A 71315-nucleotide genomic window follows, 5' to 3' on the forward strand; every position below is an offset into this window, starting at 1 on the left:
CTCCCTTGACTCTTGTCTGTAGGCCAGCAGGCACGAGCAGCAGGAGAGAGTAAAAGGATTTGGGGCTTAACTTTCCCAAATAATTGGCAAGGACAGAGCTGGATTTGAGGTCATTACTGTGAAAAACATCAGCACCAGACCTGCTGTCTGCCGTGTGCTCTGTCAGAGGAGAGCCGAGGAGGAAGGTGGCAACAGATATAATTCATCCATAGCAGCAGGCCCCAAGATTTTTAGGTCAGACTCCCAGAGATGGTGCCCTTCTCTTGGATACCTGAGGTCAGAGCCCTCCCCAGAAACACGAGCCCTGGCGTGGGACCCGCTGTGTTGGAGCCAGTGCTGCCATGAGAGAGAGGAACTCACAGCTCAATCGGGTATTATTCTTCCAGTGGAAACCATTCACTTGGGGTCTAAATGGGCATGTTTCCCTTTTCTTTCCCCCAACATTTTATTCTACAGATGCCTCAGTGCTTTATTATCTATAAAATAAAATCCAGGACATAAATCAGAAGGAAGATGTTTCATGATGTGCATATGATTTGTTACTTGTTCCCACTCCCCCAGCTCAGCTTACCCCCCCTCTCCTTCTCCACTGCTTATTTAAAGTCAAAAGGTTCAGTGGAAATTGCAGCTATGAACATGCAATTATTCTTTTTACAAGCTAACGAATATCCCATGCATATGTGATCACTATATTCAATTACACAACCACTTAAACAATACCCACACACTAGTTTGCATCTGTATAAAGCTTTGATTGGACACTTTGAACAGATTGTTTGCTGTGTACCCTGGTCTCCATGAAGGAAAGCAGCAGGACTTCTCCATAAAGCACGTGTCAAGTCAGCCATATGCATAAAATGACATTATTTTTCAAGAGGACTTGATTTGGCATCAAGAAAAATCCCCCATACTGTGCTTTTTCCTAAAAAGAAGGAGTCCTGGGGGACGAAAGCCTTCTCCTGAGTGTAATCTTCAAAACCTGAGTTTCCTTTCATTGGGCTGGGAGTGGGAAATCTGAATTTTTTTTTTTTCCCCCCACAATAAAATGCTTGTTTCCACTAGTCTTCCCTCAGAATGGTGCAGTCCATCCAGAGCAGTTGAAGATGAGACTAATCTACCTCCAACACTTCAATAAATAAAATGTAAATGTTTGTCATAATAATGCCTCCATTGTCAGCACCAACCCAGGATTTTTCAACCTCTGACTCCCGGCAATGACCGGCTGAGTAGCAACAGCCGAGTGCTGAAAGAATTTTTCAACAGCAATTTGCTTGTTCCAATTTGCTTTTCAAGGCTGCTGATCAGGATTGCTGGCCAGGCTGTAAAAGGATCTCGTCCTATTAATTTGGCCCAGCTTCTCCTCTTGTTCTCGTCATATTTAGTTTCTCCGGTAGTTCCAGTGAGTAAGTTAATTGAATTAGAAGTGCCACCAGGAGCTTGCCTGCAGATCTACGGTTTCATGTAGGTAAGCGGCTCCCTTCGGCTGCAGAAACAGATACGTGCACCTGTTGAGAAGGTGAAGAAATGTCTAGAGATGACTTATTCCCTCAGTGATAGCCCCCAATTCTCTTCTCAAATTGGTTGGACAATAAACCTCCCTTCATCTGGCACTGGTTATTCTCCAGCCTGCTCCTTGGACAAACACAAATGAGATTGAGAAGCATAATCGATGCATTAAAGCAAGGACTGGGAGTGCAGCAATTTGAAAAGCGATTTTGTAGGAATGGATTGATGTGGTTTCACGCTGCTTGTTCTCTCTGTGACTTGAGGCCAAATGTGTCTGTTTTAGCAATGCAAAGCATTATTTTTCTAATTGCTTCATCTGCAATCTCAGCTCACCCACGGGTATCAATAAATACAGTGGTACCAACTGGAGTCTGACCTTGTTTCTACTGGCTTTCAGTTAAGCTCAGGGTTAATATGGACATGCTTTTTCTGCCAATAAGTAGATAAATGGAAACAAAATCATAGTTCATGCTTACTATTGCATTTTTAATGGGTATTAGACATGAAGGACCCATAATATTCTGCTCCCGAGTCTTGCAGAGGTGGCAGCTGGAAGAAACCTTGTAGAAGTCTTGCAAGTGGCAAAGTGATTTCATAGCAAATTGAGAATACAATACAGAGTACATTTCAAAGCTTTGCAAAGCTTCTTGTAGTCATCAGAGTTTTTCCCAGCACAATATGCCTCTGCTCACCTGGACCACCCGGAGAGCTGTGGTGGCCCAGGCTGAAGACTAGTCTGCTCTGGACTCGGAGGGGTCGGGACCTGCTGTGGCATTAACCTGAGAATGAGCCTAAATAATATTTGCAAAGGCCAATCTTCGGTATCAAAGTCATTCCTGACTCTCTTCCATCCCCAAAATTAAGCTACCTCTAGCCAGACTCTGAGGAAACACCAACCTAGAGGAGCAATAAATGAAAGAATAAAATAAAAAGGGTGAAGATCAGGATGGCTGCATCCAAGGCAGCAGAGCAGAAGAGTTTGCAGTGCTCACATGATATAAGGGTGCAGCAAACCAGTTGCACCAGTGAACCACTGACCCGCCGGATAACCCAAACCACGTATATAAGCAACATAAATAAATGACAAATACGCAGCCAACCCTCCCGGCAAGGCTGGCTTTTACAGCTGAAGTGCTGGTTTAGTGTCACCACCGGGGGGCAGAAAAGGCCTTTGAAGAACATCAACCTTGCCCATGAAAACTGCAGCATTGCTGAAGTAAAGAAAGTTCTTCCTTTCTTAATATATCCCTGCCCTTTATTGAAATTAGGAGGTTGACCTATTGTACGTTACATTTAAAACAGAGCTCTGTGCAGTGTTTTAAGGTATTTGTCCTCTGGAAATGCTGCTGAGGGCTAAAAAGGGAAATTATCTGTACACTGGGGATGTTGGAGGATGTTGGAGATGCCGTCTGGTTTTGAACAAACCCCTATTTCTTAAGAAAGCAAGCAGCAGATTACTATGATTAATTAGGAAACAGCTTTTAATGTAATCAGAATAGAATATCATCCTATATTATGTATCTGATGAAAATTTGTTATTGCTCGATGTGTAAAAAACATCCAGTGAAACTAATAAATGCCATTCAGATATTTTGCCTTAAGATATTGCCCATCTTATTTACACCATGTACTTACACATGAGTATATCATATAGACATGAACGCAGACGCATACAACCACTGCAGAGAAAGAATAACCCTTTCACTTTTTTTTTTTTTGTTTAAAACACATGTGATGCAGTTGAGGCATTTTCTATATCTCATATAAATACAACCCAATCTTCCTAAATAATTTAATGTAGTCATTAGCTAAATCGAGTCATCAATTTTCTATCACCAATGAGGCAGTACAGAGGCCAGCATGGGGCTTTGCTTTGATTGCTTGTGGTCACTGTGTCGTATTCATTATGCTATAATATTAGGCAGAAAACAGTTTGGGCTTATTTTCGAAGCTTAATTTCTTTCCTTCACTGTCTTGTTGTGGAGCTCATATAGTCAATAGAGTAAATACAGAAAATATTTTTAAAGCTTCCCTTTTTATTTTAACCAAATCATAAGTACATGTAATATTATATTTACCAGAAAGACCCTAAAGCCTTACAGACTATCACGTTACTCCAGATTTTGGCATTTCTTAAAAGGGATTTCTTTCTTAAACCCACTACACTGTAATGGCTCTTAAGAAGCTGTTACTGTCTCGAGTGCAAATCCTTCTTAGTTTGTGTATTATTGACCTGATCAAGTGTGATGGGAGCCTGCGATGAGCTTTGGGGGGGATTTTACAGCTGTTGCGGGCAAGGAGTCCTGCAAAGAAACTTTGGAAATTCTCATTGGAAATGGGAGTAAATGAGGAGGGGATGCAGCCAGGGTGAAGGAACACCAGCACAGGTTACATCCCCTTCACATGCAACTACTTACCCAGTGGAGCAGCTTTTGAAAAAACTAAAAAGTATTTAACATAAGGGAATAAAAAAATCAGCAACATACCTGTACGATGGTTTAAAGGTTGCCTGTGGAATGGAGAAATGACCAAATACAGCCCCAGTTCTGCAAGGATGTATGTACACAGTGTCTCTTTAGGAGGTTGATTTTAATAGATTCTACAGACAAGAAATTTGTTTGAGTAACTGCCTAATATCTCAGGATGGGTAAAGTCCTAAAAGTGGGATAAAATAATTTTTGTCCCCTCTCTCAGGCATATTTACATACAAAAAACCCCTCTAAAAGGAGAATTTAGAGTGAAAATGCTGGTGGCCACTGTAACAAAAAAAAAAATTAAAAAATCTGCAAATGATATTGTTCCACCTTTCCATTTGCAATAAGAAAATACAGCTTTATGCCCAATCCCATAATCAGTTTCTCACGGGCTGACCCAGCTAAGCCTGGATCAGGACCGTGCTCCCGTGGTGTGGTCTGGGTCGCTGCAGCATTTTTGTGCTTTATGCTTCTACAAAATGATGTCATAATTCAGTAAAAAGACAACATATTGGCAAATTAATAAGCAAAGAAAAAACATGTTACTTCAAATGTCAGACAGCCAGTGAACAGTTGCCTGAAATTTTTGTTTTAGTGAATGATTTCTGTAATCTGTCGTGATGTATTTTCCTTCATGAACAGGTTTTGGCACAAAAATATTGCACCATGCCTGTATTGGCTGAAGGAGTAGAAAAGGGTTTTTTTTAACAAAAAGCAAGGTGAATCGAAAGGAATAATATTGAACAGATTAAAACGGGAAAATGTCATGCCTTATCTGCTTTTTCAAAAGCAGAGATCTTTTACACGCGCCACATGCTAATCTGAAATAAAGAGGCAGCTTTGTAAGAGCGAGGAAAAACCTGGCTGCAAAACAAGGTCTGGGGTAGGTCATAGCAAAAATCACAGTTAGTGGGAATATCTTGGTTTTGAAGACGATGTCTCAGCCATTTGTCCCGTTCCGTCAGGACCAAACACCATTTGGTATTCAATTGACTTTCTAACTTAGGAGACAGGACTTTCCATCTTCAAATACTGAAAATAGATTGCATTCTTGGCCCTTTGCTTTGAATGGTTGGGGAGAATAAACGCACACCCTGGTCGTGTTCTAGTGATCTCCCTAATCTCGGTTGCACTTTGTCAGGACGAGGTAACTGGTAGTTAAGTGAAATACCTTAGATCAAAGGGGGATTAATCGCCAACTGAATCCTTGCTGAATAAACCTGTCATTCAAGAAAATTATTTCCACTGAACTTAGCAGAGGATTGAAGGTATTTGCATAACAGGGACCAACGTACTTCAGCCAGGTTAAAAGGTTCAGAATTCAGGCAGTGTTTAGCTTTTTGGCTCCTTTTCCTTTCAGCGGCCCTGTACAATGGTTTTTAATCTGATAATACAGCTAACTATCTAAATGATGTCAGAACAGGAAAGTATTGCAAAGTTTGGCTGAGGGATGGATCAATTTCACTTTCAGTAACTCCTAAATCTGATTTGTTGGAATTTAAGATGTAATCCTTAAAAAAAGTCCCTTTAAACCGGAGGGCTGTTTATTAACATCCTTTTTTTATTTGACCTTTGTCTTAGAAACACCGGGTCTTGCCTGCTGCCTTACCCGGGGTTCTTCAGGAGCGTTCTGTAGAGGTTTATAGCAGTGGCTGCAAGCGATGCCCGTGGATCGGGTGCCCACCGCGCGCGTGGATCTGTGCAAACACACGCACACAAGCAGATTTCTCAGGCTTTTTTTTTTTTTTTTTTTTTTCTCTTTGTAAGCCTGTCTTTTGGAGGTCACGCTGAATTCGAATGTAAGTGAGACGGAGATAATTAAATAACGGGAACCAACAGGCTGCCATCATTTTCTAGGATCAGCCCTCCGAAGAGATTTAAGCACCGCAGCCTTGTTCAGGGTTTGTTGTGCAGTTGTGGCAACAATTTTAAACCATACAAATTATCTCTGGTTTATGGCAGTCGCTTTTTGCTGTGACTTTTTATGGAGAATTCATTTCTTAAAGAGAGAAGAAGGGCTTTTCCAGGGCTGGAAGGTAACGGCTTTTTAATCTACACTATAAAAATTGGGAAAAACAGTTTTTAAAATGTAGGTTTCTGGAGAATGCTTTATGCCATCTCCCTCCCCAGCCTTCCCAGGGTTCATTTGCAAGTGCTTCCACCTCTCCTACCTTTCGGGCACATGGAAGGATATCAAACTACATGGCGGACGTCAGGTTTCATAATCAGATTTTGACAATAAATGGAATTTAGCCACTTCTGCATCTAGCCTGCGCCTGACACCATTCATTCTTTCGGTGGGCGCAGTTCATATTCATCGCAAACTCAAAGCATCTTTCAAGTTAAAAAAATCGCAAAGAATGGTTATCAAAGAAAATGAATAAAATCCATATTGAGATAATTTTTTAGAAAATGATTGAAGTTTTAACCCAAGAAAGGACTCTTAGAGTTTCTTATAGCTTAGAATAAGAACATGTCAATCACGATTAAGCTTCTGGAATTGGAATCCCTTTGAAATGCAGCTGTTTCTTCTTTAATTGTGGCAGCGGACTCAAAAGAAAAGAAAGGTCCAGCCTTAAAGATGAGTAAGGAATACAAAATAGCTCAGGATTAGTTGTGGAGTTCAAAGGTCGCTAATTACACTAAGGAGTTCCCAGACACAGGGAAAACATTAAACAGGTCACCTACCAAACGGGAAACAGACTTTGACTTCAAAAAAAAAAAAAAGAAAAAGAAAAAAAAGATCCTGAAGAGATAGGTTTCTAGAGAAAATCAAAAGCGACCAGCTGATCTCATTGGGAAGAAAATGGGTTGGGTTTAGTTCTTTGCTGTTACATGTTGCTACAGATGGCATTAGGCTTTCAAAAAATGATCTAGAGCTCAACCGGGTTTCTAGGAGACTCCATGAAAGAAACAAGGGGGAAAGGAGGCAGGCCTTTGCCTTAAAATAACTGATTTTTAGTTGCATTGTGGGTGTGGAGTCCTTGAAAAATACTCCGTGAGGGTTGAGACTTCCCCATTAGTATTTGGCTTGGTTTGTTGAGGAAGAGCCATGTAGGTGAACAGACGCATGTTGGATGGGAAGCCTTTTGGGAGAGCCCTACAGCCCCTTTGTGGGCAGTGAGGTTCGGTTTGGGGTGCAGTGGGCCATCCCTTCCCCTTGGAGAAGCACAGCTCCTTGGCTTTCCAGCTCCTCTCTGGCCCCATTGACTCGGGATGGACTGGTGGGGCTGCTGTCCTTCCAGCACATGCAGCAGCTCCTTATGGATCAGCACTCGAGTTCCAAGGATGATGGTTTCTTCCCAAAGCCTCTTGGGACCACGCTGCTAGTTGTCCTGTCTCCTGGAGGGCTGCAGTAAGCCGTGAACCTGTGGTGTTTTAGATCTGGATGTGGGTGGAGAGAGCCAGTGGCTTTATTGCCAGTCTGCTCACAAGAGAGAGAATTCATATTTTTAGGACAACAGAGCCTTTTTTTCTATCAGATCCATCTTCCCTGCATGAATCATCGTCTTATTCCTGCAAAAATTGGCAGATTGGTGCATCTTAGGTCAACATGAAATTTGTGGAAATAAGGAAGAAAACTTTTAGATAATCAAGGACATGCACCTATCCAAGTGGCCTATGCTGGGCCCACATAGGGTCCTGCTTGTGCCTAAGGACTTTTTAGCATTGATGTCAAGGGGAGTCAGACTGAGAGTTAAAACTGTTCTCTGTTCCCTGCACCTGAATAACTTGGAGGGATGTATTGGGTTTACCAGGCAAGGTTTTGGTAGCAGGGGGTTACAGGGGTGGCTTCTGTGAGAAGCTGCTAGAAGGTTCCCCTGTGTCTGACGGAGCCAAAGCCAGGTGGCTCCAAGATGGACCCACCGCTGGCCAAGGCTGAGCCCATCAGTGACGGTGGTGGCGCCTCAGGGATAACGTATTTAAGAAGAGAAAAAGTCGCTGCACAACAGCAACGGCAGCCGGAGAGAGGAGTGAGAATATGTGAGAGCAGCAGCTCTGCGGACACCCAGGGCATGCAGGAGGAGGGCAGGAGGGGCTCCAGGCCCGGAGCAGAGGTTCCCTGCAGCCCTGGGGCAGCCCATGGGGAGGCAGCTGTGCCTGCACCCAGGGAGGCCACGGGGGAGCAGAACCCACCTGCAGCCCGGGGGGACCCCACGCCGGAGCGGGGGGATGTGACCCCCTGGGAAGCCCACGCTGGAGCAGGCTCCTGGCAGGAGCTGTGGCCCCGTGGAGAGAGGAGCCCACGCTGGGGCAGGTTTGCCGGCAGGACTTGTGACCCCACAGGGGACCCACGCTGGGGCAGGGGAGGGGTGCGAGGAGTCCTTCCCCTGAGGAGGAAGGAGCAGCAGAGACAACGGGGATGAACTGACCACAGCCCCCATCGCCCGTCCCCCTGCACCACTCAGGGGGAGGAGACAGAGAAATCGGGAGTGAAGTTGGGCCTGGGAAGAAGGGAGGGGTGGGGGGAAGGTGTTTTAAGATCTGTGTTTATTTCTCATTATCCTTCTCTGATTTGATTGGTAATAAATTAAATTAATTTCCACAAGTCCAGTCTTTTGCCCATGGCGGTAATTGCTGAGTGATCTCTCCCTGTCCTTACCTTGACCCCCCAGCCTTTCGTTATCTTTCCTCTCCCCTGTCCAGCTGAGGAGCGGAGTGATGGAGCAGCTTTGGTGAGCACCTGGCATCCAGCCAGGGTCAACCCACCACAGGTGGCCTGAAGGGATGGAGTGTAGGAACAACCCCATGGTTCCCCTGTGGCATTCCCACTAACGGCCATAGGGTGCTATACCAGCTCTTCCAAGGAAGCTTGCACTTCCCAAATTGGGATCCACAAAACTCTCATCTAATGGCTCCTTCGGGACTGAGGGCTGCAGGGATTTCCTGCCATGGTGCTCTCAGGATGGACACAGCTTCAGGTGGGCTTGGTTTTCTCCACTCTATAAGGTGGTGTTGGTAATACCAATCCATGCTGGCTGTTTGATAAATTCTTGCTGCAGATACAGTGTGGTCCAGGTTCAGGCCCCAGTCTGGGGACTGAGGGGCCAAAAGATGCTGGTACAGCAGGAGGCAATGTAGGAGATGATGACAGTAAAATAAAGCTTAGAGAGCTCCAGCCATGGGAAAATAGGGGAATATGACCAAATTTCAGTATGTTCAGAAAGTTGGTAAGTGGGAGCCAATGGGCAATAAGTCAAAGAGACAAGGCTGCCCAGGGGATTGGGTATTTTCTAAACTTGCCATCCTCTAAAGGCTGGGAGAAAAAGGTGGTGAAGGAGACAGCAAAAGTAGTGAAGGACAAACATGGACTTACGAGCTCTGTTGTGACTTAAAATTCAGCAGGGCTTGTACAAATAGGACAAAGTGTGGCAAATTTCTAGGATAGCGTGAATAAATAGAGGACAACTGCCCTTGAATGTTTAATGCCTTGTTGTTTCAATGTTTACTTGTTAACAAATGGCCGAAGTAGTTAACACTGGAAAAACAGGATAAAAATGCAGAGGAGGGAAGGGCTAAATTATGTAGAAAAAGTAGCTGTTTGCAAATTATCTGAAGTAACAGGATTTACCCCGAAGTACTTGAAGAACAGCATGTCTTGGAGCTGTCCCTAAATACCCTGGGACCCTGGTGGGAGGAATGGGCTTCCAGAAAACTATAAAACATGCCAAATTACTGAGTAGTGATGAGTAACAACCGGCACAGATTTGACAACATCAGACTGTGGTAGGTGGAGTAATTCCCTTCTGCAGTGAGAGGAACAGGCCCTGTGACCTTGGGGGTGACAGTTGTCTCACCCATGGACACTGGTGATGCTTTTGACTCTGCCTCCCAATGTGACAAGGAGGTAAGAGGTGACTGTGGTGGGAGGGTGTTCCCGGGGGCCTGGGAGGCTGTTCTCCAGCAGTAGTTACAGTCAGTGAAAAGTGAGCTTCCTGCTTGCTTCTGGTACAACTCAGGATTTGGAGGGGGAGGAATGCACGAGACACCTGAAGAGAAGTCTCTCCTCGCTGTGGCACCTCGGTACAACCCTTTAGACACAACACTCTGAGGGAGAGGCAGGCTACACGGTGGGTAGCAAGGGGTGAACAACAAGGGAGATTTTGGTGAGAAGCTCAGCAGTTCTCAGAAGCTTCAGGGTCTGGACATTTTTCTATAATGGGGGCTGTGTGCGTTGGTGAGAATCACACCAGTGCCAGGTATTCCTGGGTTTTTGGCCCTTGTGCATTCGGTGAGTCTGGTCCTTTTTGGTCACAGCAATGCACACCTAAGCCACATACCAGGCCTCTGTGACACTCCTTGCGCTCCTTTTCCTCTCACCCTGTATGAATGGCATCTGCTCTCAGATCCACACCTGCTTGTACTGGAACATCTCCTTTTATTTTTTTTACTTTTTTTCTCCCCTGACACATTCAAACCGTCAGGGTTTGAGTGACAGCTTCAGCACCTTCAGTAACTGCTGCTCCTCAGCCACTGCACCCACTGCGAACTTCATCCGCGCAAATTCCCCATTTCCTTCCACAAAGGGTTAAAATAACACAGTCGGGTTCCAAAACATGTTTGATGATGGTTCCCCATTGCCACTGCACATGGAAATGCCACCTGGCTTTTACTGTGTTTAGTGGTTATATACATGAATTTCACATTATTTTAATTTCTTAAAGGTCTGTTACACCAGTTCTCTTTGCCAACTAAATGTGTAGTCTCATCTAAAAAGTCTGGCAGTGTTTATTTACTTTAAAATCATGTTAACTGGTATGATGTACATTAACGCAAAATTTTAATAGAATGAAACAAATTCATTTTATTAATGAAGTGATTTCTGTATTAACTTCATTCTTATTTATACCCATTATTTTGTTTGGGAAAAATGTCAGGTTAACAACCCGGTATTTAAGTCCTTATGTTTATTCTTTTCAATCATTTGCATGCTAGTCTTCTTCTAGCCCTCTGAAATGCAATACTAAGTCTGGAGAACTCTTTGACCACCTCTTCTGAAAGTTTTTGTGCAAATCTATCAGCTTAGATCTCATACAGTCTATACCTGTGATGAAGTAAATACAAGCCCTTCAAGCAGCAAGCACTCTTGTAGGAGAAATTGTTGAAGAAATTCTTCTTGTAGAAGAATTGTTATTTCTTCTCTTCAACACAAATTATTTTTAAATAAAGTGTTGTATTAAAAACTTGTTGATTTTTTTAAAGAGCCAAAGGAACACCACTGATATGGGGCTTAATCACCTTTGGAGCCCACCAGAACTACTGTTAGATACCACCTCTGCCATGGAGTCCTCAGGCTCACGGCAGCTCTCAATCATATCTTTCTGATTTAGTTTTTGAAATATTTTTTCCCTCTTAAAACAGGAAAAATGGTCAGAGCACATCAACAGTGAAATTGGGCAACTACCAGGGAATATACAGAGATGCCCAGAAGGGTTTAGTCATTTATAACTCCCTGAACTCTGGCTTCCAGTGTCTCCATTTGCTGCCCAGGCCTGGAGGGACCTGAAACCTCTACGCACATCGCTCGTTTCTCTCCGTGCCTTGTGTTCTGCAGGACATGCCTAAAGGTACGTCAGTCGTGAGAGACCCGGGTTGCTAGCCGTCTAGTTTACTAAGTTAACTTTACTAGTTTAGTAGCTTGCTAAGATTTATGAAGCATCCATGAGAATGGGCCCTTCCCCTTCCCAAAGACAAGCGTAGCTGTCAGGCCAGGAGAAAGGCTCCATCTGACTTTCTCCACCAGCGTGGGTGGCTCTCAGCTGTTGCACAACTGTTGGATTAAGGTGTGTGCCAGTTTAACCTGATCTGTTTTGCTGTCTGACTCATTCACGGGTGCTTTCCAAAGAACACGACTCGCTGCCTACTCAAGCCTGCCAGAGTGACCTCAGCCACACTTTTTAAAAAAGCCTCCTTTCCCCACTTCTCTTACTATAGAGCTGTCCCCAAGCAGGGGCAGAGCACTGCAGCAAAAACTTGCTGGAGTTATAATCCAGAGATTTGTGGTACAAAATCTCATAGTAAAAACAGGTGCATGAAGATGTAGACAACTGCTCATGGAAAACTGCTCAGGTTTGGGAGCAACATGCATTGGTAGGTGTGTGCAAAGTAACCTAAAGCAGCAGCCCTCCCTTCCTAAGGACTGCAGCTCTCCCAGCCTGGAGAGGCTTAGAGACAAGAGGGAAACAAAAAGGAACACGATTCCAGAGGGACACTCTGCTATTAAGTGCAAAGTGATTCTCTTCTCGTGTGCTGTGGCTTTTTACAGTCCCACCTTTTCACAGCGTTTCTTGGGGAAATGCTGCAAAGAAGAGAAGCTGTTCCTCCACCGTGCTGCTCCCATTTTCCTCATGGGTAGGGGAAAAGCAAACACTGAAATCCTGTGGTGTGGGCCCGGCATACAGAAGTCGATCTAAACTCTTCCAACGGAGAGACCCCTGCTCTCCACTCATGCTGTGGTGTCCAGGCATGTGGACGACTGAAACAGGTAGGGTCTGGCTTCTGGACAAAATCATTAATTCACCTTTTGCCTGCTAACCAAAACAAACATGTCACCTGTGCGAAACAGGCCATAGCATAGCTGTGTTTTGTAAGTTTGCATAGTTGTTTCAGCTGAACGGCACGTTTCACATGAATTAATCCACCCTTTAGAACATTTAACCAACCAATTAGATTACTATCTCAATCTAAGCATTTTTTAAATTATAGCTTAAAACTTTTCTCCTTATATAATCACTAATCTTATTTCTCACACAGCGTACAGTTAAACAAGAGGTACGGCAGGAGCAGGCAGCGTGCTCGGTTATTAGATGGCATTCTTCTCTTCTTTTGTACTGCTCTCCAGGTTCTCTCAGTTTTTCACCAGCCTTTCAGAATTTGCTCGTTTCCTGATAACTCTCTTAAAGTCCATTTCCTGTGTTCCTGCAGACACCAATTTTCTTCTCAGAATTAGAGGTCTGCCTCTGTAAACCGAGTCCTTTTCCTTTCCACCTAGTTTTCCAGGGAAAACGGCTCAGTGATGTTTTTTGGAGCTTCGAGCAAACTTAGTTGGTTTTGCCTGCTCAGAGTCCTGTGATTTGAAAAACCAGGTTCACACCTGAGGATCCTCACTAACACTTGCTCACCACTTCTGCTTACATAAACTCACCACTCCTGCTGACAGGCAATAAAGACTCCTTTTTGAAGCACTGCTCATGCCATACTCCTCTTTTAAAATTCTTGTCAATTATTGACTCATATGTATTCTGTACATATCTCATGAAAATAACAGAACTCTTGCTTTTAACTGTCCTGTTAATCTGGGGCCTGATCAGATTCTTGTGACTGCAGGACAGGAATAAGACACTGACAGCTTTCACGTCCCCTTAGCTCTCTGGTTTACAAAACCAGTGAAGTAACTGGGAATCCTCCTGGAAGACACACCCGATCATACCAGTCTGTATCTGTATCACCAGGTACTTATTTTGTACCAGTAAATGCTAGAAGGGAATGTAAAAATGGCCACGCAAGTACATTTCCAATCATCTTCTCTAAGCTGTTATCCAGGACTAAACAATTTTAAATCAACTTACGTTTTAAGAGAAGCAATCTCTTTTGTTTTTCCTCAACAGAAATTTTTAAGCTATCATACAAAGTACAAGTGCTGGAGAATATTTATTTTCATTGTATCATGACATAACTCTCATTAGCTGTTTTCTTTAAATATAAGTACCATTCACAAGCAAATTAGTCAAATAAGGTTTTGTACACCATAGGTGCTGGTGCTTTGGAGTTCCAGATGTAGTAATCGGAAGAAATCAGTTCCTGGGCTAAAAAAAAAAAAAAAACAGACAAGAAAAATACGGATTACAGAGAGCCTTACAATCAGACATTCCTTCATCCAAGTTAAGAGACTACTAATCCATCCTTACTAGTTTACAGAAAAGGTATAATGGCCTCTTTAAACCGTAAGACTCTTATTATTATTTGAAAATCATTTCTGATAATGAGACATTTAAAGTCTCAGCTTCAATTACCTTACTAATGCTTAAAATTCAAACAGAGGTGAAGTCAAAAGCAGGTGAATGGCTTGGGTTTTGTTCAATGAATATAAATTGCATACTCGATATAAAATATACAGTATGAAAATGTTGCGCTTTTTGTGTTACAATTTAGGACTGAATGTGACCTGTCACAAAATTAACAGCGTAGATCACAGTTTTCAAAAGGCATTTCCAGACTTCTGCTAACATGACTGACAGAAGTTGCAGCAGATAGACAGCGACAAATAAAAATGCTCCCATTAGACAGTACTGCTCAGATTTAATGAGTGCCTACTGTGCCCCCAATTAGTGTATTTTTGGTGCAGACTTGGAAGTAGTCATGTGTTAACTCAAGAATAAGCAGATTTGGTTTCTGCTCCACAGATTTAATGTAGAGCCACATGTTGGTGTGATGACACCGACAGCGACAGCCTCACCTTGCACACAAGGAGCTGACTTCTGTACTTGGGTACTGCCAATCCACATATCATGTCTCTGACAAAAGTGTCCTAAACAAAGGACCAGACTCCAGAGAGGCATCCTCTGCCCCTCCAGTTAAAGTTCTGCCATTATGCAGGGCAAAGGGGAGAGAGCCCAAGAGAGAACCCAACTTTGTAACTGAGTAATGAGCTTTCATCTGAAAGGGAGATGCCAGTCCCTACTCCAGGGATGCTTTAAGCATCACAAACAAAAACCCAAACAAAGCAGAGAACAAAATTGCTGGAATGTCCCAAGCAAACCAGGAAAAACCTTTGTTCAACTTTAGCTACATGATTTTAGTCACTGACATCCAATTGATAACTTCAGTACACAGTTTCAGTTAAATAAATGACATTTTTAGCAACTCACATGCAGTAATTTTGGGTTTTCCTGGTACAAAGATCTGAATAGAATGCTGGTCTACATAACATCCAGTAAGTGCAAACTCTGGGATCCTAAAATGCAGCTATAGAAAGAGAGGAGAAACATGATCAGATGCATACTGTCATGCTTGCTGCACAAATACTGGCAATCTATGTTGCATGCTCTTGGTGTGCAAGTGTACTCCAAAATGACAGGATGTCAAATTCTGTAAGCAAGAAAACAGAAAACTCCATGCTGAGAACAAAGAAGCTGATAATTATGTCTGATTTAAAATCAACACATCTTCATAAGCAATTTAAGATAATAAAAAAGTGACTACTAAAGTCTCTTTTCACACAGCCCGTGACTTACTTTCACATATGCAGTGTTCCCAGTGCAAACATAATCAGTTGGGTGCTCTTTGCCTTCAGGGCCAAAAGACACACTTCCAGTCAGAGAAACTTCCAAAGATTTAGGGAACTTCTGTCCTAAAGCCAGAAACAGCATCTGTAAGAAATTATACAGCTCTGCCTACACTATACAAAACAGCTGGGGAGGGGAAGTAAGAGTGCAGAGGGGTATTCTGCTTACCGATGACCCAAACCAGTAGGCTCCTCTCTCGCAACAAATCCACTTGGCCATAACTAGCTTTGTACTCTAATCGAGTGATTGGGCCCCTACAGTATGACAGAGGAGGAATAAAACCATCGGAATCAGTATGATTACTTGTTAACACCCGTTTTGTTAAAGAAAGCAACAAAATGCTTAAAGACATTATTTATGTGCATACAGACAAATCACACCTATCTGCGCACATCGCTAATTTATGAAAAGAAATCACAGAGCTGGAGGAGATCACCGTGGTCTCAACCCAGTAATCATGAAAGACCTGTTGATATTTTACTGTCTTTAGTTCACTGATAGTGTTTTACTAACACTATCATCAGCATCAGCAACGTTTTATCATTTCGTCCTTAAATTTTCATGATAATTATGTGACAGCATAGTCATAGCAGTTGTCAGGGGGGCTTAAATGAAAACTATCGCTTTAATTTTAAATAACTATATTTTTGATAAGCTGATCTGTAGCTAGGATTAGTAGTCTTAAGAGTAACCCTGAATTGGAAGTGATCTTGAGACTTAATCCACCTGGAGGATTGTGGCAGTGTTGCATGTGAAAAAGTACCACAAGGAAACAGGATGTGCAACAGAAGTATTCAGAACATTATCAAATATTCTGGTACAATTCTGTATTCTGGAAATTATGAGAATTCCAAGGGGGCTTCCTGACATCTCCAAGATTAGTGTCCACTGGTAGTACTTTGATGGAGCATAATCTATTAATATTGATGCCCTGACGGGTTCATTTCAGGAAGATCACAGAGTAACGGAAGAAATTTCTTTATGATTTCTTTATTCTTACCTGTTGAAAAAAGGTATACGAGCTTCACAGTACTCAAAAGAATTCTTTATGCTCTCATGAAGCTTTAAATTAACTGTTATTTTTAACTGTGATCCCTCTTCAGTGAGTTGATAACATCCCAAAATTGGTGGGACAGGAACCTGGAAAAAACTATATTCATTCTCAAGATAAGTTAACACCATCATCATAAGATCAGTTATATACTGCTTTCATTGCTAAAGTGCTTTAAAAAATAACAAGCACATATTAATTGATGACTGTGCCAAACTCTTCAGGCCACTTGCAATACACAGATTTGTGGTATATGCACTTGACCTCTCAGCCTGGATTAATTTTGCCTAATTCAGGCATTTCATTTAAAGGAAGAGCAGCCATGCCAAGCGGTCAAAGTACTGGCACCTCCTAAACGTGACTCAAATGACTCAAGTCCTGAAGTGCCCTCCAAGCAGTTTATTATATAAGAAGCATTTTAACCACCTGTATCAGACTGAAACTCATTCAGACACATTCAACAACACAGGTATTTTATTTCCCATTTGAAGACTGTAAAATAACAAGGGTCAGGAATGTTATTACCTGGGAGGTGTAGTAACACAAGTTGAATGAATCTGAAGGAGGAACAAAAGGAAATTTGTAAGGTCCATTATACACAGAATCATCCAGTGGCTCGGCACTACTGGACATCAGCATGGCAGGGTCAACAGAAGTCACACAATGATGGACCACGATATCTTGGAGCGGAGGGCCGTTAGTCGGGAGATTCAAACTGAGGGTTACGTTTGGTGCAGATCCCTCTATGTCACACTTGAAAAAAATGAAGAAGCGATTCTAAAGTATCACCCTCAAATCAGAAGCAGATGTTCAAAAATCCAATACAAGCATTAAAAAGAATCATACTAAAAATCTTCAGCTGGCTTCAAACATTAGCACTGACAAATACTTGCAAAACAAAGTCCCTTTCCTATTTCTATACCTTTCCCACAGTAGGGCTACTGATGCAGTCTTAGCTAAGTGTCTCTTAATTGACAAGTACTCTTTAGCAAGAAAACAGAAGATAAGCAAACCAAGGACTTACTGTACAGCTACATCATTATGAATGTCGCATAAACACACTTGGTGATAGTCTAATTAATTCAGATACTTTTACAACATCTGCTTAATGGATTCAAGCATGCTATTAATAGCCACTGTGGTCCCACGTCAGCTTTCTCACACAACCACGTGCAGCACATCCATTGTCTCATCCCTCCGTGTGGCAGCTCAGCAGTGCACAATTATACCAGGGTTTTCTACTTATGTAAGGCCATCCACTCTGCAAGATGACCTAAAAACTTGGCCCTCAGAGAACAGGAAGCTGTTCACCCACATAATCCCTACCAGCATGGCTAGTGGGAAATAACCCAGTCTTTGGAAGTGTTGTACTTGGGTTGGCTTCCTTTGGAGATGAGTATCCCACCTCTTGCAAATAATTAAATTACCATGATCCACTTTATTAGAAGGTCTTTCTCCTCTTAAAACATTGGCAGTTACAAATACACTGTAGAGTCATAATACAGTGTGCTTCCTAAGCAAAGAGTGTTAAATACATCAATTATACATCAATTACAGAAAACATAAATTTTAATGTGTTTCATAATTATTATGGATCTCTTTAGTCAATATTCCCCAATTTTTAATATTAAACTATGAAAACCACTGGCACATATGAAAACATTCAAAATAATTATACAACTCGTTTCTTTCACCTGATTCTGTACCAACTGGTCTTACAACAGCCAAACCAATTTTGTGGATTCAAAATGTTTTTGTAATAGAATAAAGCAGGATAGAAGACTAAACTTTAATTTGGTAGGAAAATTAATTAAAAATGCTCATGTAAAGACACCTGTAGAAGACTCATTCAGAAATTCTGTTGCTAATCATTATTTAACACATTGCTTATTAGATAGAGGAAAAGAAAATTGGTCTTGGCACCACTATTTCTTAGTCTCTATGTGCAAAGACTGTATGAAATTATTCCTCTCTATTTCATTTAAAATACGAAGAATTTGGGAAAATACATGCAGTCTAGCTACTGCTGGAAATTTAAGTCCCCATAAATAGTTACCGAAAAAATACATGAAGCATGTAGGAGAAAAACAGTAAAGATCAAAATAAAAAAGCTATTACAAAAGTAACGGTTTGACTAATATATGATGGTTTGTTACACTTTGAAATATTACAGTGTTAGAAATTCACTGATCACATACCAAAGTAGAATGGTATGAGTATTTACTTTCCCAGCATATATGAAAAATAATGCGGTCCGACTCACACATAAAATGCTCTCACCTTGCAATTCACAGCTCCGTAAACCTGCCATGTGTCCACAACATCTCTTTTGTCATACTGCATACACTTGACTTTTTCAGTGATGCAGACATTAACCTGAGGTTTGCCTTTATACGTGTTGGATCTCCAGGCTGGTTGATTCTCATCCGTAGGCATTTCCTGGATGTCATCAAAGGAGCTGTTTAAGCTGCGTATGTTCGTGTTTAAGGGGGTGCCAAGCGGACAAGCCTGTATAAGCAAATGTCGAAGCTGGCCTAGTTTCGTGCTCATATCAGCTTCATTTTTCTGACTTGGAGAGATGTAGTCTGCAATGCCTAACAGCAGAGCCAGTCCTTGCGAGAGCCCGCTAACGGTAAGGAGGGGTGGCCGTGGCTCCAAGGTCTCCTCAACTAGCGGAAGACACGCATATATCAGACCACTCTTCTGAAAAGCAAGCACAGGCCAGAGATCCCCGCCTTCGGTGCGAACTGAATACACCGACGAATGATTGATTTGAGTACAAGTATCTCGATGCTCCACAAAAATATGGTCATCGATGAGTCTCATTTCAAACAGAAGGGCTTTAAGAAAAGCACTGTCGGATGGTACAGGCACATGCGTTGACCCGTTGAAGCTCTCAGCGCGTATTTCAACGGTGGGGTAACGTCTGTGACACGGAAATAAAAGCGTGTGTTAGTGCTACTCATCTCTTCCCACCCAAAATACCACAGCAACAGAGTTCCTAGCAGCAGAACCACACAACCCCTTCTCTGGCTGCCAGAGAATGCAAAAGCATTATCAAAATCTTTGGAATGTTGAAATAATCAAGGATGGGTTTCTCTTAGGTGTTCAAATAACTCCCAAAGGCCACCCTGGTTCTAAAAGTAACCTTGTGTAAGTGGAAGCCAGCAGCATCCTCACAGAAACAGTGACGGGATCAGAATCTGAAAAATAAAACTATTTCATTAGTAGTTAGGACTCATTCTAACAGGTGGATTTTTACTGGAAACTTTGAGCGAATACATCCACTCATTTTTTTAATAAAACATGAATCTGTCTACCCTTCCTGTTGCACAAAGGTAGAGGATGTTGAAATGACGCTAATGAACCCAAGCATGACTCACACCAGTGCACAGCAAAATATTTCTAAGTGATGAGAGATCACACTGAAGACAAGTTTTCAGACATTTGAAAAAATGGATGTCCCACGTAATCAAATTCAGCCACAACAGCTTTATGCCTAGATATCATATTGGTACTGCTACAGCTTTGCTACTCTAAATGCTGTATTTACGAGACGGTATAATGGAAGTTACTTATATACAGGTTATTCTTTGCTGTTCTGAGCTTACCCAACTGATCTGCAGCAGTTGCTTTAACTGATTAACAAGATTAACTAAAAATCTTCACATTATAAATACAAAAAGATTTCACTGTGCCTAACTCCATTTTTTTCCAGCAAGAGCCGCAAAAATTTCGCAAGCAGCAAAATGGATTCCACACTGCAAGTGCAATATATGTGACTTCATAATTTCCTTTTTTTTTTTTCCCAGTCTTTAAGATGTAATCATAATGTCACAGAGATGCAAAGGTTTGTATATTTTAAAATTGCAATGATGCATCAATTTCTATATTTAATTTCAAATCTCCTAGAGAAAATATTTGAGAAAAATCACACTAGCTGTTTAATGCTATGTTTGGGATTCTTTCTTGTGAAGCAGTATTATTTTTTAAAGGAGAGAGGGGTGAATTTCTTTTCAAGCTAACCTAAATTTATCAAGAGGAACTGAAGAGTTGTCTTTTAATAAATAGCCAAGAAAAGAAAAAATATTACTTCCACTAATGCATTGTTTTTAATCCTTTTTTTTGGAACTACAGACTCCCCTGCGTCTCTCTTACATTAAGTTTGGTAACAGGCTAGCTTTTCTACATTCTCTTTCATGGACTCTTAGTAGTTATCCACAGACCCTCAAAGTACGTATCACAGGTTACTCACCAGGTAACTAGTTAAATCACTAAATCAATCACCTTGTAGCAGATCTGTTCTCAGGCTGCATGTTTGTTTGCGCTCAGAGATACACTTAAGCACAAACATGGGAGAAAAAAGGCAGATAGATAAATGCCCTAATTTATTCCCTTTTATACCATCTTTTTAAATACACATTGAGAGTCTGTTTCTTAAATTGTCATGGAACTTGTAATCCCAGCAATGCAGTACTTTTGTTTCATCTCTGACCTCCGTATGTAGCACTCCCCTTCTGCTCCTTAACACTTGCATGGTTCTTACCCTGCTGCCTCTAAGTCCCACCTACACCATCTTTTCTTAACTGAGCAGCAGAGTCCCTTGCTGCAGGCAGCTATGCTTCCTCGGGCTTATCTTCAGTGACCGTGCTTTTTTTGTTTCATTCTTAATCTGTCATCTACAGCTTCTTTTTTTTTTTTTTTTTTTTTCAGTAAGGAAAAAGGAAGCACAGGCAGAGAGAAACCAGAGCTACAAGATCCGTAAACAGGATACAGACCACAGTAAACCACTTTCCTAGCTTTTGAAGAGCAAGGAACAGAGTGGTTTTGCTGCTTGAAAATTGATGAAGACTTCCACAGCAAGGCTGTTGATAAAAGGCTACATGTAACCTTGATATGCATCTCCTATTTTTGGTCGACGTTTTACAAAGGAAGAGGAGTTATTTCAGTCAAGTTTTGTCTTACTTATATCCCAATCTGCCAGCTCCATTTGCTGAAGCTGTCCCCACGCCACAACAATCTTCTCCTCCTCCCACTAAAACTTCCGAGCTTTAGCTGAGTCATTAGATGATTACTTAGCCTTTCAGATCTCAGTTTTTCAGTATTCCCTTCTAGAAAGTCATGAAAACTTAAAAAGATGAAAGTTTCCAGGGATGAATGAGCTTTGGTAATTCAAGAGAGAGACCATACTTGTTGCCTGAATTAAGTTATGATCAGCTCAAAAAAACTGGAATGCTTTGATGTCCCAGATGTCTTCTCTGAGGTTAAAGATCAGGGCTCACGTATCTCCAGCTGAGTGCGTAAGTCCCGAAACCAACAGTTTCCATGTGATCCCGCATTCTTTATATTGTCTGTGTGCTTTGTTGAATTTAAGGTCAGTTAGGAGGATAAACTTGGGGTTTCCACAGCCCTATTATTTCCTCTGGGAACTTGAAAGATCTAAGTGTGGAAATCACTTGAAGTATCAAGTATAGTTTGCCCTTTTCAAAGGAGCGCTATTCCTTGTCTCTGCCACTTACTGTGTGACAAGTTACTTCACATATCCCTGTCACTAGCCCCCCCCCCCCCCCCCCCCCCTTTCCTCCATGGTGATTACACTCTCAGATTTTTTGGGACAAGGCTTTTTCTTTCTCTGTGTTTGTAGAGGAGAGGCCTCATCTCCAGTCTTGTAGGTAATACAAGGACTATAATACTAATCCTAAAACAATCAGAGGAATGTCCAATGTAGAGATCTGTCTGCACCTGAAGATGGAAGATAGTCTACTTGCTCTTTTTTTTTTTTTTTTGCCTCCTTCTAGGTTCTCTCTTCAGTTTTACTGAATTCAGATTAGAACTGTAGGGCCCATCTATTATCCAGGTCTCAGTATTTTTCCTTTCTCTATCACCCAGTTGTTTTTCCTCTCATTCTTCAGAATTGAGTCATCTGAGATCACAGAGAATATGAAGAAATGGCCAACAGTTTGCCAGATCAACAAAAGCAGCTCACCTACCCGAAGTCTTACTAAAAACTCTGTAAAAGTTCTGAATAAAGAGTCCTCCTTTGGCTCACTAACTTAGAAGAAACCTGTCTTTGTATGCAAATATTAAAATCACATGGGAAGTTAAATTTCTGCCAGAAAAAATGTTCTTTTTGTATAGTTACAGAAAAGAATATAAGCAAAACATAAGCAAAATATATGTTTTCTACTTTGCCCATTTTGTTCATCTGACACTTTCATAATCGCCACCTTGTTCTCTTCCATGTTAGGACAGAGAAGAGATGGGTAAAATCTTCACAGTAACAAACAGAAAGAGGAACAGAGAAGGGAAAGTCATGTGCAAAGTGCAGAAGTTGCAAAAAAATACATTTAGCTGAAAGCACGTTATCTGAACCCAAAAATTTCTAAAATCGGGTTCACAACTGTAAAGCGGCCAGCGGCGCTCTGACGAGCGAAGGGATTTATTTACCCGGCATCGGCCCATTCCGGTATGTTTGCATCTGCTCCGGGGCCCGAGGCAGCCGCGGCTGCTCTGCAAACACCGGCGCCTCCGAGGCGCCGCGGCCGCCTTTCCCTCCCGCTCCGTCCGCCCTCACCGGGGCCGCCGCCCGGACGCGCAGCCCGGGGAGCAGCGGCCCCCCGGCCCCCTGAGGGCCCTCGGGCCCGGCCTGGCGCAGGCGGCCGGGCCGGGCCCATCCCCGCCGTCCCCGGCCTGCACACGCCGCCGCCGTTACCTGGAGAAGAGGACGACGGCGCCACCGGCCCCGGGGTCGTGCCTGAGGAGCCACAGAGCCCGCAGGGCCATGGCGGCGGCGCTGAGGGGCGGCCGCCGCGCCCAGCTCCCGGCCCCTCCCCGGCGGCGGCGGCCGCCCGGCGCAGCCCCATTTCCGGCGGGCGGAGGCGGCGCCGCGGCGGCTGCTGCTGCTGCTGCTGCCGGGGCGGCGGGACACAATGGGCGGCAGCGGCGGGGCGGCGGGCCGCTGAGCACTCCCGCCGCCCTCCCTGAGGCCATGGCTACCACGGCCGAGCTCTTCGAGGTGGGTGCGGGCAGCGCCGGGGCTGCCTGCGGGTGTTCCCGGGCGGAGGGGGCCGCGCTGGGCCCCGGCGGCGGGAGGCGGCGGCGAGGCCGGACGGTTCTCTGAGGGGATGCGGCGCCCCCCTCCCGCCGCCGCCGGGCGAGCTCCTGCTCCGGGTGGCGAGGCCGCGGGGAGGGAAACGGGCCCTCCCGCCCGGGGCGAGGACGTGTGCGGTGGGCGAGCGGCGCAATGCCGGAGCCTGCGGAAACGGGGCGTCGGGGTGGGGGGCTGAGGAGGCCCCCCCCGGGTTGTGGGTGCTGCCTCGGGGGGGTGCAGTCCCTCGCCTCCCCTCGCCCTGGGGCTCCCAGGCTGTGCAGCAGGCGGGTGCTGCCTTCAGCAGGGCCAGAGGCCACGCCAGGCCCGGCCGCCGCGCTGCTTCTCCCGAAAGCACCAACCCCAGCACGGGGGGGATTTAGCGCGGCTTCTGGGTGTCTGAAATAAAGAAATAACTTTGCCCTCCCTTCAGCCACGGTGGAACTGAGGCACGAGAAACCGAATAGCTTGCCCAAGGCCGGAGCAGGGCAGGAATATAGACGGAGTCTGACAGATTCTTCTCTCTTGGTCTGGACCGCGGGCTGTCATGATGTGTGACCTGTGATCAAAGAGAGTTTGTCCCCACTTGCTAGTGCATTGTTACCTGGTATCTTGTATTTGCTCTCGGAGTTGCTCAAGAGCGGGTTGTTCATCTGGTGTGTTAACACTGGGACACACTTTGCCCGGCCTGCAGGAAAGGTCTTCCCGTTTCTCTGGAAGATCCTCTATCTGTGGCTTATATGAATGCATTGTGTGCACTTGTATTTATGAATCACTCCTATGACACATGAGTGTTGTGACTCACATCATCTGGCTTGTGTGGTTTAAAAAAATGGCAAGACTAATATACCATGTTGTGAGTAGCTCTGTACCCTCAGGTTTTATACCCTCTCTGCACCTCTCTAACCGTCCTAGGAATCTGTTGATTTCTCAATGTGATAACTGTGGTTCTCTTCTTTGTGGGATGCTGAACGTGAGATAACTTAAGATGTGGATAAAAAACTGCTTTGGGTCGTGTGACGATTTGTTCCAGTTTGCAATAGCAAGAAAGATGCACTTACAAAGTAGGTGAGACCTTTGCCTAGAGATAGGACTTGAAATTATGTTTTTCAATATGGAAGCCAGTGTTTCTTTCTCTCCTGCTTTCACTTCCCTTTCACTCCAAAGGCAAGAGAGGTTTTGTTGACGTTCACTAAATTAATGTTGCCTGCTACGTTAGTTTGAAGTCACTGCCATATAGGTTAGAACATGAAAGCGTGCTATGGGAGTAACCCTTAGCTGCACACTCAGGGTGGTATTTGATTGCCATGTTTTCATGAACGTGTACTTGAAAGTCATTTTCAGTATAGATATGTGACATTGTGTAGAAGGATCTGTGCTGAAAATGGGCACAACATGGACTCAGTTCTCCCTCATATAACTGAAAACATAATTTAACAATGATTACTTCTAAACTGGCTTTTAATGTGGATAGGTCCAGCTTAGTTTCATTTGTACAGAACAGATCAAACCAGGTTATCATCCACTTCGGGCATATCTGTTATTAAATCAGTAGTATTAGCTGAATGGATAGGATCACGTTAATTCGTCTAGAGCTAGAGGGAAGTTCAAAGCTGTGAAGAAATTGACTGTTGAGGCTCATCTGATAACAGGCAAAGGACTTGCAAATGACATTTGTAATAGCTGGTTTTCAGCAATTTCTGCAGCACTGGGTAGGAGACTTCAAATAGGAGTTAGACTGTCAGCTACAGGTAACCCTATTATCAAGATGGCATTAAAAAGAGCAAATGTATGTGGAAGATCCAATACAGAAACAGAACTAAAGTTTTGGATTTGCAGTGGAACCATGTCTTAAAAAGACACTGTTGAACTTCATTTATTCTTTATAAATCAAGTATATTATTTTTAGCACACCCTTTGTGAAAATTTGGAAGAAAAAGCTCATTTTATTTTTCTGTTGGTCAGTATTTTGTGCGTAATAATATCCCCTGCAGTTACTGTTTCTTAAATAATACAGAACAGGGTTTATATGATTTTTTAAAAAGTGCGGGTCTCCTGTGTAAGTGTTCTTGAAAAACAGGTATTTTGCAGGTTATGCCTCTTTAAAAATATTACGGCACCTGCCCGTAGCAGTGATTCTGCCATTATTTAGGTCTAACAAAACTAATTAACAGTCTTTGTTGACGTGTCAGGTTGTTAAAACAAAAGCTTACAATTTTTGCAGAACAGCAGATGTTGCAGAAAGGGAGAGGCAGACTGGGAGACGGGGTGAGCACTGCGGAAGAGGGGACACACGTGAGTGCCCATGCTGTGGGAAGGGCAGCGGAGGGGACAGAGCTGCTGCCTGCTCAGTCTGGTCTCATGGCTGATCAGGTGGCACCGAGTTTGGGGTCAGCCACAGTGCTTGTTGCCTTGTGCCCAGCTAGATTTTTGGGGTGCAGAGAAGGGAGCTGCAGGTACTCTGCGTACACATGCGCTCGAGGGAGCTTTAGACAAGTATAGAGGCGAATGGCTAGAGCAGGACTGGCACTATAACTTTATTTTTGAGAGTTCAGATTTCCTTAGGAGAGGAGGCTTTGATAGGCTTGTAGAAAAACTCTGTAAATGTTTTGGGAAAAAAAAATCAAGGTCACTACGTGTGTGTATGTGAATTATCTTTTAGTGTGAACATCTAAAGAAAAAGACAAATTTAGAAAATGTTCTACACACACAGAGAGCATCAGTAAACAGTGCACCCTTTATATGGGGTTCTTCCATAGCCCCGTGCTTGGTGTTGATATCCTTGTAACTAGAGTGGTACTCCAGCTGAATTATGGAATCTTCAGTGGAAAGATTGTGGTTGTGATTTTCATATAAAGGGGAAGTGTTGTGAAGAGCCATAAGGTAATTAGGAAGTTGAACGACTCCCCTGAAGAGAATGTTGCTATGTTGAATGGCTTATTTCACCTATAATTAAAACTGCAAAAATGTTCCCAAAAATTTAGATGTAAAGATGACATAAGGAGAGAATTTACACTTGGTATGAAAACGCTGCATTATAACTTTTGATTAAGAGGATTCACAGAAAGGAAAATAAACATGGTGTATCAGGAAGAACTGGGTTAGAGATGAGTGACCTGTAGGGAGGTGGTTTATATGTGGTATCATCTAGTTATTTTGAAGCTTAAGCAAGGAGGTTGAGCAAAACACAAATCCCCTCAGTCTTTGAGTGAGGAGTTATGGGATCATCTGTTCAAAGGGTGAAACTTTTGTTTTGTCTAGCATGATTCAGCATGTTGACATATATTTTAAAAAATTGTGTATTTCTGTTTAATAGCTGGGCCTGACTGGATAGAGCATAATGTGTTTTTGAGGAATGACAAACCTTGAACGGACAATATTTGCTTTCTAACCCTTGGTTTTAGTTATACTATAATGCTGTTTTTTCCCCTCCCTATTACTTCAGACAAGGTTTTAGACCTATTGATACAAGAACCAATTTGGTAGTTGTGAGGATCTGTTTTATTTTTATTATTTTTCTTTTTTTTAAACCAAGCTTTCTCTAAAGCAATGGTGGCATGTTCACATGTTTCATTATCAGAAATGAGTTGTGGCAAGTACCACTACTAACCAGAGCCACTTCTGGTTCTGTGCTGGGTTGTGTTTTAGAACCATTGCTGCATGTAATTTAAACACTTTCCATGAAGTCCTGGTGGTTGTGAGAATAATTTGCTTACTGATCTTAGATGTGCTGATGTTGGCAGCTTAAACAATGCTACTAGATTACCAGTGAACCTGAAGTGATAAATTCTAGTGTTTTAAAATATGGGTGTTGAGCTATGTTTTGGGTATTTAATGTTAACCATGTGAAGAAATGTTTGAGCTGGTTTAAGTATTAGGCTAACTAAAAGAGGAGCTTTTGGTTTTATAATGAGCTCTCTGCCTTCAGAAGACTGCTGGGTGGAAAAATAATCTTAACTGTTCATCATTGTGTGGTATTTTTGTGGAAGATCCAGCAAATACTGTGGAAGAAACTTGAGTAACCTTGTGTTTTTAGCTTCACTGATGCCCTGGTTTTCCTCCTTGGGAAAGTCAAGTCCATTACCTGTTTTTATGCTTGCTTTGTTTGTTTTGTTTTGTTTTTTCCTTTTTATCTACTTTGTTTCTGCACCTGCAGTTTGATGTTGCACAGTGTCCAGTGGCAGTCGCTCACTGTTTTTGCCACAGGGCAGTGCCTTGGTCAGTTCTGCTTGTGATGCCATGTTGTGAACTGCATCAAAGAGTTGAGTGACAGCAAAGAAAACTTACTTTGCCACATAATTTTTTAGACAGATCAGTTCTCCCACTTGATTTGCTGCACAGCTGATGGCTGGGTGTCATGATGTAATACCTGAAATCAGTGTGGCTGCTGCATGGTTCAGACACTTTGCACTGATGAGCCATAAACTCACCTGGAAATAAGGACAGGTAGTTTAGAGCCAACTCGTCACAGAACTGCAGCAAATTCTTTGCTAGTAGTCTGGCAATCTATAGACTAGATGTTCAAACCCACCATATTAAGAACGGTGTTCTTTATATTAAATATATAAACATAAGAGGTGATGGGGTAATTGTTAGCACTGTACTTGCTTTTGATGGTAGTAAAGCTTCTAAACGCTTTTAAAATGTGTAAGCAGCTGCTTAAGGAACAACCTGCTGTGGCACATCGTAAGGAGTTTTTATTCTGTGGCTAGGAGCCTTTTGTGGCAGATGAATACATTGAACGCCTGGCATGGAGAACACCTGGAGGAGGTTCCAGAGGTGGAGAAGCTTTTGATCCAAAAAGGTAAAATAAAATTGCATAATGGTCAAAGTGAATGTATCTCTAATTGCACTGTTTTATTACACATATAACAAAAAAGCCTGTATGTAGTGTTGGTGTTTGTCCAAGGAGGTTTTCATTTGGGAGAATTGCTAGAATTTGTGACCATGAGCCAATTATTCTGAACCAATTATTCAGTAACAAGACTAGGGAAAGTCACTTTCTGATTTAGACCTTTTGAATGAAGGAGAATTGATGTTGTTTGTTCTTGTCAGACATGAATGTTCCAAAGCACTAGGTTTGCTGGATTAAAGCATAATATGAGGCTTCACTGCTATGATAGTTAAGTCAATTTAATGAGTTTCTTGCTAGTTTAGCTCCCAGAGCTGGCTTGTTGTAAGACCCAGTAGTTCATAGTCCTGGTGCAAACAAAAGGCACAAACGGGTGCGGTGGGAAGAAAAGCGGGAACAGGGCAATGTTGGCTTATATTGTTTTAAAATGAATTTGTGTGGTATAGTCTGAATCAAATGAACAGCTTGCTGCTGCTGAATGGAGATGGGCTTGTGCCTCTCTCCCTTGCTCTTAGCTGCCCACTGTGATGGCTCATCTTGAGCTAGCTGTAGGCACGTGATCTCATCATAAGCTAATCTAATTTACTGAAATGCCAGAAAACTAACCTGACACGAGAGGAAAAAAAAAAAAAAAAGGGAAAGAACTTTTTACCTTGTTGGGTTAGCTATTTTGGGGTACTGGAAAAGCCTGGGAGCAGGTGAAAAGGGAAGAGGTGGTGTGTGTCTGTGAACTGGTGGTGAGAAGGAACATGGGTGTGCAAGGGAGAGCAAAGCTAGGCTAGGGAAAGGAGGATGGGGTGCAGGACCTCCCCTTGTTTGTGGTGAGCTGGCTTGGCTTTGTTGGGAAACCTCACCCTAAGGAGGCAGCTCTCTGGCTATTGGGCTGGCATTGCGTGGTTTGTTGGCAGCTTGGATGCACGGTTTTGTACGGCAGTGTTCAACATCTGAGCTTCTCTACTCCAAACCTCTGGATCTTTTGTTTTGAAAAGAGTGACTCAGATAGTGCTAAGTTTTAGCTTTTGTCCAGTATTAGTAGTTTTTCTAGAGACATAATTATCTTAAATGTTTTCATTTTTTACACAATTATAGCTTGGGAGATGAGCAAGTGTAATAGCTGTTCCTTAGTGACTTCTCATCCACATGATCTTACTCCAGCTTGAGATAGTTTGTAGTAACCTGAGCTAGAACTCTAAGAAGTTTAGGAATTGCTAACTTCATAGACAAGCTGTTACTCAAAAGCAAATATGAAACGCTTCATTAGCAGGGTCAAAGGACATTCCTTCTGGAGCAGCCTGGCTCTTCGGAGGCATGCAAGAAGAGAAGTGATATTATTGGAGTTCCAGCAAGATGCTGAACCCTTGACATTCAGTGTGGGGCCTATCTGTATCCTATGCCTGTGATTTAAGCAGGAAGAAGCATGGAAATACACGGCACTGCTTCCTCTGCCTTATGTCTACAGTTGTGCCTAGTATATACTTTAGGATAGTTAATGATTTGTACCAGTACCAACTCAGTTTAATCTATCTTCTGTATTTCTGCTGGTTTTAACTTCTGTGATGCACTTTCATATTTTTCAGGACAAGTGGGAGACAACTAAATATTTTTCTTGTGGGATCTTCTAGTATTGGGCAGGGAGCCAAAAAGAAACAGACCTTTTGGTGTATGTTTTTTCTTTTCTGTTTTTAAAAGATGATTGCTTTTGTTTGGTAGGAAGAATGTTAGAGTCTTTATTCTGAGAAACTTGCCCAGCAGCTACCTCTTCTACTGGAGCATTCTTTCTTCTCTCACTATATTGAGTACTGTTGCTGAATAAGTGCTGATTGGCACAATACCTGTTTAAAAAAACCAAACGCTAAACTGAACTGAATCAGCTTGTTGAGATGAATAGAAACTATCTGCACTTCTTTTGTTTGAAAGTATGCTTTGTGTCACTTACTATCATTTAATTTAAAAATACTTCTGTTCCTTGTGGTTTTCTGCGGTATCTAATGCAACGTGCTTGCTCTTGGGTTTCTGGCAAGCAGGAAGTGGAGGAAAGATGTTAAAAACATCTGCCCCAATCCAGTTTTTTTTAATAAGTTGTGCCTTTAAGGCACTTACTGTTGTAAAAGATATAACTTGAAATAGGTTTTTAGACCAATACAGTGGGCAGAAAGGCAGATCACATGCTTCAAGCGGCAGGGTAAAAGCCAATCAGTAAAAGCAGAAGTTAGAACTGAAAATGCGGTGATCCTCCTTGCAACTAAAGAGAATCACATTAGTATCACTTAGGTGTTGCTCAGAGAAAGCTCTAGATGTCGGCCAAGAGAGGTACTGTAGTTACTGGGAAGGAGTTGCGTGAGGGTAGAACAATACGTTCTGCTTTTCCCTTCTGGTTGCTGAGAATCTGTAGTAGTCTGTGCATGGGGAGCCAGGAGAGGAGCAGCGTGCTCATTCTGCTGTTCAGCAGCACTGCAGGTTGGAAGGGCTTCACGTTCCCAGCGTAGCTTCTGAACTGTATATGTGAAAATGCAGGTTCCTGAGTAGTCTAGAAATAGGTCCCTGGAAGGGTTTCCCGCTTTCTCTCCTTTTCTGCTTTGACATTAAACGTGGAGAGTTCTCAAATCTTTCATATGTTTTCAGTTACTAGGATGAGGTTTATGGTTGTGGAGGATCTGGGAGTAATTCATTCCCTGAGCATCCGTGACTGGGATGTTTAGAAAAGTATAAACTGAAAAGATGACTGGAATGGGACAGAATGGACAAAAGCAGGAATGAGAAAATGAGAAACACTGAGAATGGAATGAAAAAGAATAGAGGAAGTTAAGAATGCATTGCGATGTACTGTGTTTGGGAAGAGTAAAATGTGAGTCTGAAAGAAAAATCTAAAGTGCTGGGAAAGGGCAGAAAAACCTTAAAATGGTTTATGTTATAGGAAGAGAAGAAGTGAAGTCAGGAAGACACTGACTTCAACAACAGGTGGTTGTAACCTAAACAACATTATGAGACAATATGATTTATTAATTGCCTATTAATAGGATGCTGATTTACAAGCTTACAGTGACATGTACAGTTAGAAAATGCTTTCCTGTTGTAGCCCTTACATTGAAGGGATGTATTGGCCTAATCTCTCTTTGTCCTGATAAGACTTACTCAGGGAAGATGAGGACATACGGACTTCTGTACCTGTGCCAGAGCCACATTCTCGAGCAATTGGTATTTAGGTATTCCCCTCTCCCCTGGCCTACTATTTACGTGATCACATAGCTTTTATGTAGGCATGGAGTTTCACATGGTCAGGGTAGTAAAGTTTAAAACAAAACAACATTTGTAAGTTAGGCATGATTATACCAGCCTTTTAGGCAGATTGGGTTTTTGAGGTTTTTTTAAACTCTCTGCAGAAGACAATGTCTTTTAAACTAAAGTCTGTATTTTATTTTAAATAATTACTGTATTTTATTTTAAATCAGATTATTGGAAGAATTTGTAAATCATATCCAAGAATTACAGGTAATGGATGAAAGGATTCAGAGAAAGGTGGAGAAACTAGAACAGCAATGCCAGAAGGAAGCAAAGGAATTTGCCAAGAAAGTACAAGAGCTGCAGAAAAGCAACCAGGTAAAATCTAAATAGTATAGTCAGTGCTAAGCTGTGCAAATTTTAAAAGCATCACATGCTCTATTAACATTTCTCGGTACAGCGTGCTACTGTTTGAGATAAAAATAAAGAGGGTTTGATGGAAAACAATTTCCCCTGTCAAAGGGGGCTTATCTGCATGTTCCATTAATGAGTGTTCGCTATTCTGAAAGTAGTGAGTCTTCACAATTTAAAGAAAGACACTAAATGTTAAGCAGTTGTGTGTACTTCATTAGTGGTTCTGAGATACAGCACCTGGAAAGCTGATGCCCTCATTCACCGTGCTGCTCGTTGAAGTAAATCTAGAATTTTCTTAAGTACAGTTAATGGAAATTACAAGTTTTGTGTCCGTGCCTATATTCTCCCAGGTTGCCTTCCAACATTTCCAAGAACTAGATGAGCACATCAGCTATGTAGCAACTAAGGTCTGTCACCTTGGCGACCAACTGGAGGGGGTAAACACGCCACGGCAACGGGCTGTGGAGGCTCAGAAGCTGATGAAATACTTTAATGAGTTTCTGGATGGAGAGCTGAAGTCTGATGTTTTTACAAACTCTGAAAAGGTAAGAGCTGTCAGCGGGATGAAAGCAGTTCAAAGCAATAAGCAGTACTGCCCTAATTACAAGCTGCTACCATGACTTACCATGGTCAGACTTCAAACCAGTGAGTGACTGACTTGTTAAAGTTTCATTGTTCTGAAATGTAAATTAACAACACTAGGCTGCAGATTGCTGATAAAGCATTTGTATTCAGTGATGCTTAATGTGGCAATGTTGGCATTTTTCATTTTATGAAATTATCAGAGATTTGAGAAACTCTGGGAGGGCAACTTTAGAGTGCATACAATATCTGCCTTTTTCCTTTGAACCCCTTGCCTCAGATCCACCCTGTAATGCAGAACGTTTCTGAATACAACTTCTTTGTGAAACTTTACTCTGTTGGGTCAGTCCACTGGCCCTGGATACCTTTTTGTCACAGCATGCCTTTGGTCTTTGTATAGTCCTGTGGTTATGTCTCCACCCTCTGAATTTAGAGGAACCGGGCAGGAAAACTTCAAAGAAATGTTCAAGCATTTTGTTTTTGTTATGCTTTAAGAGTATGTTCATGAAGCAAATATAATCTGAATGGTGTGGCTAATAGAAATAAACTGAAGGAAAAGTGTCCAGCTTTTAGCAAAAGGGCACATACTAGATTTCCCTATGTGGTTTGAAAAAATAAAGTTGTTAGTTTGTTGGGGGTTTTTTTGAGGTGTCTTGAAGAAGCTTTCTCCTTAAATTCTGTGCAGTGGTATGACTGTATTTAGGAAAAAATTACAGTATGTGGGAACAGCAAAAACTTGGTTTGCATATTCAACTAAAAATACGTGCTTGAAATGCAGCTCATAACCCAAGAACAGGGTAATCAGTGATCCCCTCTCTACTGATCTGAAGGTATCTCTCAGGGAAGTGAAAATGAATCATCTCATATATTTGTATTCCCAAGAAGCATAGTGACTTTCAGTTCATGGTCTGGGGATATATGGTAATTACCAGTCGATAGTTTGCCCTAATCAAAGACAGAACACAAAAAAACCTTATCTGACTTCCAAGGAAAACAGAAAGGTTTTCAACATAACAGAAGTTCTTCTGTGATCAGCCTTTTCCAGATCTGTATGAGGTTTGTTTTGGTTTGGTTTTTTTCTCAGTAGAAATAAGCCATGCATTTTAAAAACACTTAATGGTAACATGGTAAATAAAGCATAAGCTAGAGACAACTATGTATTGTTTGCTGAAGAGTCTCATGTAGAATTCAACTTTGGCTTTATTTAGAGTTTCATAGTACTTTTTCTGGGAGAATCTGAAAAAGCTGGTAGATAGATTAGGTAAACCTGGAAATTGGTAAACAAATTAGTCTTTATATACCCTGAAGAATAATAAGATATTCAGCAAATCTGGAGGAAGACAAATGTAAAGGCTGGAATTCTAGTGCCAGTCTTCAGAGGGAATGTGTGGGAACACAAACAAGATTTTTCTGGATACAATTACCTTACAGAGATTAGTTTCAGTGAAGGTGGCTTAGTACTGTTTTCTGTAACTTTTTACCTCCTAGTTGCAATAATAAGTAGAATCAGTGTTTATAAAAGAACCTGCCTAGACATGTGCTATTGCATCTTAATGCATCTTTGAACTAAAAATAGTTCTAAGGTATGAGATAGTAACAAATATTCTTAAATGTAAAACCTTAATGCTTTGTCAGAGTCATATGATCTTTGAACTGATATGGGTTTTAGATAGTGTTTTGGAAGATGTTATGATTTCTTTGTACTATGTCATCCCTCACAAGTGTGGGTTTTTCTTTGAGATGTTGAGGGCAGGGGATCCTGTGAAAGGAGAGGCAAGAAAGGAATTATAATGCAGGTATTTCCTATGGCATTTGTATTTTTCTCAGTAGTATCAGTTCTTAAAATCTGTTGAATTCCTTTTTTTCCTACATTCAAGTTGCTTCCCACATTACTTTTTCCTAGCTGTACTGAGCAATCTAACTTCTCTGTGATGTTTTTTCCTTGCTGTCTTGTCCCATGCTATATATAGTGTGTCCTCATCCTCTGAATCCTTATAATTTCCCTTGCACTACCAGTAACCAGTCCTCCTTCTGTGCTGAAAAGTCTTGAAGTGAGCAAATCACTCCAGTTAAAACAATTAAACTGTCAAAATAATCTAGTAGCTCACTTGTTTATCATGCAATAGCATTGGCCTGTGTTTGTGTTTACTATTATTCTTACATCCTTTTCTCCATTTGTTCTAAACTCAACATTATTCCATTATGCCTTTTAACTTGTTCATAAAAATATTTTGTGTTAAAATTATCTTTTTGACATATCTGTTCATGATTTTTCAGGTTTTTTTCCAGATATCTTATAGCCTTTAAGTTGTATTTTACAGAATCTGTTTATTTTAATTTAATAGTTTATAGAAACCTGATTCAATTAAAAATTAAATATGTCCAAAATTAAGCAGAAACCATGGAGAACTGATTTGTTATGGCTTCTCTTGTGCATAAGAAAAGACCCTTGAATTCAATAAAATCTAAGAATCAAAGTTAGTTAACAGCTATTGTCTGAAGAGGAGACAAAGAAAATACTGTGTTTGTTGGGTGTCTTTTTTTGTAACATTGGTGAATAACTGCTGATATATAGACTATTTTAATGACATCAGTATTGATGACAATTGTTAGGTATTAAGGTTACTGTAAGCTAACAGAAATAACTGCTGTTTCATTGGATTTATTTGAGGAGCGTATCTGCTTTTGACTTAAGAGGCTATTGTAAGCTGACAGTTCAAAACATAAGCTGCTCTTAATAAGCAGAATGGATATACTTTGAGAGCCCCTCTTTTTTCTGAACATCCAACCTAGCATGATGCCCATGCTCTGTATTTTTACCTGTGTGTCTTGTTCTATTCTTGAAAAGTTTTAAGCCCAACCTGCTCTAAGTGGTGGGAGAATAGGATTTCATTACTTCTTTTCCTTTCACTCCAGTTCCCTGGAACATGGTTAACAGGAAGAACAAGATAAACTGCACCTTCTCCATTGTGTCAACTTACAAAAGTTTTCCTTGAATGTAGTAGCTAGAGCTTTCATCAAAGGGGGCCTTCAAGTTGCCATCCAGTACCAAGACAGCATAATAAAGCCTGTAAAACCATCCCAGAGCTGTGTGTGGTTTGGGCCAGTCAACGCTGTGTGCTTAAATCCACTGAACTTCGGTTGCAACCAACTGCTTTCCCCACATTTTCAAATTGGTGTTCCCTATAGTTTTAGTCAGCCAAGTGAAATAGTCACTAAGTGCTACTTAAGTGCACTTCCCATGCTGATTGATCATGGAAGAATAAATAATATTTTACTATTCTGCTCTGTCCAGGACAGAGCAGAAATTTGCATGCCGTGTTAACTTCATTTCTTAGCTTTTGTATTCATGCCACTATTCCTATTTTGTAGATGTATGATTAACTGACTTTGATCTTGATCTTTGCTTTCAGCCTCAGAGTTTATATTTCTAATACAGCTTCCATTTCTTCTTCCTTGGAGAATGTGAAGTACTCCAACTATGCTCTGTTTTGATTTGCTTTTTTCCCGTTCTTCCCCTTGCCATGCTGAGTGTTGTCATAGGTTTTTTTGGATACAGCTATACAGCTAATTTCATCAGCTGCAGAGAATTCCCCAGTGCTTTTCCTGACCTGTCTGAAAGGGTTGTTAGCCATTTCACTTCTGAGCAAAACGGAGATCTCTTCTGGTTGGGTGTGAGTCAGTATGACTTTTATCTAATCACTTGTAAAATATAATGGTGTAGTTCAGTCAGCTCTGTGTTAGTTACATGTTTTATCCCCAGATGGAAAATTGCAGATTTTCATGAGATTAGATCGGAATGCAGCTAGAGCAGTCCAACTCTGAGGAATCTCTGGTCTGTGAGCTGTATAGCTATGTCGGTATAGGGCAGTGATGAGATATTTCTCCAGGCAGCTTGCACACCTACACAGACACGCCCAGTGTGAACATATAACAAGATTTTTTAGCATGCTTTGACCTATATAACTTTACGTTTAAAAAAAGTACCTTAAGCATCGTAGAAGTACATACAGGAACTTTAAGGAGCTGATCTCTTCCGTGGGTATATCAACTCTAACCAGCTTTAGAAATAGAAACTACATGTATCAAAACTGAATGGTGGAGGGGGAGGAACAGAATAGCCCACAATCAGACCTTTAATAATTGTGTCATGTTTTAACAGATTAAAGAGGCAGCTGATATTATTCAGAAACTGCATTTGATTGCACAGGAACTGCCTTTTGACAGGTAAAATTCTATCTGAACATCTTTTTTTAAAAAATAAAAGCTCTTCACATAGCTATAATTTTCTGATGCTTCACTTGCCAAGCAAAACACCAAAAAAGCTGACAATTCCTGTAGCTTTTGAGATGGATTGTGTGCTTATTTCTCTCTCCTCTATTCTCAGATTTGTGTTCATGCACTCATGTTGTAGGATCATCTTTACGTACACATCCTAAACTGCTTAACAGACTTTTAATGGGATAATTTTGCTGTGCTGACTTAATGCTAGATTTAAATTAGATGCTTGTAGGTTTTTACAGATATAAAGCATGTAACTTCTCTGTCGTCTTTGTGTTCCTTGTTTTAATTTTTAAGTAGAGTGCCTGTTACTCATGACCTAGGATGTCTATGATTTCTCTTGTGATGTGGATTTGAATTTAATCATGCTATTTTCCGTTGTTAACAGGTTTTCTGAAGTAAAATCAAAGATAGCAAGTAAGTTATCTATCCAGTTCAATCCATATTCCTATATTTGAATTGTTAAAGATGATTAAAGAAGTTTGCAATGCTGTCGGTATTACAGTTTTCGTCAGTGCTTGCGTTACGTAGCCTGATGGATTTTTGTTGTTATCCCCTTTCCTCTCCAGGTAAGTACCATGATTTAGAGTGCCAGCTAATTCAGGAGTTTACCAGTGCACAACGGAGAGGCGAAATCTCTAGAATGAGAGAAGTAGCAGCAGTTTTGCTTCATTTTAAGGTAAAAATCGAGGGGTTTAATATAAGTGCATAAATAAAACAGTACACAATAGAATAAGCATCTGTTTTAAGTGAACATATTTGCATGGGCACAACCTCTGTATCAGATAACATGCATAACTTTAAAAATACCACAATGTTCCATCTGAAATCAAATGCAGGGGAATAAAAAGGCAAACGATGGGGGATTGGAGGCAGTGCCAGTAGAGACCATTCTAAGATAATCTTTTCTTCTCTGTGTGTGAACTGACTTTCATGCTTGAGAAGGAGTGTTGAAACCTGTGCTGTATATACCTGTAGAGTGGTGATAAGTGAAATCACATTAGGTTTTTGACAAAAATGGGTTTGAAAGAGTCTATATGTTCAATGGATCTATTTTTTTGGCAATAACTTTCCACGAGGATTGTATTTCCTCGATTTCATTCTATACTGAAAGTGTGGACAACCTGCTTTAACATTGAGTTGTTTTGCTCCTTCCATAGGGCTACTCCCATTGTGTTGATGTGTACATAAAACAGTGTCAAGAGGTAATGCATTTTGTTTTACGAGTATCTCTTTGGGTATTGATTCATGTAGTCATACAGGTGGTTGTAAATATATTATGAATTGTGCTTCTAAAACCCTAGGGTCCATTCCTGAGGAATGATGTCTTTGAAGATGCAGCCATTCTCTGCCAACGAGTGAATAAGCAAGTTGGAGAAGTCTTTAGCAATCCAGAGACTGTGCTAGCCAAACTCATTCAGAATATCTTTGAAGTTAAACTTCAGGTATTTCAAATTTTAATGTGTTGAAGTTCATTGCGGAAACTTCATCCAAAAATATTGTATCTAGTAATAAGAATTAATGAGAATTTATAGTACTTGTAATCTTGTGTAAGTATGTAGAATCATAGCTGATTGCTCTGGAACAATTCGGAGAGATAATCAAGCCTATATCAAATAAAGCTGCTTGTGCTCTGAATACAGTGTGACTGAAAACACTCAAATTGAATACGTAAAATTATAAGGAAATTGGTATGTTCACTGGGTAATTCATAAGATGTCATATGCATATTTAATTTCTGTGTGCCCCCTATCAAGAATATGTTGGGAAAACAAGTTTCTCATTCAATAAGTATCTTTAATCTGTTCGTTCTTGGAATTGGTTTTCATGTGTGAGGTTAGCATTGAATAGGTGAAAATAACTTATGGTGTGAATCCTGTCTCACAGCTAATGCAATATTTATATAAAAGTCTGGAATATTTTAAAATGTTGTTTTCCATCCTGCAAATACACTCACTTAAATGTGTAAAGTCAACAACATGACTGTTCATTTCAAAAAGCAATTTCCCTCTAGATGTTATTCTCCTTTATAGTGTAGAGATTGAGCTTGTGTTTCAACTCCAAATTTCTGTGTCAGTTTTGACTTGGTATTTTATGGTAAATGATATTTTTGTCCAAATGTTCAATGACAAGAAGACTCTAAGCTTGTATCTGCTTTGTGTACGTATTATGATAAGCAAATATGTAAGCATCTCCTTTGCTTACTGTCAACTGCAGAAATGCCCCTAGGCCTCCGGTGCTTTTGATTCTTAAAAAGAGGGGATTTTGTGTTTGCTGGTCAAACACATTTTCAAAGCAATCTGTCTTTTGTCTTTGCTTCACACACTACTGCTTTGTATTACTAAATCATTTTTCTTCTGAAAGATGCATTTAACTATATCTGTGGATAATTCAGGATCTGTAAATTACAGTTTTAAAACCAAAGAATATATAAATTACCTGAACGTATACACTTTGCAGTGAACGACTTATAATTCAGTAAGTAGTGAGTATGACCTGTGGTTGCTTGTTAATCTTCTAACAGATGTACCCAAATTTTACAGAGTTATGTAAAGGACCAGTTAGAAGAACACAGGAAATCAGATGCAGAACAGTATCTTAAGAATCTCTATGATCTATATACAAGGTATTTATATATTGATGATGCAAATATTGTTGTAGATATTCCCTTGTAATAGATTAATTTATTATCAAGATGTAGGAAGAAAGGCCAAATATGTAAACTTCTCATAAAAATTGAAAAAAAAAAAATTATGGCCATTAACCTTTTACAATGATTGTCTTCCTAAAGAAAATTTAAAATTGCCATTCCTATTTTTAATGGGAAGTATTTAGTATAGTTTGAGAGTAATTTTAAAACTGTGCAAAAGCCAGTCCTTGGCATCTCACTGGCGACTTGATTGCAATTGCACTGTATGTAATTAAACATGAATTATGCGAAATTCTTTACTTAAATGTAAAGCTGCTAGAAGTCTTAATCGCAATCAAGATTCTGTTGTGCTGTGTACTTTATAAACACGTAATGCTGTAATTCATACAAATTCAACCTTCTCCTCCTCTCTCCTTCTTTGTTTCTTTTGCATAAAGAACTACTAATCTGTCAAGCAAATTGATGGAATTTAACTTGGGTACTGATAAGCAGACTTTCTTGTCTAAGCTTATCAAATCCATTTTCATTTCCTACTTGGAGAATTACATTGAGGTGGAAATTGGTTATTTGAAAAGTAGGAGTGCTATGATTCTGCAACGCTATTATGATTCCAAAAACCACCAGAAGAGGTCCATTGGCACTGGAGGGTAAGTTTCTTCTGTGAAGCTTCTTGCTTTTAAAATGGAAGGGAGGTGGTAAGGGGATAAACATAGCGTTTGCCATGTCAGATGTACAGTGATGAACTGCAAAAGAGCCAGCTTTAAACTGACCTACAGTTATTTTATAATTTGCTGTCACTTTATGTTAACTTCTGCTAAAAAGTGTATTGCTCTTGGTACATGTGAAAGGTGATGCATGGTATTTATACGCTCATGGGAAATGAAAAATACCAGTTAAACCTATGTTTCAACTTAGGATCCAGATCCACAAAAGGACTGAAGCAAAATTAAGGTACCTAAAGCATGTATATGTGTGTATCTAAAAGCATACATTTTTTTTCACCTGCCCAGGTCTTGTGGTCCCCTCCCAAGACCTAGGAAGGGGAAAAGACCATAGCAATGTCAGTGAGAAAGCTCTTAATGAGCCCAGAAGATGCAATGGACTTAGAGAAAGGTAAAACAAGACTTCATTATCCTCAGGGTAGAGAAACTAATAAAGGACTAGTGAGAAGTGGGAAAGGAAGAATTAAAACTTGTGTGAAGCAGAAATGATAAGACTACTGCACCTTTCAAAGAGCTACTGGGTTCAGTGTGTCAGGAATGAGAAGTGATTTGGAGAGAACGCAACAACAAAGTAGTTAAATGAATTAAAAAAACAGATGAAAATTTAATTTTCTTGGGGAAAATTAAATTGGTCATAGTGACTTTACGGGTTGTTTTATGCATGGAAATGTGTTGGAGCATGCTTGACTGGATCAGGACCACTGAGATAGTGGATGAGGATGAGAGGATTGTGGGCGTGGATGAGATAGAAAGCTCTCATTGGTGTTTTGAAAGTGCAGTGTGACAGAATGTATGGAGGCTAAACTTTGTCCCTAGAGCATAAGTGCCGTAGGATTCAATTGAAATTACTCTCACTCCACAGTGAGGAATAGCTGGTCCCATGGTGTGAACATGCCGTGGTAGAACACAGCTGACGATGGGATCAGAGGTGGTAGTTTTGCATTTACTGGCAAATTTTTTTTAAGCTTGCAAAACTTGTCTTAATGCTTGCATATCCTAAACTGTGTCTTGGGTTCTGTTTTTTAAATTAACAACTAAAATATCCTAAATAACTGTTGAATTTGAGCTTCAAAATTTCCATCCATTGAAATCTTCTGTTGATATATCTTTATTCTAGTATTCAAGACCTCAAAGAGAGAATAAGGCAACGTACAAACTTACCTTTGGGGCCAAGTATTGACACGCACGGAGAAACTTTTCTGTCACAAGAAGTGGTGGTTAACCTTTTGCAAGAAACTAAACAAGCTTTTGAAAGGTGTCACAGGGTAAGTTTGCTCCCTGTGCTCTCCATTAGTGATATGATTTTGTGTGTGAAATTAAATCTTGAGGTTCAATTTTCAGTTAAAGGAAGAAAGGAAAGACATTATTAAACAAATTAATTCTCTTTTGTATTTTTCACTGAATCAGGGTCATGGAGACTTCAGGATTTGCTTTTTAAATGTTGATCTAGTTGTATTTTGTGGGTTTTAATACTCTCCGTTTTTTGAAAAAGTGTGGAGGATTAAACACTGCTTTTCTTACTAAATTAGGCCCAAGACTTTGAGAAGCCTTTAGTGTAATTTTTTTTTCTCCTTCTTTAGTAATATAGAGAATAGTTCAACAGATGTTTTCCTGTTTCAAGTGCCATTTCTTCTAACATTAGAGAATATCGCGAATAAAAAGCTTTAACGTGATTTACTGTGATAACCCTCTGCTGTTCCTTAAATGCTTTGGTCTGACAAAAAAATATGTTTTCCTTCTGATTACATTGCTGGTTATACTGTCTGTCAATTATTGTTTCTCTGATACTTTAGTGTAAATGAAAACCCTTGAAACTTAATTAAAAACTTAAATGCTAGGGATTTTTTGTCAGCTAACTACGCTGATTTTGAACAAATTTTAATTCCTCTGGCATTCTAAATTAGTGCAGAAAACATTAACATTTTAGATATTTAGAAGTTTTAATATAATACTTAGAGGGGCCAAAGATGTAACAGAATACAGGTACAGCACTGTTACCTGTGCACACTGGGATGACCACCTTCCTAGTGGTGAAAGTCAGTGACTGCAAGACAGGCAGGTTAGATCATTGTTTTTCCCAATATGGTAGTTGCTAGAAACGGTTGTTAAACTCATGATACAAACTAACTTTTTCTAAGTGTGTCAAACTACTTTTTTTGTTTAATGGGAAACAAAATTTTTCATGCAAGGTCTGAAAACAATTGTATGTGTTAGTGGGAACCAGTGCTAAATAGATCTCGGCATATAAGGAGATTTTTAGAATGACAGGTGTATAACTTCTCTGTTATCATACGTGCTGCTAGGGTTTTGTTTGTGGTCATGGCAACTTACTTTGCAAAGCAGAAGTTAAATGTGTCCCTGGCTAACTAATTGTAATATTTATGTTGCATGACAGATACATGCAGATACACAGTCTGTCCCAACTGTGACTGCTTTAGGAAAAATAAGTTGGTAATTCTGAACATAGCCATCTATTGAAACATTTCAGTGTTTGGGAATCTCCGTAATGGTGTTTTGTGGTTGGGGGGGTTTTGTTTTGGTTTTTTGGGGTAATACAGAAGCAGGACACAGAATGCAGAAATCTTTGGGTGTGCTGTTATGAAAATTAGAATCTTTCTTACTCATAGCTTCATAAAGTCTTCACATAATTCCTTAAAAACCAAAGCCGTGTTTCTTATGTGCAAAAGCCCTGTCCCTTTTTTCTTTAGAAAAGGGATTTACTGACAGGTTGCTGTCTGAAATCCCATGTTGCTTACAGCTCATGAAGGTACAGATGCTCCCTGTATATGTGGGCATTACTTCACTTAATAAAAATTTTCATGCTCCGTTGACTCCAGCTGAACTGTGATAAATGTAGCTGAGGTTCAGTCTGTATTATTTTTTCTGCAGTACTGTGGCAGTGATAAAAGAAGCTGCACTGGGTGAAACTGGAGTTCCATCTAACCCAGTGTTCTGTCTCTGTCTGTGGCCAGTGGCAGAAGCTTAGTAAAAGAGAAAAAAGGCAGGGTATGGATGGGGTCATCCCTTCTGTCTACATTTGCCCAGCATCGATTCAGTGGTATGCAGTTTAGGTAATTCCTGAGATGACATTTGGACAATTGTGTTTTAAGGACTGTTAATATCTTCCTTTAAACAGTTTCTAATAATAATAGTAATAATATACTTTTGCTTTTTGTAGCATCCTGTGGCGTGCGAGCTTCAGTTTACTTGTTAATGGTGAAGGGTTTTATTGATACTAAAGGCTGTTGCTGAATAGTTCTCTGTATGGATACTTTTCATTTAGAATAGAAATCTAGTGATTCTGGAATACTAGTTAGATTTTAAGCTTATCCCCTACTCAATATCGCATAAACTTTCAAATGTATGTAAAACTGACCTTTAGGATAAATTTTTTTCTTTTTCTTTAAAGCTCTCTGATCCATCTGACTTACCGAAGAATGCTTTCAGAATTTTTTCTATGCTTGTAGAGTTCTTATGTACTGAACACATCGATTATGCATTAGAAACAGGCCTTGCTGGTGAGTGTAATATTTTCTGAGCATTTCATCTCTTTTGGCACAGATGATCTTTGCGGGTCCTTGCTGTGCCTTATTGATTGGCCTTGTTCAGAATGTATTGGTTAAATTAAATTTGTTTTGTGTATTTGGGAGTCAGCATTTAATGTCTACTGAAGTGTAACTTTCGTTTGGGAGATTGATGCGTGGATGGAAACGTGCTACTGTCTTCAAAAACATTTGTGTCACAGAAATTGGGACATCAGCATTCCCTACCTCATTAATTGTTCTCTGTGCCATAGCAGGAGAATATTTGTATATTAAGGCTTAGTGTCTTACATTTTATAAGAATTCCATCCTTTTTTTTGTATACTTGTGCATTTTTAAAGAGTGACAGTAAATAAGAAATCTGCTTGTATTAAAGAAGCTAACATCTTGATAGTGAGAAGCTCTTTCCTACATGAAAGCATAAAACGTGTTCTGAAGAAATACTTAAATTGTCTGTTCCATTTGGCTTTTAGAAATTTTAAAAGCAAGATATTTCTGTGCTTATGGCTATTACCTGATAGAGCTATGAGAAGTATTCTATATATGGCACCATGGTAAATTTTTGAAACTCTAAGCCTGTGATTTAAGCATTCATGGAAAAATTCTGCATATTTAAAAAGTCATCAATGCTAATTACAGGAACTGCATATCGTTACCATTCTAATGAAACCTTCTTTGCTTTAGGCATTCCATCTTCTGATTCAAAGAACGCAAATCTCTATTTCTTGGATGTTGTCCACCAGGCCAATACTATTTTCCATTTATTTGACAAGCAGTTCAATGATCATCTGATGCCATTGATCAGGTACCTTTAGTTTGATTAGCGTTTCCTTTGTGAATGTCATTTTTGGTAAAGAAAGCAATTTTTTCAAGCTTCATCTCTGTTAAGAGGAGTTTATTCTTGGGGCAGTTCAGCTTGATGATGTGCAAAGATAAAATGTCATAATGGGAGGGGGAAGAAGGGGAATTAAGTCAGTACCTTGGAGAACTAATGGGGGAGTGAGCACCAAGAGTGTTGATAGGAAGGAGACACAAATTGCCCCTTAGACCTCACTGCTGCATTATAGGCCAGGACTAGAGGGGATTTGTGGCTGCACCTTGGGGTGAGCTGGCGATATCAGGGCTGCTGGGACTCCTGGGGGTACCTCACAGGCTCTGCAGGGGGAGCAGCTGGCCATGCCTTGAGAGCCACAGGTGAACTCCATGGAAGCTTTGTGTTGCTGGGAGCCAGGGGTTGGATACGCTCGAGGTGGCGCGCGCTGACGTGCTGGCAATTACTGTGTATGAAAAGCTGGGTTTGCTCGCTCACCTGCCGGGGCTGGCAGGAGCCGAGAGGCACTGCTTAGTAGCACAACGCTGCCCAAAGTGTGTTGCGGTCCTGCCCCTTGGCACCCAGCACATCCTCCTCAAGGTCTGGTGGCTGTTCAGGCTGTTGATTTGTTGTTCTGAAGCCAGCTAACTCCATCTAAACTAGTCCTTTCTGATAGGATGGGAAATCTTTACAAAGTCCTGTTGTAAGTAGGAGACCCAGCAGACAAATTTGTTATGATATTTTGAAACTGTCACACACCCAACCCTCTATACTATTGCAGTTCTTCTCCTAAATTATCTGAATGCCTTCAGAAGAAAAAGGATATCATAGAACAAATGGAAGTGAAGCTGGATATGGGCATTGATAGGCAAGTAGAGATTTAAACTTTCTATTAATCATTAATTCTTGTAAAACTCCTTTGTGATGTACGTTAGCTTTCCTTTTAAGGCTGAATTATTTCTGAACGCAAAATTGATTTTTTTAAACATTTTTTAAATCCATAAGTATGAAATATTGTGCATAGGAAATTTAGATATTTTTATTTTTAGAGGGTCATGTTTTCCATGGCAGATTTCTGACCCATTAATACTTCTGGAATGACTGAGTTCAGTAATTCAGTTTTGCCTTATTGTCTCAAACTACTTTTTTTTTCTACATTAAGGGAAGGAGAAATGATGATTGAAGTAGGTTAAAGACTTGCAGGATTTTCCATTAGGAGCGAACTTTGACAAAAATAGGTTAGATGATTTGCTTCAATCTGTGCAGTGCTGTGGATTAGACCTAGTCATAGAAGTCTCTAGACCTGGAATAATTTTGATTCTGACATTGACTTCCTTTGAGGTTGTGACTGACTCATTTAATCTTTTTTTTTTTTTTTTCTAGTTCTCCAAATAAAAATGAGTGGATAGCTATAAAGATTGTAAATTAAAGTCATAGCTGTTTTGCAGCAGAGGATAATAAAAAACTAACATGCCTGGTATTAGCAACTGTTGTTTAATGCCCTACTTTGGTCTGGGAAGCATGTAGTGTTCACATGTTTTGAGGTAGCATTAGTCAACCTAGGACATGTTACTTAAGCTTTCTGTGCCTGTTTTCTCTCTGCAGTAATGGAAATAAGCCATCCTGTGTATAACAAGAGCTACTCTGGAAGTTACTATTGAGGTTTTTGTAAGGATCACACCATACTGGAGAGAGATGAGAACAGCACTATGTAGGAAAAATGAGCATTGCATTTGTGTCTGGTTATTTTTTGCAGAGAGATGAGGAAGAGATTTGATATAATAATTGCACCTGCGTTTTCTCTAGGTGCAAAAAGAAAGGTGGAGATAAGTGGATGTGTAAGTGGCAATTCAGATTACTCCTACTGGGAGTAACCTTAGAGGTTTAAACACACAGTTTGAAGTACTTAAACCATCAAGGCCAAAAGCTTAGATCTAGACAGGTTGGTCATCAGTATTACAGTAGTTTCCGTCTGTTTGTGTAAAATAATTAGTCTCTTAAAAGTCAAAATAAGACTTAGGAGAACAAGTCCCTGCTGAAAAACGGTGTTCACAGGTTTGTAGATAGACTTCAAAAAAAAAATTGTGCTTTGGCATATATAAAAGATTAGTTTTGAGATGAATGTTGTAAGTAAAATGTGTTTGTGTGCCTGCTCACATGCTGCTTTGTGGTGCCACTGTTGCTGTTGAGAACTGATTGTCTTGCTTAAAGGAGTGATTGAGTTTAAAAAAAAAAAAAAGGCAAATTTTTACAAGTTGATAGCTTCAACATTATCCAGTCTGAAAAAGTCCAATAGCAGCTTGAATGCCATTCATAGCAATTGTCTATCTCTGTAAAAATGATTTATTAGCCAAACAAAATTAGTTCAACTGGTTTCTTTCAGTGTGTATTCTGTGTAAACAGCCTTCTGGAAATGTTTATTGAAAGTGGAAATTGAGGAGAATGCAATATATGATTTCTTTATATTTGTTATGGTATGTGGGTTGTTGAATGAAGTACACCTGGAATGCAAGTCTGAACTCTCCGCATAGAAAATAATGCGTTTATTAACTTTTTGGATTTATACCTTCTCCCCTTCATCCCAACTTGAATCCTTCAAGGCCTGTAGTGGCCTTGACTGTGTTTTTGTCGAGGAGGTTGGAGGTTTGAGGGAAGTGAAGAAAAGGGGAGAGGAAAAATAAAAGGGGAGGGGGGAGACAGAGGGAGGTTCCTAGCAAAGGTAGGCACTGAGAGGTGTGTGGCCTCTCTCAGCTGCTTTGCTGTTTGGCCTTTGGTTTGGACTTAAAGTAAACCAGGGCCTTGACCTTAGGTAATGATCTGAAAAGATAAATCCTGTAAGGGAGAAAGAAACGACATAGTAAAACTATTAGATTTCTGAGAACAGAAATACTAAGCTCTGGTGAAGGAAGAGGTTTTTCCTTTTTTTTTTTTCCTTTTTTTTCTTCCTCCTTTGTTTTCCAAGCGTTTTCTGATTCTTGCTTCTGAGTAATACACGATGCGATCTAATTCCGCTAAACTCTTTGGAATGCTTCCTTTGGCTTTCTAATTCCCTCGGCATTGAAGAACGCTATCCAATTTCTCTGAAGAGCTGGATTTGAATGGATTACCTTACAGTTAATGTGTCCCCTTTAAAACCACCTGGCCAGCATGCTGAGTGCTGTGCTCCAAGACACTGAACTTGGCAGAAAGTTTTTAGTGTTGCTGGGGTTGTTTTGGCTGATTCTCCTTTTTCTAACTGCTTACTTAAAATCAAGTCTATCTTCTCTATAGAATTGCACTGCAACTTCAGTAGAGTGTGCATATATGTGTGTGCGTGTCTGTTAAATGAAGTATTACCTTTGACATGTCCTAGCACCCCTTGGTTCTTAAAATAAATGTTTGCTTTTAGTGTGTTTTCTGTAGGTTACTCAAATGGTAGGTAGTGGGTTTTTTTCCTCGTTGCTTTAGGCTGCTTATTTTTGTATAGAATAATATCAGTATATGTAAAGATAAAAATCAAGGAAATTAAAATGTTGCCTTCAAAACCCAATCTGTATTTGTAACTTTAAAGGACATTGAATTGTATGATTGGACAGATGAAGCATATCTTGGCTGCAGAGCAAAAGAAGACAGATTTTAAACCAGAGGATGAAAACAATGTTTTGATTCAGTATACTAATGTAAGTAAACCAAGTCTCAGCTCATCGGTATAGCTCCAAATGCTCATGAGTGTTATCAGGTACAAGATGTTCCTTACCAAAATACCCATTAGACGACATGCCCGTTTGATTAATTTACTTAGCTATTCCATTCTGCACTAAGCACCTCCAAGCTCTGTTGTGGACTGTTTTCTCAAGCTGAAAAGGAACATTGGCAGTTTTGTATCTAGTGTCAGACACAAATCAGTAGGTGCTGGACAACTGTCACAGTCGTTCCCCTCCCAAGAGGCCCAGATTTGGAACAAGGTTTTTAGCTGATAATTAGCTTTAAGCTATCGGTTTCAGAAAATCAATTATCAGCTTCTTTCTAGTTGCTGGGTGCTTTTTCCCCTTAGAATGGCAGGAGCATGAGAAAGCATCGTGGGTATGGCACAAACAGTCTTTGCTGCAGAACGGTTTTGTCTACCACCAAATCTGTCTGAATCCCAGCCTGTGGGCTGTGGGAGCTGTAGTGCTGCGTTCAGTTAGGCTCTTGTTAGGGAACAATGCAAAGAGTAGAGAACAAACTACAGGCAATGGGAAAAAGTGAGAGCATTGCCTGAATGCCTCCAGCCAGGTGGGAGTGGGAGAAGTGGAGCAGTAGAATGTAGAGTCTAGATGATGTGGGAAGGGTGAAGATGCCTGTATGGCTGGTAATTTGGGTTTATGTTGTTTTAGGTTTCTTGGGGCAGCTGACGAGGTTTTTAATCACTACCCCTGCCACCCCGTGGTTGATCACTTTTTGAATTAAAAGCCTAAATTAAACTGTTCTATTCTGAACTGATACAAACTATAACTTAATTGAATATTGTCTTCTATCCATCTTTCTACTTGCATTTTTGCATCTTTATGTGGCAAATAAAAAACTGTTGGCAAATTATTACTTGGAAAATGACTAATTTCAATGATGTGTTGTGGGAATTTTAAAGACTTAATGACTGATATTCAGCTTACGATGTGGAATCCACTTTGGGAAGAACAGATTTCTAGAAAGTAAGTTACTTTTTTTTTTTTTAGGCATGTGTTAAAGTCTGTGGCTATGTTAGAAAGCAAGTGGAAAAGATCAGAAATTCTATGGATGGTAAGAATGTGGACACAGTTTTGATGGAGCTTGGAGTTCGTTTTCATCGACTAATCTATGAACACCTACAGCAATATTCCTACAGTTGCATGGGAGGCATGTTAGCTATTTGTGACGTGGCTGAATATAGAAAGTGTGCCAAAGACTTCAAGGTAAGTGTGTACGGGTTGGTGATGGATGGTCATGTCGAAATTAGTAGCAGGACTCTTAAGCAGACTTTTTTTCTTCATAGAAATAGTTTGTTTCTGTTTGAACACCACCATGTTATATACTGATGTTATACATTCTGTTACTATACCAGTAGTTCTTATATATATCTTTTATATATATATTATCTATACCACATCTAAAGAGCAGTTTCCTGATAGCATTTTATTGCTTGCCAGCTACGTGTGTATATTGAAGAAAAGCTGAGTTTGCATTATTTTGTGTTCTACGTATAACTTTGCCTCTGTGTGTGCCTGCAGATGTATATGTGTGTGTGTCTACATATGTTTATGCACGTGAGGAGGCAATGATGGATGTGAACCCTCTGTGGGGAGGGAGTATTTTGAAGATCTAGATGAACATTGTGATACATGACTTGAAGCAACTCTTAACTCTTAATATCTGGGGTTTTTTCTTTCTTTTCTCTTAACCACAGATTGCGCTGGTGTTACAACTCTTTGATACCTTGCATGCACTTTGCAATCTTCTGGTTGTAGCCCCGGATAATTTAAAGCAAGTTTGCTCAGGAGAACAACTTGCTAATCTGGACAAGAACATCCTTCACTCCTTTGTTCAGCTGCGTGTTGATTATAGGTCTGCTCGTCTTGCTCGTCACTTCAGCTGAGAGCATGGAAAGAAAATTTGTACCTTTGGGCTGGCCTCAGTTAGAAAGCACAGGGAATGATTTCTTACCAAATCATGGTTGTAGCTTTTGTGGGATAATGAGTGTTCAGAATAAAGCAGCAGCCATATTTAAATACGACTATTGTCAAAGGTGAGCAGGTAAAAATCTGAATGATATTTCATGTAAGCTAAAGTTCTCTGAAGAACTTTGCAAATCTACTTGCTAATGAATTTTTTTATTGGAAACATGTTGGTGTAGGAAAGCAAGTGGTGCATTGAAAGTATTTTAGTCTGCAATATTGAATTATCAGATACTGTTTGTTAGACTTGAACTACAGAGCATAGCGTAGGTAATGGATTACATAGAATAGACCAGTGTAAAAACATTCTTCATCAATTTTAATGACTTAGACTTCAGCACAGCTAATCATAATCAAATTATCTTTGATTGGTGTTTCTAAGTCGTTTCTTTCATTTAAAACGTTATCCTGCTCAATGTAATTTCTTGCTCTAATTAATTAGCTTGGAATTTCTTTGAGATGTAGGAGTAAAAGCAACACTATCCCAGAAAGATGTAATTTATTCATTGTGTAGCATTCTAAACAGAACTAAAGTGGTGAAAAGTTTTGGGGTTTTTTTGATTCTTTGGATTTGGGGGTTTTTTTGTACCTAAAAATCTAGGGCCCACCAGAATGTATTGACATTGTATGATCTGACATTATTGTTTCTGTTCGGTACCGGCACACTGAATTTTATATATGCTCCTAAAGTAAATGCAGCTGCCTTGCCTGAGGCCGCCTTATTACAAGGTGAAGGTGCCCATTGTTGGGTTAATAGAGCTTTCTCCTGTCGTGTTTTGTATATAAATAAATTCAAACTTATAACAAAATGAAAGGATGAAATGTAGCCCAGTTTTTCGTATGTGGGAGGAATGGACACGGGCTCTAGCAAAAACATAGACTTGAAAGTTCCTGTGCTGAAGATAATTGATCCTCAGTGCCTGAGCAATATAAGATGTTGAAGTGTGCAAAAGCTTCTCTTCACTGATCATAATTTTAATATTGGAGACAGGCTACTTTTGTGTCTGTTGTGCTCCAGCATTTATTCAAGAGTTTCTGAGATGGATTCATAGTGTGCATATAGTGAATTGAAGCAACAGTGATGTTTGAAACATCTGGGGGCAGCGTTTCCACAAGCAGTTGAAAATTGTTGTAAATAGACCTTTGTTCAGAATGAGCTCTTGTGGAAAGCAGGTTGGAACTGCTGCGGTTTATGTTTTCAGTCTGACTTACATCGTCCCTGAACAAATCATCTGTAACACTTTATTTCTACTGTGGGCTTAGTGTATGTAATGGAAACTTCTTTCTCTCCCATCTTCAAAGCAGCATTTCTATAAATTTGCTTCATGGGTTGGTCAAAATTATTTTCCTCTTTTGTTAATGAGTTACCAGGTGTAGTCAATGTTGACAGACTTGCGTGGAACTTCTCTTGGTTAGTTGAGGTTCTTCTGCTTCATTTTATATTTAGCAGGGCATTATATCAATAAACAAGGGAACGGATGCCAGACTGTCTCAAAGTATTCGGGGAGACTGGCTGCTTTGAGCTGTGTAGCTCTATTCCTTGGCCATGGCAAAGCCACAAAGAGTTTTGGACACTGGAGGAGGCACATGCTTGTACTGCTGCCATTTTTTTTTCAAAAGCTCTGATGTGAATTCAGATGATACCTCTCTGTTACCTCTGTAACTGAAAGCCAACAATTTTAAGGCTGTGGTTTTATTAACCAATACAAAAACTTTCTACAAAAAAAAAAAAAGTGTCAATTTGTAAACGCTTCAGAACAGTGAACATCATCTTAAGATTGCAGATCACAGAAGTGCTTCAGAATTTGTTGATTGTTTGATTGTATGATTGTTTGAATTATTTTAAGGTTGTATGAAATGTATTTACCATACTTCTTGCTTTATTAGCTGTGTTTTCCATGCATATGCTCAGTGCAATATTTTCATTATGCCTGTTAACAGGAGGCAGCAGAAAGTAGGTGAATACTTAAACTTAGATATGTAAACTCTTCCTCAATAAAAAGAATTCCCTTCAGACACATTTTTCTTTTCATTTCCATGTTCCTCAAATATCTTTATACTCAGTTGTATAAGCCCTTCTATTTAAAAAAAAAAAAATAAAGTAATTTTACTGACCAAATTTATCACTGGTGTGAGCTTTCCCTTTCCCCTTTGTTCAGAAAACATCCCCATGCACACACTGAGTTTCTATTTCTAGAGGAAACTGTCAATAAGTTTACTTTACAATACAAGTTTGATTGGGATGGGCAACTATAATTTTCACACATTTTTAAGTTTAGAGCTCTTACAGCATATAATTTATGAAAATATTTCCAGTGGCTTCTGAATACAATAAAGTACTATCCAAAATACAAATATGCCTTTTAATGTTCATGTAATGAGTTGAAGTATTGCCTTTCTAATGTTCACTCCCAGAATGTAGGCATTAAACAGGCTGGCAGCCAAATGAATGCCTGAGAAGAGGTGTCTGTATATGTGTGTGCCATTTGTCTACAATTGGTGAAAACGGACTTGCTGTAAACTACTGCAGGCTGGAAAATAAGCTGTGTTTTTACAAGTCCTGTAATTTATTAACGTGATTTGGTATTGTATTCTGTTTGCATATGCAGAGAGGGTAGGAAGGAGTTGGTGTTCTGTAAGAATACTTCTCAACACAAAAATATAAAAAAATTGGGAAATGGAAGTGCTTGGAAAAATAAGATTTTTATATTTACAAATAATGACATGAACTGAAAGGATATGGAGAGAACGAGCAGTTTTAAATGGAGTAGCATAGCACATGGAAGGAGGAGGTTAAAATGTGATGAATAGAAATGTGACATACACATCCAGCTAGGAGAATAAGCAGGATTGGAATTAAAATCTCCACAGCCACGTCCCACCCTGAAATGAAGTGAGCCTCTGGAGGAGAGGGACTGGCTAAAATACTTCACCGTGGAGCTGTTCATTCATCTTGAAACTTGGCTTCAACAGGAAGAGGCTGTGCGTACACGAGTGTACATCTGTGAAGGATGGGTAGTGATGCTGTGCACGCCAGCGCTGCTTATTTCCAGCGTGAGGGGTTGAAATGCATCAGCAGTATGCAGTCTGAGTGGAGGGGAGAAGAATTTGCTAGATCTGAGAATTATTTTTTTTTTCTTTGAAGACTACAGTGATCTGGAGAATGGTAAGTGACTGTTTGCTTTGAGAATGGCATGGTACTGGCATGAGGCAGGTCAGTTTATCTTGCAATAAGAGAACTTGGATTGGGTTTTGTGTTTGGTTTTGGTGTTTTTTTTCTCATAGCTTTCACAACTGGTTGCTTCAGTGTTTAACTGCCATGGATAACTCCCAATTTCAGTTGCCCAAGGAGCAATCCTCCGCTATTGAACTGGTGGGATGTGATTGAGTGTTGTCTGAATTGATTGTTACGTTTCTGTAGAAAATGTTGCAAATATGTGGCAAAAATGCTGCATCTTACAAAGTGCCCTGACAAAGATGAGGCCTGTTTGGTTCCTTCACAGGTTGGGTACACACTGGCTCATTTTTCAGAAGACTGTACCTCCATGTTTCTCAACTCAGTATTGTACATGACAGGAAACCTCATGTACTTGGCTTTAGGGGTCATGACGAATTCCAGAACACAGGAGTGCTCTTTGGATTAAGTTTTCATGGCAAGAATTGGGATTAGTACTTGAGTTGAACTGATCACGCATAGGGAAACCAGACTGAGGTGATGGTTTTTCTTATACGGAGGAAGCAGATATCTAAACAATTTCTTGTCTAATTCTAGATGCAGATAGCAGCTCTTCTTTTTGCTTCTTGTGCCAGGAGCAGTAGGAAAGATAAGACAGCCATCAGCACCAAAAGCTACTCTTCTAGAGGACAACTGAAAGGTAAGAGCACCTTTCCTGTCCTCATGGTCTGCTGGATATTGGCTTCTAGGTATTATTTCCACCAGCTCTGTGCTAGTTGTAGAGACCTCTGTGCTGTTGGAGACAGATTTCTGTTGTGCTATCTGCATTGGAGTATTTTCTCTCTGGACATCAAGGCTGGCACATTATTTGTTTTTTCTTTCCCGATGTTTCTACACCTGTTTTAAGGAGGGGAGGGGGAGCCACATCCCCTGCTCAGTCGTGTTCACTGCTTTGCTTGTCTTTTTTTTCCTCCATTCTAATTTCTTTTGGTCGTAGGAGATTTCTATACCATGTCTTCTGCTTATCTTCGAGTGGGGAAGCAGCTGTGTTTGCCTGTCGTCTTTTCTCTTGTATGGGGCACTGCTTACTCTGTGTCAATACAGGCCTTAGTGTATGTGGAAGCCTTGGTTTCTACTTTTATTTTATTAGCTTTATGTCCCAATGCCCTCTTTTCCTTTCCAGACCTCAGGATTGCACTATCCCTTTCCCTCTGTTACCACACTACCAGAGAGAGAGAGAAACCTTTAACTTTGCAGAATGGCTTCTAGGAGACGTTTACATACTATCTAGTGTTCATTCCCATGCAGCCTGATAGAAGGAGGAGTTTAGCTCCTTTTCCCTTTATTTCTCTACCTCTACCTTTCCCATATTCTCTCATCCCTCCAGGTCTCTGTTTCCACATGCTCTCCCCTGACCTGGTTGTGCAGTGCATTGTATTGAAACTTCATGTAAGGGACCAGCCATGGGGGCAAAGTGTCAGGTAGCTCAGCTTCAGTGTCCATTAAGTGCCAGGAAAGGAACATGAAATGTAAAGCTGAGCCATATTTGAATAGTATCTTTGGGAACAGCTTAACAAACCAAAATGAATTGTTTTGACACTTGAGGGTCAAGGTATCTTGAAATTTTATTTGTAATTTAAGTTCATCCTGATGGGGGATGAAAATAAATTTGAGACTTCCTTATAGCGGTTCCAAATCTTGCTCATCTTGCACTGTTGTTTTCCCTCTGAAGGGAGGAGACCTTGGAGCTGCTGGCCAAGCCACAGGCTGTGGCAGCACCTCCCCTTGCCATGCTAAAGCCTGTCCTGGTCCCAGCCAGGCAGCTCGCCCCTGCTGTGAGGGCTCAGCACGCACGCTCTCTGCCTGCCCTTGCCCTCCCCTGGTTGTGCACCCTCAGCATAGCATAGCATGAGGCTTTTGTATCACCTTTGTGCTGCAGAAGAGATCTTTTGTTGTCCTGCATAGGCTTCCCAAAAGGGTCCAGTACCTCCGAGCTGTGGTTTGTCATCCTTGGAGGGTCAGAGTTGTTACACCCCAGTTAATGTAATTTTAGAGCATGTGTGACCGTCTCATGAAACCCACAGCTGTAAGTGCTGGCCTGTTCGGCTCATTATCTAACACACAATATTCTTTGAAAGTTGATGTTTAAAAACTTTCCTTCTTTAAGTGTTAAAGCTTCTCTCTTCTTTCACTGCAACCCAAAATTGTCCACAAAGCTGCTGGAGCCAGAGCATGAAGAAACAAATGCTGGTTTGGGAGACAGGCATCACAGCAGCAGTGGCTATTGCTGAAATCTTCCCCACACTGGGTTTTGTTCTCAAACCTGAATTTAGCAGGAATAGAGGAGAGAATTAAGTAAGAGATGTCAGTCCTTTTCAATCCTCCCCATTGTGTGCACAATGGGGCTCTGTACGTTTTGGGGGCTGTTTCTGCTCCCCACCTCTTTGTCGACTGGCTGTTTGCACCACAGTCTTCCCTTGCAGTTTACTCACCTTAACCTCTGGGCTGCCCTTGTCCTTCTTGGCCCTATCCCGACTTCACTCCTAGCCAAGGGTGTATCCTGGCACAAACGAGCCCTTGCAGTGTCTTGGTTGTACATCTGCTTTTCCCATTTTGATCATCAGCCGTTGGGGACAGGAGCTATTGTTCTGTCAAGCATCCGGCCTCATCAAGGCCACCTCTTTTCTTGAAAAGGGAAGTGAGGTTGCGGAGAGAAGATGTCCCCAGCATCGATTTGTAGGTAGATAAACTCTATGGTATCAAGGTAAATAGCTCCCACGGAAAGATATGGTTAAGGTTCACTTCAGTTGATGCTGGCAGTTGAAGATGGTGATTTTGAACTCTACCCTGTTTTGATGTGTGGTATTTGAGTGTTGTAGAGAAGCCAGCTAACATGAGCTTGTGTTTGAAACATTTTTATAACATTCATTTTACTGTAAACAATTCATTAAAATGACTTGCTAAGTCTTAGACAAGTGGATTTTTGAAGGTTGCTCATTTTACTTATCCACCCAAAGTCAATTTGAGTATGAATATATAACATTTTACTCATAATAGCAAACAACTTCAGAGAAGAGACATTTATTCTGGAGGCAGAGATTCAAACTAGACAGCAATGATGCATTACAAATATATAATTATTTGCACTAATATTTGAGCAGGTGGAATGGATTAGTACATGGTCAACATTGCACTGCTGATAACATGTATTTTTCTATATTAATATGTACTGTGCAACATGTATTAAAATTGTCAATAATTCATTTTAACAGAGATAGCAATATTTATATTGCTGTGTTCTACAGACAGCAGAGTGAATTGTTAAAATGTGTAAAGCTGGGCTAGATTTAACTTAACTTTGTTTCCCAGTGTGTGTGTGTTTAATTTCTCCTTTAAAAAAAAAAAACCAAACCAAAAAAACCCAACCCAACAACAAAAATAAACCCAACATCTTTCCACCTAGAAAGATTTTTGCTCTTCTGTGGAATTTCTGATCCAAATCCACTCCTGCTCTCCCCTAGCCTATTAGGAAACCTCTTGATATGAGACCTCCCAGACCCAGCCCAGCCCCTTGTATTAATACTGGGATAGAACCTCAGTTTAGGTGCTTAATATGTAGAATAACTGAAGCTCACTGTTAACTTTTTTTTATTTTTAAGACCTATTTTGTTTTCTATGATGTTGGCTGTTGTTTTCCCTCTTAATGCTTTTTTTCAGGAAGCCTCTGAGGGTAAAGTTAGCCTACTTTAGCCAGTGAACGTGTCTCCTTTTATAAAGGTGGATCAAGAGAAGAGCCTCCTCTCTCCTCTCTGGGCTTTGTCACTGGAAAATCCCATTTCAGAGGGAAAGTGCAACATGGGGGGACCCACGAAGTTTTAGAGGGATATCTTGAATCATGCTGTCTACAAGTGTTTCTTGACAGGTGTTTTGTTCTGAAATGCAGGTATGGGGTTGTATTCAGGAAAAAAAAATGGATTTTTGTCGCTTTTCCCTCCCAGAGCGGGCTGTCTGCAAGCAGGCAACTAAGTTGCATGCAGCAGCAGAGTTCAATACAGCCAGAATCCATGCATCCATCTGAAGACTTTAAATTGACTTCCTTGTCCAGCCAGACACAAATTCAACTGCACTAGTGAATCTCTCCATTTTTCTGTCCTTTTTTAGTACATGCTGATATATATTAATCTCAGAAGTGGCTGTGGGGATGCATTGCTCCTTCTTCTTGCCTAGGTAACTTGTTTATTCTGAAATAGTATATTACATTTGAAAAGCTTCTTTAAAAGTGTAATGGCATCCTTCTGTGGTGTCTGAGCATCTGCCGTAAATGCCTGCGTGAACTGAGCCCCCAGTTGAGACTAAAGAAATGAAAGTCTTGCTTAGCTGTTGAGAATCAACTTGCTGGTTTTTAATTTACTTTTTTCTTCCTGCAACAGTGAGAGCCTTAAATAGTAATTTTGAGGCAGGGCTTGAAGTCCAGGTCTTCTGAAGGAGACCAGAAATAGCCGGCTTATGTTCGCTCAACATATAGGGCGCTGTGCCAAATTCACTGCTGGTGTGAGCAGCTGTAACTTTGCCAGCTTCAATGAAAATACGAATTTTTAAAAGTCCATAAGCACGTTAGACACATACCTTTGTCTTTCCACAATTAGTTTTGTTGCTTACATAGCGTGGGGCTTTCTGTAGTACATAATCCAATGCCTAAATATAGTAATTCCAATGCACTTGAGATCAATTAGATTTGTACTTTTAAACTCAGTTTTGTCTATAAAGATAATGTTATATTGCTGAAGGGATTTGGTATTTAAAGTGTCTGAACAAGTCTAAGTGGCTCTTGGGCATTATAATTTTTATTTAGCTGCTTTTAGCCCAATCACTAATCAAATTAAAACCTACCATGACTTGTGTATAACTCAGAGCAGACGGTGGAGCGTATTTAGCTGATAGCAGTTAATATTTTTTGGTGAGTGAGGTGCTAAGGTGGTGCCTTTGTTAGCAACAAAGAATGCATCTTTTCTGAAAATGAGAAGTAGGTTAAAGTGGCTTTTGGGGGACAAAAAGGCATATGTCCAAGGTGGTGGTAGTCCCTAGAAAGATGGGCAAAGATTCCTTTGAAGCCTTTACACTATGAAAGCACTTTGCTTTAAAGGAAATTACTTGATTTGGTCTTGATAAATAATGATCCTGTAAAAATAATACTGCCAGTTGTGTGAAGGGAGGAGGGGAAGGGTGTGAAAGAGCTGTCAGCTTCCCTCTAGGAAATTATTCCAGAACGTACCCTTGGATCAGACCACCAGAGGGAGAATGCCTCGTGCGACAGCGATATGATCCAAAAAGTAGTTTGTTTCCCATTTAAGACACTGCGCATGTTGAGAAAACCCAAGCTATTCTTTGTGCAACGCGTAATTCTCTCCATGTTGGTGTTTTCAATTCAGACCCACCATATGAGGTAACGAACAGGAAGGTGGGCAGTTTTCTGTTTTGTTTCATGTAAAAATGGTACATTTAGCAACGTTAGGGGCCTAGCTTATAAAGAGAAGGCAGAAAATAATGATTCAACGGGAGTGCTTAGTGCTCAACCGTTCAGTCATGTTGCGAGGGCAGAAATCAACAGCAATATCAGCTAAAGAAGGGAGTTCATCTTGGTTCTTTATTTCCAGGACTGAATGAGGTCCTAATCGGGCTCAGGAAATGTCTGCCCTTTCCTCTTAGAAACTTGTGAGAGTCTGTCAGCTTGGTTTAAAAAACTGCATGAGTTATAGAGTGTGCTGTCAGATACACTCTTACACTTGTCTTGAACTTTCAATTGAAGTGTACTTTGCTTTAATTTTAAGTGCCAACAAATTGTTTCATGCCATAAAAGACAAGAAATGGCTCTCATTCTTGAGCAGAACTTGCTCTGTATAAAGCAGACATAGAAAGAAATAGATGTGCTGAGGAAGCTAGGGGAGAGTGACATATCATTTTTTAAATTTTTTGTTTTAATTGAGTGGGATGTTATTTTTTGGATGTCAGACTATGTGGATTCCAAGGGGAAGATGGAACGAAGCCACTTCTGTGATGAAACAAGATTGTAGAAGACAACACAACTACTCTGCACTGCCATGCAAGATGTAACTGGAGCCAAAAGAGGCCAAAGTGGAGCAGTTCTCAAGCCATGGTAACATCATGGGGGACTGATATCACCAAATTCCCATTCTGTGAATTTAAATGTATACTGTGCTAGTTGTGTAGGCTCCCTGTATCATGGACTAAGAGAGAAGGGCACTATTCCAAAGTCTGATTCATCCTGGCATAGAACTAAAGTAGGACAGATGATTTGCTTCCTAGAAGAGTCTCAGTTGCTTCATCAGTTATGAAGGGACACAAGCCATTTGTTTAGACCAGCTAAAATGATATGCCTAAAGAGATGGCCTCACCTATTTGTAGAGGCCAGGGAAGCCCACTGATACTTGTTATTTTGACCCCTGAAGACTGTCTGTAATGAACTCAGCCCTTTCAGCTGCTTTGGCTCATTGAGTTTCATTTTCCTTGGCAAATGGAAGAATCTAGATCTGATTTTGTTTCCTTTGGAAATCAGGTGGTAGACTAGAGAACAGAGAAAGGCAAATACTGCCTTTCAGTGTTTAGTAGTTGTCTGTACGAAGGCTGCACGGTAACTCTGCTTGCTTTGGCACAGCACTGCTTATGGATTTATCTCCAGTGACAGTGCTGTGTGAAGAAGCGCGTTAGTGTACATGGTGATGCAGGCATGAAAACTGTGCTTCCTAAATTGCTTTGATCTTGGTCTCTTTGGTGATCTCAAAGCCAAGGGATGAGTCTCTTCTGGAGGAGCCATTCTGTTTCAACTGATGAAGAAAACAAGCAAATGGAGGAACAAGAGAAAAGAGGTTAAACTGGACAAAAGGCTTGGACTGAAATCTGAAAAATGCTTCCTTTATTTCTCTTTGCTTTACTCTAAACAAGTCTTTGATTTCTTTAATCTGACACTGGCTAACTTCAAACAAAATGAGTTTTCTTCTAGCTTGGTTCCCTTCTGCTTGGCACCTCTCTCCTTCCACACCTGCTGGTCCTTGGCAGAGAAGAACAGGCCCTCTCATTTTGCTCCCCCTTGGATCCCAGCTCTGCCTGCATGAGTGACAGCTGCTGTCTGACCGTTTGGTCGACTGATGATTGTGCATTTGTCTAAGACTGCACAATGAAGTACAGTACAAGTTAGACAATCTACAGATGCCATCCATCTGTTCCATCACTGGCTTCTTGTAGAAATGGACTTTCTTCCACTGTCCTCAGAAGTTTCTTTTCTGGATCTCTTCTTCCACACTGAGCACAGTGAACTTTCCTTCATAGGTTTGGTTCTGAAGTGCTGGTTCTGGTCTGAGTGACTTCTCAGGCTTTCTGATATTTCAGAACTACTCTGGCAGTCTGTTGGGGTGCACTTCATCCCTGTCTGTTTCCTGCAGGGTTCTGTTTATGAGCTGCCCTCATATATCCTCACTACCTTCACCATCTTGTTTTCCAGGATCCATCTTCTAGCTAATGCTTGTCGGGTCATAACAGACATAATCTCTGCTGTCCTCCTCAGGGAAGCTGTAGAATTAGAGAATTTTTTCCCTGTGCAATAATGAATTGTACTTCCAGCCATCATATTTGTCCTTCTCTATGTTAGGAACTGTGAACTGTAAAACACCTTTTTGTCCCACCAAAAGACCACTTGGGCTTCCTGATCACTTTTTTTTTTTTTTTAAAACAGTCCCCTCAGGTTAAGGACTTTGAGAGTCCCTAAAGCTGAAGGCTACCACCAGCATCAAGGAGAAATTATTTATCTTCTTGTAAAGAAAATCCTGGGTTTGGCTGGACATCCTCTCAGATGCCCAGTCTCTCCTAGAGTGCTTCCATCTGACCTGCTGTTCTCTTTTGACTCTGCCTTGGGCCTACCTTACCTGGAGGCAGTTTTGATCCTCAGCACTCCCTCTCCTCTCTTCATCCCTCCTCCCAAGCCACCGCACACTCTTCAGCCAAGGCATATTTGGCAGGATAGACAGGAACTATTCCAAGAATAGGATCTTTATCAGTCAAGCAGTTGCTTGTCATCTTGTCCCCTCCTGATTCACAGGTGGCTTTGAGCTTCCCCGTCTGGCAACACAGGAGGCATCTGCTAACGGAGCCTGTTGGATTCAACTCAATAAAACAGAAGAATTTGGAATGACAGGATGAAAGATCACCTTTTTGCACTATGGTACCCCGAAGGCAGGCTTCTTATTCTATAAAATCTTGGAAATTGTGGTTGTCATTGGCCTTGATGGAGTGAAATATGGGTCCTGTCCAGGCCAAGGTTGCCTTGTGGTGTTTAATGTTTGATTAGTTGGTTCATGGCACCACTATCTGTCTCCTGTACCTGTTGAGAGTATTCCATAGACTAGCTGTGCCAGTTTATCGTATGTGAGCTTAATCTTTATTGACTTGGATTCTTTTGTAGTCTAACCTTTGCAGTTGGCCAATTCAACTATGGCTGTACGGCAAGTACAGTTCTTAGTGCTTGTATTCCTAGGGATATGATAGACACAGGGTAATTCAGATTGAAAGATACCTCAGAAAGTCATCTAGTCTCTACCCCTCCTACTTTTAAAGCAGGGTCAGCACTGAATTCAGGCCATAAAAAACAATGGGTTTCACAGCACTGGAAAGAAGGTGCTGATTTGTATATAAGTCCTATTTTGCCAGGGAAGGGGTGGGGGTAACTGCTTTTTTGTGTAAAGGTTGCTCTTTGAACAGTGGAGTAAACCAAGTCTGGTTTCCTGGGGAATGACGTCCAACACGTTCCTCCCCTGAAGACTCCTATAACTCCTTAAAATCTCTCTGGATTACCCTCTGTACTGTGCTGTGACCCCCAACTTCTGGGTGGATGGATGGCTATCAGTGTTGTGGATCCTTGTGAGCTATACATTAACATCTTTGCATCTCTCTCACATATTAACATACATACTAATTGGACACCAGTTCACACATTTTGACTGGTCAACAGATGGAATAAACAACAAAATACTGCAGAGCTCACTCTGTAGCCTTTGTTTTAGCGATGCACTAATTTGTATTTTTGAACTTTGTGTTGAATGTTTTGCACAAAGTTTGGTGGAGCTTTGGTTTTTTTTAATCTTCTATGCCTCTGCCACATTTGGTTAAAATGGAGTAATGGACGCCAAAAAATCACCCCTAGACATTCAGGGAGAAGAATCAGCGTGCATATATCCATGGCAAGACCCTGAGTTTACATGCTGGTTTCAGTTTAGGAAAAAGCTTTATGTATAATCTCTAACACAGGAAATTGTGAAGTCTGTGATGGAAGTGACATGCAAGGCATTGCAAGATCTGAATGTTAAGGGAATAACTAATTTACTTTAGCAGGTAACTACTGAAAAGTGCCTTAACTGATGCCATTAAGTGGTCTTCTAGAAGAAGCACAGTCTAGAGGGCTATTGGATTATGAACTGGAATAAATCACAAATCCTCAGGTAACAACCCATCTCCAATTCTCACCAGGTTTTCCATCTGCCAGCTAGCATCTCCTCACTTGCACCTGGTTTAAATCTTAGCTGCTCAGCCGTGCTTGCAAGTGAGGTTCAGTCAGACCTGGCTGAAATAATTGGGGTTTCCTTGGCCAGATAAAACAGACACGCTGAACTCCCTTTGGAAGGTCATACAGGGTTATTCCTGTGCAGTAGTCCAAAGGCATAAATCTGAAGTAACTGGTTCCTGGGCTTGAGGGTTTAATCTTTATTACAGTGTCCCGTAGCAGTACAGAGCTCAGGGTGGATTTGTTCTGCAGATTTTCACCTGAAATTCTTCATGGGGATCCTCTGTTCTGTAGGGTACCCTCCTAAATGATATTGTTTCTCTTGTCCCAGCATGAAAGACAAAGAATACTCCCCAAGAGTCAGAGGATACTGGGTTGGATACTCTGAGTGAAGGGCTCATTTGGTGAACAGACATGTGACAGTGAAAGATGTGTTTTGGGGCCACATCATGCAGAAGAGGAAGTGTTGTTAAGCTGCAGAGTAGGAGTTATATCCTCTAGAAGGATTTCTGTGGGAGTGAGGCACTGATGGGAATGTCTCTTCCCTCCTTCCCCTTGCCCAAGTGCAATCCAGTGCTGTTCTGCTCTCCTGCTTTTTGTCCAGATGGTGAGTGAGTGAGACTTTCTTGCTCTCTGTTTCTGGTATCAGGCTAGCTCAGGTATCGCTTGTATGAAGGGCAGTGCCCTTTTGTATAAGAACAGAAAAATAGCTTTAAAGCATATTTAGAATAATAACTTCTTGGTCAAAGATGGACACTAGCCATTTCTGAAGATCCTAGGAACAAGGAAGGAAAAGATGAAACACTTCCCCAAGCATTTCAGCCACTTAAGTTCCTGATTCTCCAAGGAAAGCTTTTTATTTTTCCTATACCTCTGTGAAACTTAACTTTTTTTTTTTTTTCCCCCCTCAATGTGACTATCATGTGAGGTTGGAGGAGCATGGCTACTGGTCTCTCTTTCCAATACACAAAATAGGGAAGGTGCCTCACTTGTAACCCAAGCACAGAAACAGTTAAGCATCTTAAGCTGCGTAAGCAAAAAACAGAAAAAAAAGTTGCCAACATATTTTTGACAAAAGACAGGAAAATGACAGGCTGTTTGGGGTATGCAAAAAATTTTTCCTTTCATACATATTGACAGTCAGAGGGGGGTTATTATTGAGAATATGGGTAAAGTTACTGCCAGTTTCTGCTGGTACTCGTGTTTAAAAAGAAACTATGGAAACCAGGAGTAGGAATATTAATTAAGTTCAAATTTGGAATGCCTTTGCCAGGAGTGGCTGCATGAATTCAATGAAGCAGCCTGTTGGGTTGCAATTCACTATGTTGTTTGCAATTTAATAGAATGCTGAACTTTTCATAAATTAACACGTTGTTTCAATAATCTGATTAAAAGGTTATATGTTGATAAGATTAGCCTTAGCTGAGGTTTTTTTTCCCCTTCTTCCTTAAAGAACTAGTGTATATTTTCTTTAATCAGCATGCAGCCATAAACTGTACCTTTAGGGGCAAGATCATTGACTCATTTAGATTGTGGAAGTGCAGATGAAATCAGTGTAGCTGTGACAGTTTACACCAGCTGAGGATATAACCCTTGTCCCTAGATTCTGGTGAGCATCTTAATTATAAAGATGTTCCCAAAATACTGATTTTGAAGAAGGTTTTGATTAGCTGTGGAAGTTGATTTAATCCTATTTTTATAGAATAGATGTGAAGATACTTTATTCTCTTCTAGTTTCTTTTTCTTCATTATAACTTGACTTATTACATACGATATGTTTAAAGGTGTTATGAACGTACATGTACATGTGTATCTAAATACATTTACAGAGAGAGAGAGAAGGGGAAACACTGTCATAAACAGGTGCAGGAAGAAAGTTTTGCTTATGGAGGATTATCTCCTAGGACATTTGAGGTGTCTGCAACGGAAAGCTGAGTCGACTCAACACTGCAGCATCCAGTTTAGAAACTTAGAGCCACAAAAGTATCAGAGTGTCTAAATCCCACAGTTTTGAAGAGGCTTTACGTGCTTGAATAACTTTAATGGGTCTGTGCCATGATGTGGCACACCCTAGTGCTCTGCAAGCATCAGCTGAATCCACGAGGATGGATGAAAATGATGGGATGTATGTCGTCGTCTCTGGTAGTAGCCAAAGAAAGGGAGGCACAGAACTACAGATGGAAGGAAATGCCTTCAAACAGAGCAGATAGGTCCTTGTTCATGTCGACAACTACCCTCTCTGCCTGATTTCCTTGTCTATATTCTCTCCTACATGGATTTAACACACTTGAGTCCCACAACTGTTTGTGTCCAGCTCTCCATATAACTTACACGTGCAGGTGCATCAGTTGGCATGATAGTTGTTGAGCAGAAATAACCAAAATCCCAAGAACGACCTGAATTTTACACCAAATAAGGAAAACCACTTACCTGTTTGCCTGGAAAATCTGGTACTAAGTGATGAATTAGGGGCCAAACAGAGCAGCCAGTTCTGTTAACTATTTCCATAAATTATTCCCAGTTTATGACCCAATCCTGAGCTCAGTTCACTGACCTGACATACATATTCAACGTTAACGTTTGTTGACCAATCTCCATCTCCCATGGCCTTTCCTGACAGCGAAGGAGAGACTTTCAAAGAGGCAGTTCTAGCTTTGTAGCTCAACCAGGGGAACACAGGAGAAGTAACAGAGTAGGAAGGCTTAACGTTGCCTGTCTTGTGTGCAGGAGGACAGGCGGAGTTATCCTTGGGATGCTGCTCTGTTTTTAGGAGTACAATGAAATGCATTCCAAGTAATTCTCTCAAAAACCCTTCCTGTGAAAGGCAGTGATTCAGGAAGGCTGCCAGTTCCGTATAAGAATAGAGTAGCTGCTCTGGTTTTTAACTGCCTTACATCTTTGTGATAAGAATGGCGACTGTGTTCAGAAAGCACTTATTAAGCCAAAAATAACCCCCCATTTTTCTGTGAAAAGCGAGTTATAAATATAATCACAGTCAGCAGTAGATCTCAAATCTAAATTGTATGCTTTGCTGAGACTTTTTTTTTTTCTTTTTTTCCCCCCCAAACAGAGGTTAGCGGATGGTAAAGATGCACTTCCCTGAGATGGTAGAAGGGAGGCAGCCTTGTTTCAAGTAATGCTGTTTCTGGGCGATAATCCAAAATGCACAGTAGGCAGAAGTTAAAAGGAAGTGCTTGCTTTTAGGTTTTTAAACTATATCCCTTAATCCTGGGTGATGATTGACAATCATGATTTAGAGTACGAGGTGCCCCTTTCTAATCCGGCAAGTTTGATGTTATTTGCGTATCTAGTATGGCTTTATTCAACTAAAACTAAATGGGAGCCTGTGCAATTGATGCCACATTTCAGAGATGAGTCCTGGACTGGGAGTCTATTTACAGATTAGTGGATACACAGTATCCATAGTACTGGCCTTTTTTAATGTGTGTATGTGTAATTTAAAGACTCCAAAAGGCAAATTTACAATTAAAATGTTTCTTGCTGGGTAAGATTATTAGTGGGAGACTTTTTACATAATTTAATTCACCATGAAGGGAAGCAATATACAAGATTATTTTAATCCTAGTTTGATAATTATAGTAAAATAAGAATACATGTTTGTATTTAATAATGATTTAAAAAGCTATCATTTATTTGCTTTGTGGGTTTTTTTATTATATGTGCTTGATCTTAGTTTCAACAGAAACGCTTTTCCTCTTGCTGAAGTTTGCAGTAACGTAAAATGAAGAGGACCAAACAGTTAATGAGTATTAGCCCATGGTTTGTGATTTGTAAAGGTGAGGTGCCACTTCCTATCTTCTGTGATCAGCAGCTTTTTAAATCAATTTTGCTTAAAGAAAAGAAGTAATAAATCATGATACATTAGAAATGGCAAATAGAGGAAGCATTTGGAAAAAAAAAATGGATATAACTTAAGTATGTAAAGCTTTGCTGCATCTTCTGCATTTTATAGGGTTTACTGTTGATTTACCCAATACAGTCTAGCTAAGATGCACACTCTTGCTGATTGAAGCTTGGCATGTATATTTAGCATTAATCACAAGCAGCTGTGGTGGAGGGAAACCTTCTTTCTAGCCAGCCAGATTATATTAGATTAAAATGATCCATATGTAAGGTGTTGCAATACCTACTACTGGGGCAGGAGGGAAATCACATTATACTTGCAACTAGATTAACACAGGGATTGAGCTGACAAATAATTCTCTCCTGCTTTTTATTTTGTCAGGTGGGAGAAATAAAATGTTGCTACACCAGTGAACTGCCTCGCCGAGGCATGTTTCTGTAATTGCTTTGGATGCACATGCCAGCTCCTCAAGTCGACAGAGGATCCCAGCAGAGCCCGATGCCGTAGGATATATGTGTGTGTTTAAACCCCAGTTACACAACCCTGTCCGCAGGGAATGCAGCTGCCTGTAAGCTGCGATGGGCCAATTAGTGGATGATGTTGGGTGCGTAGTTTTGCACCTTGGATGCTGGAGAAGCTGGCTGTCAGCTGGCTGAGCGGGGCAGCCCACTGCTGGGACAGTGCCTGGGGTAACATCAGCTGGGGAAACAGCCTGCACTCCATCCCAGTCTGGTTCATCGTGAGAGTGCGCCGCCATGAATGGGGCGTAAGCACGTGCTGTGTGCTTGCAAAACTCATCTGGGAGGGCAGGAATATTTTCCTTTGTGGCTTGAGACTGTCAGTGGAGGACAATACGTGATGTTTTCTGTACTGTCCTAGAGAAACAATAGCTCAATAAAATATTGCATAGAGCTAAGGAGTGGGGGGCAGGGGGGCTGAGCTGGATTTGCATAACGCCAGTGTAGGAATTTGGCTGCCAGCGGGGCAGGGGGAAGCAGGGGGCTATAGAATTCACTCTCTTGATCGTGAATAGCACCAGGGGCTCCACGCTGAACTACTGGGATGGAGCCGTGGTGGGCCTGGGCATGCTTCCAGCACACTCTGTCGCAGAGGAAATTCCTCTCTTCAGTAGTTTTGTCTGAGCAAGGAGGACAAGGCCAGGATCCTGACTGTCTGGGACTCTTGAGGAACCCATCTATACTGTTGTCTTGTTACAGATTTTGCTGATTTACTTCCCCCTGCCCCACCCCTCCCTGTAACCTCTAACGGCGCAGGTTTTGGGACATCATTGGGCTCTCTGAACCAGGTCTAAGGCTGTATTCTGGCATCCATTCATTCCTATGCTAAGAGCACCTCCTTACTACTACTCTGGTCTCGTGCATTGAATGTGAAGCTCAGAGCTGGCTCCTACTCTCTGAAATTGAAAGCTGGAGTCTCATACACTTGCAGTGCTGCTGCCCTGTACTGCTTTCCTACCTTATGAGCCAGCTGTAGCTGTCTTGAGAGAAGGGTCTTGGACTCTGAGAAGGGCCGTGGGGCTGTACTGCGGCTTGGCTCCTGTGTCCCTGCAGCGTCCTGTGCCCTCCCTGAGAGGCACATATTGCTGGGTTACAGCTCAGCACTCGGCTTTTCCTGGTCCTCTAACTCCACCAGTGAGATGTCATATGTTGGGAGAGAAAAGTCCTGAGAGGTCTGGCCTGGAAGGAAATAAGGTCCAGGTGGTGAGCGTCTGTGGAATGGGTGTTTGCCATGCTCACCGAGGTGCTGGGGTAACAACAGGGAAGCCAAAGGAGCAAGGGGACTTGGCCAGAGCATACCCAGCTGCAGTTTTGATCTTTGTTATTAGACCTTGATCGCTGCATGCAGGGTAGAACAACTAGGATGTATAATTACCCCTGGCCCTCTCCTGGCTGAGGTGGAGAGTGTGTTTGGGCCACAGTCCAGCGCTTCTGTTTTGTGCCTTGCCTCCATGTTGCTGATAACAGACTTTCTCTTCTGCTCCTTTTCTCTTCTACTGGTTGGCCAAAAGGTGACCTCTTCACCCAAGAGCAGCTTGCTTTCCTTTTTCTTTTCTGCTTTTCGTTTGTACTGTGTCCCCTCTCTCATTGTCAATCCACTTCCTTCATCAATCTGCTTCTCAGCTGATTTTTCATTTTCCACCTGCCTTGTGTCACCAAACATCTGGTGGCATAAGAAGTTTGACTCCTACCACACTCAAATTGCTCTGTCTGCAGCTGTATTATTGTACCCTTTCTAACATAAGGTCTGGATCATGTATCTGAAGAACAGAGTAGGGGCTGAGGGTTGTCTTTATGCTTGCAGAGCTGGTACAGTCTCCAACCAAATCCTCTGGGTGATAATGCTCAATTAGCAGTTATTTTATCTTTAGTATTTCATACACTAATGTATTTAACTGATGTGACAAAAATGTCTGGGTGGGGATTTTTAAAATGTGAGGCTTGCAGAGGAGGGCTCACTTGGAAGCTAACCAATGTGTACTGCAATGTATTTCAGAAAGATTCTGGCCTTCTTCCTACCTGGTCCTGTTAAATATGATACCATGGGACCATGTTTGGTGCCTCAGGCCATTTGCATGTGAAAAATGTGGGGACTACTTTTGTTTATACCAGGATTTGGATGTCTGTCATTTTTTTTCCAGACAGTGACTCCATTTTCGATGGGATCTCAGGCTGCATCTGCAGCATATTGCTGCAGTATCATTGTTCGGTAACAGTGCTGCAGCTGGAGTCAAAGCAGGGCAGGGACTTCGAAGCATTTTCAGTCAGTCAGGAGTGGAAAGATCTGAAAGGTATCAGGGTTTGGACTCCTGATTCCACTCAGGAATCCTTGAAAAATAAATCTGTTGAGCTCAATTAAACCCTTTCCTGTTTAATGAATACTCTGTGTACCTAAAACACATGCCAGTAAACCTTAATAGCATATTCCACAGCTTATGGCTTCTTATTATCTTTCCTTGTATTTCAGAGTATGCCAGCAAGCTATTGTATGAAGGATCAGCTGAACAACTTTGAGGTAGCATTACTATTGAGGTATGAAATCAGAAAAGCCGTTCAAATGGTGCCTGTGAAACCTCTGTCCCTGCAATTACTCTCTTCGGTTAAGATGTGTATTTCTCAAGCAGAACTAGTGGAAAAGAACTTTCATATTCCTATTTTTATTTGGGCTGGCTTTAGGTATGTAGCTACCTGTAAAGCCACATGTCCTTGTACCATAGGTGCCATGCAAGGGCATCTTCAAGAGGATTGAAGTGATAACTACAAGTGCCCAGAGCAACTTTTACAGGTTATAATCCTGCATATTCAGGAATCTGATCTCTCATAGCCTGACACATGGCCCCTATTCATAAACTTTGGTAATGTGTTGAGAAAGGCCAACTCGATGATGAATTGCTGTTTTCTCCATAGGTAGGTCATAACTTGAACAGGGCTGTCACTTCACTAAGATTAAATGTTGTTACCAGTCTTCTAGGAAAACTGGTTTCCACCCATGTGAAAAACATCTGTTTCTTGTAAATTTGTAGATTTAAACAGTGCTTGTTTGGACAATTGATGTCTTTAAAAGATGTCTTATTCTGTACGTCTCAATGAGATTTAAAAATCAATCGAAATCTGAAAACTATACTCTCCACAAACCTAATGAATGCACATCTCTGAAATTGCAGCTTGCATTATATTTTGAATTAATTGGCAAACAGTTACATAAAGAGATCATATTAAGGTCTCTGAAGAAGGAAGCTGGGTTAAGAATAAGCTTTCATCTTTAAATCTGCTTTTTCTGACTTTTTAAAAGCTTGATTTGTCAAGATGTAGTTGACTCTTCTGTGTATAGATTTTCTATCTTTGTTTTTCTTCTAAACAAAGCACGTGGGGGGGCAAACCAGTATAACATCAAAGTATTAAAATAAAGAGCTTTAAGGGAAGGAAAAGGGAGATGTTAAGATTAGGTGAACGAGGGAAGGCAAAGGTATGGAGGAGATATCAAGTAAATAAAGATATGGCACTGAACTGCTCTAATGAGACACAGGGCTAATTAAGGAAAAGGAACAGATTTAATTATTCTCAGATATTTTACAAGACATGAGAAATAGGCTGGCTGAAATCTCAGTCCTGCTGCAATTCAAAATTTTTATTTATTTTTTTTTAATCTTCCCCAGTGAAGGCACTGAAAACCTCCTTGAGACTTGGCCTCACAAATCATGTGCTGTTTTCCTTGTGTATTATTTTCCTGGCTCCACTTTCCACTTGAAGTTTAGGGAACCGTATTTGACACTTGGGTTTCTAACAGTTTGCAGCCTCTGCTCCATAAGAATAGAGCCCTGGGTCTCACATATATTCCTGGATGAGCCCTATTTTAGGACTCAATTTGTGGGCCATAGCATCTTTTCCTGTTAATCTGAGCCTACCTAGAAATGAAGCGTGTGTCCCTGATGCATCCCTGCTATCCTGGGTGGAGGTAGCAGCTTGAGCCTAGCCTGCAACTCTCAGGCTATAGACTGGCCTACGTGGATATTGTTCCTTGACTAATCTCATGAAAGGATGGAG

The 71315-nt window shown here is 40.8% G+C and overlaps 2 protein-coding genes across 4 annotated transcripts; one reads left to right on the forward strand and one right to left on the reverse strand.

Annotated features, from left to right (window-relative positions):
- Positions 1-9433: 9433 nt before the first annotated feature.
- On the reverse strand, positions 9434-23157 carry AP5M1 (adaptor related protein complex 5 subunit mu 1). 3 transcript variants are annotated; one of them, XM_074908904.1, is made up of 8 exons: positions 23029-23156; positions 18597-19242; positions 16842-17069; positions 16266-16405; positions 15434-15519; positions 15215-15330; positions 14849-14945; positions 9434-13786 (listed from the first exon to the last, which is right to left on the reverse strand). In XM_074908904.1, exons 1-8 carry the CDS (start codon positions 23097-23099, stop codon positions 13704-13706), a joined length of 1467 nt encoding a protein of 488 aa, XP_074765005.1. In that variant the 5' UTR covers positions 23100-23156; the 3' UTR covers positions 9434-13703. The 3 variants fall into 3 exon arrangements, 2 of the variants coding, with proteins under 2 accessions (XP_074765005.1, XP_074765006.1); XM_074908905.1 differs by lacking the exon at positions 16842-17069 and having other exon boundaries at positions 23029-23157; XR_012633825.1 differs by lacking the exon at positions 9434-13786 and having other exon boundaries at positions 15215-15349; positions 23029-23157.
- Positions 23158-23205: 48 nt separating this feature from the next.
- On the forward strand, positions 23206-52466 carry EXOC5 (exocyst complex component 5). Its single transcript, XM_074908902.1, has 18 exons — positions 23206-23331; positions 28116-28207; positions 31705-31852; positions 32239-32433; positions 36633-36697; positions 37140-37168; positions 37321-37430; positions 37912-37956; positions 38056-38196; positions 39295-39377; positions 39839-40048; positions 41241-41388; positions 43533-43641; positions 44350-44470; positions 45258-45344; positions 48027-48135; positions 49171-49386; positions 49878-52466. Exons 1-18 carry the CDS (start codon positions 23305-23307, stop codon positions 50064-50066), a joined length of 2124 nt encoding a protein of 707 aa, XP_074765003.1. The 5' UTR covers positions 23206-23304; the 3' UTR covers positions 50067-52466.
- The last annotated feature ends 18849 nt before the right edge of the window (positions 52467-71315 follow it).

Source organism: Athene noctua, chromosome 6 (assembly GCF_965140245.1).
Source record: "Athene noctua chromosome 6, bAthNoc1.hap1.1, whole genome shotgun sequence".
Classification (NCBI taxonomy): domain Eukaryota; kingdom Metazoa; phylum Chordata; class Aves; order Strigiformes; family Strigidae; genus Athene; species Athene noctua.

Excerpts from the sequence above, each read along its gene's own strand:
- EXOC5 (XM_074908902.1), top strand. The coding sequence starts at position 23,305 with ATGGCTACCACGGCCGAGCTCTTCGAG. Across the intron at positions 23,332-28,115 it reads CCACGGCCGAGCTCTTCGAG|GAGCCTTTTGTGGCAGATGA; the intron begins GTGGGTGCGGGC and ends TTCTGTGGCTAG. Across the intron at positions 36,698-37,139 it reads CAGGAACTGCCTTTTGACAG|GTTTTCTGAAGTAAAATCAA; the intron begins GTAAAATTCTAT and ends CGTTGTTAACAG.
- AP5M1 (XM_074908904.1), bottom strand. The coding sequence starts at position 23,099 with ATGGCCCTGCGGGCTCTGTGGCTCCTCAGGCACGACCCCGGGGCCGGT. Across the intron at positions 19,243-23,028 it reads GCCGTCGTCCTCTTCTCCAG|ACGTTACCCCACCGTTGAAA; the intron begins GTAACGGCGGCG and ends TCCGTGTCACAG. Across the intron at positions 16,406-16,841 it reads TGTGTTACTACACCTCCCAG|GTTCCTGTCCCACCAATTTT; the intron begins GTAATAACATTC and ends AGTTTTTTCCAG.